Source organism: Vanessa cardui, chromosome 5, assembly GCF_905220365.1.
Source record: "Vanessa cardui chromosome 5, ilVanCard2.1, whole genome shotgun sequence".
In the NCBI taxonomy this organism is placed as follows: domain Eukaryota; kingdom Metazoa; phylum Arthropoda; class Insecta; order Lepidoptera; family Nymphalidae; genus Vanessa; species Vanessa cardui.
In genome coordinates, this window is record NC_061127.1 from 5524897 (window position 1) to 5596411 (window position 71515).

The window sequence follows — 71515 nt, forward strand, 5'->3', positions numbered from 1 at the left end:
TACGGCTTAAAATTTGAATGGTAATCAAGAAAGTGGCTTACAATCAAGTAAAACACACTCAAAATGGCGTCGATTGTCGAATAAAGTTTTTGGTTGCTTCAAGTTTCAACGCATTCTCTCTAATTGTCAATTGCCAGTAAATAGGGACGCATTTCACAAAAAACGACTAAACAATTAATCGATTAACTCGATTAACTAATATTTTATAAAAATCGTTAAGAGTGTTTGTTTATAATTTGTAGTAACCAAGAGTTACTTATTAGCATTTTTATTAATATTAATATTATTACATCATAAAGTCAGCCTAATATCCACATTTAAAGAATGAAGAATCGTTAAATAGTCAATAGTTTACTTATAAATTCATAATAAAATATATGCATTAATTTCCTTGACCATATTTAATTATTCTTATTATGATAGTATATTACATATTTATATAAATTAAAACATTATAAATTTATCGTTATGCGTAATGGTTCGATAGTGTCACTAAATCCGTAACATTAATCATAAATATATCTGTTTCATTAAATGTGTGTCCTTAACATATAAATGTCCGCGTTATCAACCATAAAAGTAGGACTAATAATTAACAAATGGAGACTTTATTTTAAACGATTATATACTATACTTACAAATAAAATTACAAAAGTAATAACTTACACTAAGCTAAGTTGAACTATACAATATAGAAAATGTTTAACTCGAGAAAAATTTAGATTATTACTCAAATTTTATGAAATTAAATATTTTATTGATTATAAAATAAAATAAATTTTATTCTTAGTTTCCAATGTAAATTGAAAGGAAAGAAAAGAATTTTCACTAAGAATATATAACAGAACGAGAAGTGTACCCTCCCATAGTAAGATATGAAAATGATGTGTATAATATAATAATTAACAATAATAAAAATTGATTATTATTTATAACAGTAATCGATATTAGATAACAATTTGAGTTAATTACATATCGCATTGATAACCAAAATATTAGTTCCATCTGTTATAGACTGAATAACTATTAACCATTGATCAAATATATACAGTACCGTATTAAATTCTGCTGACGGGATAAATAAGGCTATAATTTGCATAAACTATTCCAGTTTATTATTCGATTTTCTTCTAACACGAGATTTTATTGCAATTTTTCATTTGCATGATGTGTCTATCTATCGATGTCGCTTAACCTACCGAATGATGCTTGTATACTCTTTGTGCGCGTCTTGACTCTTGGATCGTTGTCTACGGTACGGTCCTAGTTCAATCAAGTTAACTTATCAAATGTCAATTGTCATTTAGCTGAATTTGTCAAACTTGTTGATGTACTTCAAATTTTAGTATTTTTAGGATTTTGGCGGCAATATTATACATTACAGTTACTAAATTCTTACTTAATTTCTGAGATTTTAGATTTTCTAGAGAGGCGAGACAAAACCTTGATAAAAGCTACTGTACATTGTACAATTCTAATTAAGAAAAAAACATTAAATTAATCTCTTGTTATGATAAAAATATGAAATATCTGTTAAAGAATGACTTTTTACGAAAGTTATTATTGGTAAACAATAAGAATCTAGTTGTTATATCGCGTTTTAAGACTGAAATAATGAAATACCTCAATGTTGCTGAAAAAAACGATGCCGCTAAAAATATTGCAATGCACTTATCAAGAGGAACATCAAGACGGGTATGGTTCATCTCATCGCCTTATTATTATATTTATTATTATATTCCCCTCATTTTTCCGCTGTGGTGGTGATAGGCTGTGTAAAATTTAATTTTAATTAAAATTTATGTAGAAAAATAAATGCTACAATAGCTTTCATACATTCCATCCTATAGTTATTCCCACTATACAAGGAATTTAATATTATAATGTTCAGGGTCTTAGTGAGTGGAACTAAGACCCTGAACATTATAATATTAAAATATATTACCAAATATAAATAAACAATTCTCAAAATAAGTAGCTCTTGAGCAGAGAAAAGTAATATAGTTCTTGAGATTAAAAAAGGGACTCCAGCATTTAATTATGAATAATATATATCATAAAAAGTCTATATTTTAAAGCAATTGCAACAAAAATAAAGTTCCTTAATATTTCTTTATAAGAATAATTTATTATCTTATTTATTTATATGAATAATGTTTATTAAATAACTTTATTGTTTCAGCGGGAAGGATTATCTCAATTTAATAAGATTTATGAATTTGAGTCTGAGGTCATGGGTCAGAAGTGTCAAATGGTAATGACTTCAGTGTCGGGACACCTTTTGGGCTTGGAATTTGTTAGTGCCTATAAACATTGGCAATCTTGTAATCCTTTGTCTCTCTTTGATGCACCTGTTTTCAAACATTGTCCTGAGAATTATGAGAAAATTAAGGTGAAACACATTTTCTATCTTCTTTTAGAGTTTTATTGTCTGTGTATTTTTATTAATCTTTATAAAGATATTTCTTAGAATTAATAACTAATTAATAAAAAAATTTTTTTTTAATATAACTAATGACCTAATGGGTAATTTAACAATTGTCTATATAAATGGTTACTAATAATTAGAAAAAGACTATTATAGTTTATTAGTACATAATTATTTCACATAATTTTGAATTTTTTCTTTATTAAACCATCACTTAAATCCTTAAAATGATTTGGATGTTTGGAATATTTTTAATTAAATTATTCCAAGAGTCACAAGTTATAAATTAATTAATAATCCTATCTATATTTTTTTAAATAAAAATTGTTTATTCTTTATCTATAGAAAACTTTAGAAAGAGAAGTACGTAGCTGTCAAGGCCTTATTATATGGACTGATTGTGATAGAGAAGGCGAAAATATTGGTTTCGAGATTATTGATGTTTGTACTGCTGTAAAAAGCAATCTTAAAATATATAGAGCTAAGTTCTCTGAGATAACATCTGTGTCTGTATGGAGAGCACTGCAGAACTTGGCACAACCTAACAAGAATATCAGCGATGCAGTGGATGTCAGACAAGAATTAGATTTACGGATAGGTAAAGATCTTGGTTATTACAATTACTTTTCTTTTTTATGTTTATTAAATTTATGCTTTTTATGTAGACAATCAAATTTGTTCAAAGGAGGTTACATTAAATATTGTATTATGGCATAATTACTAGTTTATTTACTTGAAAGTTTTAAATTTTTAGGTGCAGCTTTTACTAGATTTCAAACTCTTAGACTACAAAAAGTATTTCCAGCTACATTAGCACAAAATTTAGTTAGCTATGGGTCCTGTCAGTTCCCGACATTGGGGTTTGTTGTGGAGAGATATAGAGCTATTGAAAATTTTGTTACAGAGATGTTTTGGAAGATAAAAGGTAAAAACAGAGATAATTAATAATATATCTTTTTTTTTTTCAAAATATGACAATAAAGCTTTTGTTTAAATTTATGTTTAAAGTTTGTTGCTCTTTCATGTCAATATAATAAATAACTAAAATGATTATGATTATAACAATGATATTCTAATAAACAGATATGTTATATCCATACTAGACAACAGAAAAAAGTGTGCCGCGCCGGGGACCGTTTATTTTTACATTTCGTTAAAAGTAAAAAGGATAGCTTGATAAAAACAATAAGTAAAAGGGATAACTAGATGTTTCAATTACGCAAAACTTATTACTACGTAATTATGATGTATTATAACGTATTACTATGTAAAACGACTAAAGGCAAACGTCCCAATTAGGACGTTTTCTAGTCTTCACTTTTTGCGCGTTAATAACATATCTGTTTACTAAAACATCATTGGAATATAATATGATTTTAATACATCTTGTGGAGTGTACTGAACAGTTCATAGGCCACGCCCTCCACAACTGTGCGTGAAGCTATCGCTAGTTGATGGTGACAAAAATCTCTGAACTATCTTTAGTGTTGTTATGATGTTACAAATATACTTTATTTATTTATAGTTAACCATACAATGAACAATTTAAGTATTGATTTTTCATGGGAAAGAATACGACTATTTGACCAGCAAGCCTGTCAAGTGCTGCATGACATATGTATGGAGAACCCACAGGCGAAGGTCACAAATGTGAAAACTAAACCCAAGTCAAAGTGGAGACCATTACCCTTGGATACAGTGGTATGTTAAATATTAATTATATCACGACTTAGCAAGTTCAAGTAATCATAAATAAGCATGCTTTTGCCATCCACATTGCAATGAAATGTATTTAAATAAAACTAGTTATAACGGATTTTAATCGCGTATATTAATTATTTTGGACATTCCGACGTTTCGAGCACTTTACAGCGTTCGTGGTCACGGGTAGACTGGTACGGGTAGACCATGAACGTCCAAAATAATTAATATACGCGATTAAAAACCGTTATAACTAGTTTTATTTAAATGTGTAATAATCGCGAAAATTTAAGACAATATTAAATGAAATATATTATTAGCAGTTTACAACTACAACAACAGCTTGTGAATTCCCACTGCTGGGCTAAAGGCTTCCTCTCCCTTGGAGGAGAAGGTTTGAAACATTCCACCACACTGTTCCAATGCGGGTTGGTGGAATACACATGTGGCAGAATTTCTATGAAATTTGTCACATGCAGGTTTCCTCACGATGTTTTCCTTCACCGCTGAGATGCACGCGTTCTAACCACTGGGCCATCTCGACTCAGCTTAGCAGTTTAAGAAATATTAATGTTTCCATACACTTTCTGTAACAAGAGTCTCATTTACGCTTCAAAAATAAAATCAAAAATTGATACCAATTGATTTTAATATTTAATTTTACAGGAATTAGAGAAATTAGCATCTCGAAAGTTAAAAATAAACGCTAAAGAGACGATGCGTATAGCCGAGAAACTGTATACGCAAGGTTTTATAAGTTATCCCCGTACGGAGACCAATGAATTTCCCAAGGAAATGAATCTGGGACAGCTTGTAGCACACCAGACTGGTGATCCCAATTGGGGAGCATTCGCTCAGAACATTCTCGATAGTGGCGGACCTACACCGAGGCAAGGAAATAAAAGTGATAAAGCTCATCCCCCCATACACCCAACTAAATATGCGAGCAGTAAGTAATTATTTAAATATTAATTATTACAAATGTTTTGTGAAAGTTAAATTCTGTACAAATATAAAGTAGTCAAGATTTAATAATAATATAATAAATTTATATCTCTTTCCTTTTTACCTGTCAAGTGCAATTTAGATAAATAATAATAAATTGGACTAACTTTGACTTAAATTACTATTATCATACCAAAAGTATAAAATAAATTCTCACAAGACTTATCATTCTGAATTTCTACATGAGTGTTAGGAATATAACAATTAGTAAAAAAATAACCTCCTCCTTTTTGAAGTCGGTTAAAAAAAAAGTTATTTGTCTATGTCTATACCAAAGACAATATTTTTGATTAGATCCCACCTCTTCCTTTTGTATTTAAGAACCAAAGTTACAATATCTTTAGGTAAGTATAGTACGACACAACTTAGATGTCGCATCGGCAAAATTCGTAAAACCGATCACATCCAAATTGAGTATGCTGTCCCAAATTATCAATATTTATTTCTCACGCGAATATGATCTTTGCACAAACGTAATAACTTGTAATATCATATGACGTAATATATTCGTCAATTTGACGCGTCGATTTACATGCACTTGCTTTCTCTGACGCGCGAATCTATAGCGACGAATAGCGTCGAATGGCGCGATAGGGAGCCATTTCTATTGGTTGAGTAAATCGGCAGTAATCGTTTTTTTTCATTCCACTGCATTTTTCGATGCTACATCTAATTTGTGTTGTACTATATTTGAATGGCTAGTATTATTTTTACAGATTTATCTGGCAACGAGCAGCGTCTGTATGAATTCATAGTGCGTTCGTTCCTCGCATGTTGCTCCAAGGACGCACAGGGACAGGAGACCACAGTTAACATAGAAGTGGCTAGAGAGACTTTCAGTGCGAGCGGTCTCATGATAACAGCGCGTAATTACTTGGAAGTGTACCCATACGACAAGTGGTCGTCTAAAGAGATACATGTATATGAGGTACTTGTATATATTTTGAGTGAGTGAGTCGAGATGACCCAGTGGTTAGAACGCGTGCATCTTAACCGATGATTGCGGGTTCAAACCTAGGCAAGCACCGCTGATTCATGTGCTTAATTTGTCTTTATAATTCATCTCGTGCTCAGCGGTGAAGGAAAACATCGTGAGGAAACCTGCATGTGACAAATTTCATAGAAATTCTGCCACATCTGTATTCCACCAACCTGCATTGGAACAGCGTGGTGGAATATGTTCCAAAATCCAAACCTTCTCCTCAAAGGGAGAGGAGGCCTTTAGCCCAGCAGTGGGAATTTGCAGGCTGTTGTTGTTTGTTGCTAATGAAAAAATAGCAGTCGCATCAGCGTTTCGTTTCTTAATGTGATCGTTGCGACTCGAAAACGATTGAGATTACAATGTTGCTTACTTTAATGTGTTAATTTTTTTTTAATTACAGACCGGGCAAATTTTCAATCCGACGAGTATTGATATGCTCGAAGGCAGTACTTCGCCACCAAATCTTCTAACTGAAGCAGACCTCATAGCCCTTATGGAAAAGCATGGCATCGGTAAGATTAATAATATTGCTTATAGAACGAATGTCCAGGACGACATATGAAAGTAGCTTTTAGCAAATCAAATTAAAAATTAAATTATTAAAAATAAAAATAAACTCGGTTTTATTAATGAAACAAATAATACTAATATTAGCTGACAAATGAGTATTATAACAACAACAACAAAAACAACAACAGCCTGTAAATTTCCACTGTTGGGCTAAAGGCCTCCTCTCCCTTCGAGGAGAAGGTTTGGAACATATTCCACCACGCTGTTCCAATGCGGAATGGTGGAATACACATGTGGCAGAATTTCTATGAAATTTGTCACATGCAGGTTTCCTTACGATGTTTTCCTTCACCGCTGAGCACGAGATGAATTATAAAGACAAATTAAGCTCATGAAACAGCGGTGCTTGCCTGGGTTTGAACCCGCAATCATTGGTTAAGATGCACGCGTTCTAACCAATGGGCCATCTCGACTCTCGAGTATTATAAGCTCAATGATTATTAGATCTGTGCAGGGTTGCCAATGTGTGGGGAATTCCCCAAATTGTGGGGAATCGTAAGTCGATTGGGGATTTTCACATGTGGGGAAAATGAGGGGAATTTATACTTATGCGTTTGATATCAAAACGATCCGTAATTGACTGTTTACCCGTCTTTTAGTTAGTACAAAAATTGAATTGTAGTCGATTATTGGTTAGCATAGTAACAAAAACACACTATATACAGACATTAACCACTAGACTAGTCTGATGCAACGAAAAAAAAAAAAAAGGGTCGTCAGTAACCATGACTAGTCTGATTTAACGAAATTTAACTCGAAAATTGGATTTTATTGTTAGGTAATGAAAAACAAACATAACACATAAAAACATGATTTTTTCCCTTTATACATTTTTGGGGAATTATGTGAATAGGCATCTGCAACCCTGGATCTGTGGTCCGATACCATAAGTCGTCCAAATACCGAACCGTTCGGAGTCTTAGCGTAACGTCACGTGCCCGCAGGTACGGACGCGACGCACGCTGAGCACATCGAGACCATCAAGAGCCGCTCGTACGTGACGCTGGCGGACGCGCACTTCGTGCCCGGCGTGTTGGGCATGGGGCTTGTAGAGGGATACGACGCCATGGGGCTGGCGCTGGCGCGGCCACACCTGCGCGCCGCGCTGGAGGCAGACCTGCGCGCCGTCAGCGAGGGCCGCAAGCGCGCCGCGCACGTACTAGCGGAGCAGGTCGGTGCAAGCCCACACCCGAGATCCCTAATCCTTTTAGACCGGGAGATGATAATGACAAACTGAGTGGTAGAGCTTTGTGCAAGCCCGTCTGGGTAGGTACCACCCACTCATCAGTTATTCTACCGCCAAATCACAGTACTCAGTATTGTTGTGTTCCGGTCTGAAGGGTGAGTGAGCCAGTGTAACCACAGCACAAGGGACATAACATCTTAGTTCCCAAGGTTGGTGGCACATTGACGATGTAAGGTAATATATCTTACAGTGTCATTGTCTATGGGTGATGGTGACCACTTTCCATCAGGTGGCCCATATGCTCGTCCGCCAACCTATAACATAAAATATATATATATATATATATATATATATATATATATATATATATATATATATATATATATATATTTGGTCATTTGTACCAGTATGGCGGTTCTTCAGTGGTCTAATTACTTAAAGGCAAAAAGGAAAATGACGGTCATACCGCTCGTACCGGCGGCCCAATCGCGTGGGCTTTAATCGAACGCCATACTGGTACAAATGACCAAATATTTTGTCATTATCATCTCCCGGTTTAATTCTGTCATTAGGACAGCGTGCAACTTTCTTTTGTGTATTTGTTTGATCTTGCTTTAGAAATATTTTATAGTATATTTTAATTTAATATGTAAAATAGTTAGCTTAACATTAACCCTGCCGATTGATTTTCAAAAATGTATTAATTTCAGATAGCAAAATACAAGGAAGTGTATTTGACAGTAACGGCTGAGGCAAATAAAATAGACGAGGCCCTGGCCGGGAGGCTGTCCGAGCAAGCCGTAGAGTACACGCCTACTGTTGAAACCTTTGTATCATTGCCGCCAGGTAATATTATAATAACATACTTTTTAAATATTTCTGAGAAACAAAAGAAAAGTAACTTGTTAACATAATAACATAATAATTATTATAACTCCATGTTCTTCTATGGTCTTTTAAATACAAAATGAAATCCAACAGATTATAAAAATCTGTAAAAAGGTTTTAATTGATTTGTATAAACCGCCGCGCCGCCATATCGGATTATTTAAATAAATCGCTCTTAAAGTTTTTCAATTCATGCTTTCTATTCTCGACGATAAAAGACTATAGGATTTTAAATTAACATGGTTATTTTTATTATTAAAGTTATTAATTTCAGGATATTTACCATGTTTTTTATTTTTGTTCGGTGGAGCTCGATATTTCGACATTGTCTACGAATGTCTTGTTCACGAGATTTAATAACTTTAATGATAAAAGACTACATCCTATTTTCCTTTTTAGTGTTTAAGTGTCCAAAATGCAATTCCGACATGATTGTAAAACAGCAAAAGAACAACGCCGATAAATTTTATATAAGTTGCATTTCTTATCCAAAATGCAAGAACGCAGTCTGGCTCCCGACAATCGTGAAAACGATAGACGTTCTTCCCGAGTCTTGCGAATCGGTAAGTTGAGTTTATTAGCTCTAATAATAGATTATTATATATGTCACCGTAAAATTACAAAATTCGTTAGATTATAATCTATCTCGTCAGATAGTAAACTGTCGAAATATTATGAACCGTCAAATATGATTGCAATTTAACGCATTATTTTTTCGCTATATTGTAATCTATCGAAGTTTAACTGTTAGATTACAATCTGTCCTGCTTGAAATTGTCAACTGTCAAAAGCTCTTCCTGACTGGCCGGAATTTTGTAATCTTATTGTGACATATACATATATATCTACTCTTTATTAGATTGTAAAGAGTGAAGCGGTTCAAGCGACTTTTTTTATACTGTGTATCGACGATGTGGATGGATTGATACTTAATTAACAAAAAAAAAAATATCAGTTTCTCACAATACCTGATTAGACTATTTTTTTAAACAACTGACTACCCTACTATTACTTCTACTAACTAAGCTAAGGCAGATTAATAAGCAACTTCTGTATAACGCTTTAACTTCGATTTGAACATACCGCAATCGTAATTTCGCTGACTATTATATAGCTGTTTTAAATAACTTGTTTTATAAAATAACTTTGTTTCTTGCCGGTTCTTCTCAGTACAATCTACTTTTCGAACCGGCGGTAGCTTCACTTAATTTACTTGTTAAATGACGATTCAAAAATGCACGAAAAGCCTGCTTGAATAAAATTATTTTTGATTTTCAGTGTGGACCGAGTTATAAGAAATTAAAATTCGAATGGAGAAATAATTCCATAAGCCACATGTACCCGCCGCCATACATCGGTTGTATAGGCGGCTGCGACATGACTTTCCTAGAATTATTAAAAGTTAACATTTCCACTGTTAAAAATGTATCCGGAAATAACAGGGCACCAACTACACAGTCAAATGTAGTCACTTCCACCAATAACAGAAACGCTAATACTATTCAAACGAATACTTCTGTAAATCGACAAAATATCTCAAATCAGCCAAGGCAATTTGTACCGCCACCTACTGTAAATAGAGCTCAAAATGCAACGACACCCAGTCTAAGTATACCAACGAATAACAATAGCACGAATCCTCCTAGAATACAGACAGCAAGCAGCACAGGGAGTGGCGAAGAAAATAACGTTTTCTGTGGCTGTAACAAACCTGCTATATTGCTCACTGTACGGAAACAAAACGCAAATCATGGTAACATTTGTTTCAATTCATTTACAGCATCTGAATTATACATTAGTTACTTATTGTAAAAATAATTATTAATTAGTTTTGAATATTTTTTTTTCACATTATTTTATTTCATCATCGATTCACCTTTGACGACTTCAGTGGTCGAATAGTGTGTACACCGGTTTTTAGGGGTACGTCACTCCGAAATCTCGGGTTCGATTCCCGGCCGAGTCGATGTAGAAAAAGTTCATTAGTTGTTAATGTTGTCTTGGGTATCGGTGTTTGTGGTACCGTCGTTACTTCGGATTTTCCATAACACAAATGCTTTAGCTACTAACATTGGGATCAGAGTAATGCATGTGATGTCTAAATTAATTTATATATATAGATAACATTGATTTTTATTATTGTAGGCAAGAAATTCTACAAGTGTCCAGCAGGCTTAGATAATGGCGGCTGCGATTTCTTCCTCTGGGCACCTGAGTCAGGCGAAACCGTTCCAAACCGATCCGATACATCGTCCTCTAGTTCAGGATACCACAGTAACTCTACTACTAATACCTGGGGGGAACCGTCAAGTTTTCCGACGAACGATACCCATCAGGACGACGAAACTGTTATGTGCAATTGCAATATGCCCTGTAAAAGGTAGGTATTTTATACTACCGTAAATACCTGTGCTGAATAATCTGGGTATTACTTACACAAGATATTGAGCTAGTCAATCTAAAGGCACGAAGGACAAAACATCTTAGTTACCAAGGTCGAGGGCGCATTGACAACAAAATAAATGGTTAATATTTCTCCCATTGCCAGTGTCTGTGGGCGGTGGTGACCACTTACCATCAAATCAAATCAAATCAAATCAAATCAATTTTATTCAAGTAAACTTCACAATGAAGAGGTTTTGAATCGTCAACAATTAAATACTACCACCGTTTCGGAAAGCAGCTTTTAGCGAGAAGAAACGGCAAGAAACTCGCATAGTCATCAGTTCAATCTTTAGTATCATAAATACAAACTTTTTGTACACGTTTCTAGTTTTACAATAAATATAATTAATTCTGGGTTTAAATAAATAATTATAACGTCTTTTACAGAATAACAGTACAGAAAGAGGGACCAAATAAAGGCCGGCCATTTTATGGATGTTCTAAAGACTTCAGTTCGCGATGCACTTTTTTCCAATGGGCTGACGGTGAAACGAACACAGGTCTGTAAAAACTTTATATGTGATATAGACGAGATCCATTCACCAATCTCAATTGATAGTTGAGTCCTAGTGTCTAATCCCAGTCCAAGATTTTGATATTTTGTACGACCCGCAAAGTATGAAAACTCAAAGTACAGGCTTTAAAAATAAAAATAGATAAAAACTACTTGCTACATGTAAGGAAAATTTACATAATAACTTTTTCGAACTTAATATTAATATATATATTTTCGAATTGTTGAGTCCGGCTCTCAAGACCATTCGGTCTAAAGCCAGCAACACTCGTCGTCATCCGATACTTCCTAACACGATATTAAAATCTTATCTATAAAATATGAAAAATGAATTCATATGATAGTGATAAAATCTTAAATGAATTTCTCGTTTATGTGGCTAGGTAACGTTTTTTTATTACTGCTTTATAAAACGAACTTCGGAATAATACATTAAATTTACTTCACTGATATGCATGAGATTCCAGATAATTGACCTTTGTGCCTCGATCCATTGCAGCGAATTACGTGCGCTTGTACCTAATACTATTATCTCAAACTCGCCTGAGGCTAAATATCGATTAACAATCCCTAAAGTTTTGAGAAGAAATTTCACATATAGGTTTACATTTTTTTTATTATTTATTTTACATTACTATTTGTTTTTCTTAGTTTATTTTTAGTTTAATAGAAATAAGTGTATCCCTTAAATTCTCCCTAAATTTTGGTAAAAAAATTTCTAAGTTGGTATCACTGAGTAAGTGTCGTTTCAGAGTGGCGCGGCGCGACTCGCGGCGGCGGGCGAGGGGCGGCGCGGGGCGCGGGGCGGGGCGCGGGGCGGGGCGGGGCGCGGGGTGCGGCGCGCGCGGAGGGCGGGGCGCGGCGCTGCGGCCTGTGCCGCCGCGAGGGGCACACGAGGAACCGCTGCCCCGACGCAGAGACCTAAGTTATCGAACCACACGCCGTTGGGACCTTGTACATATTGAAGGCGAGAGTCAATTATCTCATAAAAGTAAAAAAAGGAAAGTAACAGCCTGTAAATTTCCCACTGCTGGGCTAAAGGCCTACTCTCCCTTTTTGAGGAGAGGGCTTGGAACATATTCCACCACGCTGTTCCAATGCGGGTTGGTGGAATACACATGTGGCAGAATTTCTATGAAGTTTGTCACACAGGTTTCCTCACGATGTTTTCCTTCACCGCAAAGCACGAGATGAATTATAAAGACAAATTAAGCACATGAAACAGCGGTGCTTGCCTGGGTTTGAACCCGCAATCATCGGTTAAGATGCACGTGTTCTAACCACTGGGCCATCTCGGCTTTTTATATATTATATATTATCTCATACGTAAGGTATTTTGGAAACATAATCACATATAGAAGTCATTAAATTTCTGAAATAAATTTATATTAACAATGTAAATGTGAAAGTAACTCTGTCTGTCTGTCACTCTTTCAAAACCATACCAATGAATCGAAATTTTGAAATTTTGTTCTGAAGCAAACTTGAACTTCAAAGAAAGACATAGGCTACGTTTTTTTTTGTCTAACATATCGCTTATCCAGAACGACATCGTCACAATTGCAAAAATCTCTAAAATGACTTTTTCATTTCAAACGAACTCATTTCGTTCACACTTTCTAGTGTAATATTGTCAGAATTATTGTTAAATAGATGTCAATCAAAAACTATTGAAACAGGTCTGTAAAAACTTTATATGTGATATAGACGAGATCCAATCCAACCCAAACAATAATTCTGACAATATTATACGAGTAAGTATGTACGAAATGAGATCGTTTGGAATGAAAAAGTCATTTTAGAGTTTTTTGCAATTGTGACGATGTCGTTCTGGTTGAGCGATATGACAACCAACCCCCTAAAACACGAGTGAAGCCGCGGGCGACAACAAGATTCAATAGTGATAAGATTTCCAAACTTTCGCTTACGTTACGCTTACTTATTGTTTTAATTTTTAATGACGTAGATAAGTTTTGAACAAATTAGTATTGTTTTAAAGTCATATAATTCAAACGTTCATATTGTGCCATATTCATAATATTTGCATTTGAAGAAAAAATGTGGCGCAGAAAATTTTGTTTTAGTGAAACTCACTGAAAATAAGTCTGTGTTCATACAAATGTTTAAACAGCCTGTGATACGAGTAATGTTATGTTATATAGTTATATAAATGAAAGGCTTAAAGAGAACAAACATAGTTTATTCTACATCAATCGAATTTAACTTAATAGTTAATTTGTATTTTTGTTAATAAAATAAATACTAAAATAAAACGTTGTTTTTTTGTGTTAAGATCATTATACAATACTATTATATTACAAGGTTATGATGTAATAAATTACTACAGTTCAAACGTATAAGTCTGAATGACTTATATTTGAATGGTTAATTCCCAATACTCGTAGATTTGTAGGCTTAATATAATATTATATAGTTGTGTATCTTTCCTTGATATTAATATATCCATTTTGTGGTTTTTTCATATTTAAATAAGATGTTTTATCTCATTTACATGAACTTTTTATGTACCTTTTCTGTATTTTTAATTTAAAGTGTGCTTTTTCCTGGGAATTAAATCTGTCATGGTCTATTTACAAATATTTGTGCACCAAGAGTTTCTAATTTATATGCCATTTATAATACAACACGTTTGCACTTGACAATTTATATCCACTTAATTTTTTTATAAAATTACAATAACAGTTCCGTCAACGTTCATAACGTCATTTATTTGAAAATCCCGAAAGAATATCATAGTTTTATTATTCACGCTCTCTACAATGATATCGCGTCAAATTATTATTAAATGTAATTTATTTGACTTTTGTGATCTTGTGTGGATTACAAGTACGATTTTATATTATATATTGCTACAAAGACATCTTAATTTCCTAATAATTTGGCAACTGATCCCTTTTAAATGAACATTTGATGATAGAGTCCGAACTTTCTTTTTTCCTTGTTTAGTTGGTAATTGTAGTTGGGGCTTAGCCTTTACAGCGTGGTTGGGTTGAAATGAAGTCACAAAACAGCTTTTCAAATAGGAGCATACTCAGTTTCCGAATAGCGTCCATCCTGAGAATATAATAAATGTATATGGGAATGTCATAGTATTTATAAGATTTTACTCATATACTTAACTGCGTTGATGTTTGTTACCTCATAACTTTTCACTGGGTGGACCGATTTTGATATTTTTTTTTTTTGTTTGAAAGGTAGTGCTTCCCGTGGGGTCCCATTTTTTTTATTTTTTTCCGATGATGGTATCCATATGAAAACGACATAAGTCTTAAATTTGCATTATGTATATGCGCGACAAATAGGTGAATAACTGAAAATCACGTTAACCAATTTTGATAATTCTTTTTTTATTATAAAATATATACTTCAAGGGTAATTTGGTGAAAGTTTGGTAAGGTTCTGAGCACAGGATCCATGACAAAGTAACGAAACGGAAGGGAACGGAACAATTCTGAGGAGCACGTTAGCGATACTCAGTCGAATCTTTTATTTATAGGTTATTTGGATATTTGAGTCACCTTCCGTAATGTGGTTATGTTAATGTAATTATCATAGTCGAATATTATAATCAACTAGCTACCCACCCCGGCTTCGCACGGGTGCAATACTGATACTAAATATACTACAGAATTTGTTTATTTACGACATCACATCGCAAACTTCTAAAATTATCAGTGTTTCTTTACTATATTGTTCATGTATTATATATAACAACCTTCTCCTGGAATCACACTATATTTTAAAAAAAACCGCATCAAAATCCGTTGCGTAGATTTAAAGATATAGGGACAGAGAAAGCGACTTTGTTTTATACTATGTAGTGATGGAACTCCTATACGGCTCGTAGTTAGGGTGCGATATGGGACAGAATTTCTTACTTTCTTTAATCAAATTTTGTGTATGTGATGTGATGTCATATGATGTACGAAATATAGTGGGTTTTTTCAAAGTTATTTTGCTGAGTTCGATTACAGCTCTTTCGAGGGATCCTTGTAGTTTACGCCGCGTGACGTATTAAATCCGCATTTTCGAAAGTCTATTTTTGCTTTATTCGCAAGTTTCCTTTGAAATTGTCCTCGAAGTAGTTTCTGACTCATATAAACGGAACGCTTAATCTATCCATATTAAAAAAAAAATAGTTAGTCAACATCAGCTTCACTTAAAATCAAAAAATAAATAAAAATTTTAACAAAAAGAAAAACCGACTTCAAACAAAACACTATTTTAAAACAAATGAATATGCACGAAAAAGTAATAAAAATAATTGCGTATTCAACATATTTTTTAGAGTCTTCCTAAGTTAAATGAAATGAAAAATATTAGACTATTTAAAAGTCGATTAACGATTATATCATGTAGTTATAATTATTGTTATATTTGGAGTCGGTGTCGGTATAGTTTTACAAATTGCTATCAAATATTACAGTCATTAACTTCATTCCCTCCTACAACGATTTTTTTTAAAAACTGATTTTGTGATTATGGTGGATAAATGTTATTAATTACAGAAAAATCTAGGCGATAAATAAGATTTAGCGACAGGAAACATTTGCTGAATTTTTAAACTAAAAATATATGTACCTTAACTTATCTACAGTTACTTTGACTCGCTTACTACAGCTACCATTTCTGCTTTTTACTCTTTGGCTTCAATGATCCCAAGCTTTGAGCTCGTTGCATTTCCTGTTGTTCAGCTTCAATCGTCTTATCCGTCATCATGTCGAGTAATATTTCAAATTTTAGTCGCAGCATGTTATTTTCTTCTTCAAGTTGCTCTAATTCTTTTTTCAAACGAATATTCTCTTTGTGCGCAGCGCCTGCTCTGCCTGAAGCTATTAAAAAGTTTAATTTTATGTTTTTTTTTTTTACTTCTTAGTAGGTACCAACTCACGAAATTCTATAACCGAAGAGCAATATTTAATATACTTGTAAGTCACTTTGAAAGGTGAGTATGCCAGCGTATTTACATGCACAATCTAAGTTTCCAGTATCAAAAATGGTTGATATGTCTTACGGCGCCAATATGCATGGCAGTGGAAAACACTTATGATGAAATATAACAACAATAAAACATTGTTAAGTACAACTTAATCCAAAATAAACTTGTATCTACTTTTTTCCTCTGCAAATTCTTAATAGATAAATTTCATAATAGATAAATATAATTAAATATAAGCAAATATAGGAATAACAACAATAAGTCGAAAGTTTGTCATTTGTGATTATTAATATGAGAAAAAGGGAATATTATCTGTACATACGGAAATGGTAATAGGGCAGAGGGAACTGCTGTATATATGTATAAATATCGAACCTTCTGTAGCTACTAGGAAATGAAGAGTGAAATGATTACCAGGTATCCATTGTCCTTCTTCGAAAGACAATTCAAAATCGCCTAATTTCAACTTGAGTGGTTCTATATCAATAGACAATTCTTTTGATGCGTATTCACTGCCTAATTCATTTTTTATAACACAAGTGTCTTGTTTTCTAACAGGAATAGTTTTTGGTGAAAATTTATTACTAAATAATGGCATTTTATTGAATTTATTTCAATAACTATCTACCAGGATCTGATGTCCTCTTTATCAACAATTACACATATTTTGTTGTCGACAATAAAGTTGCTATGGTAACGAATATCATAATTAAGTAGTTAAGGGTTAGGCTGGGTTCATACTACCGATATGAACCTTATGACTTACCGGTATATCCTGCCTAGGCATCATAATGAGTACTTACTTTTTTTATTCAAGTTTGTTTAATTTTTACTCTCTTGAGGTTTTCCATTTCCGATATAAGTTTTATAGGCATAGGGTCAGTAATTATTTTTTATTTTATTTTTGTTATCTGTGGCTGTATATAAATAAAATAACGTATATCTATTGAAAAACATTTATAGAAATCAAAATTAGTTATTTTAACAAAGGTAGGGACTTACTTAAATTATGTCTAATGTCAATGTGCCCATTAGAACTTACTAGTACTAGCAACCCACCTCGGCTTCGCACGGGTGCAATGTTTATACTAAATATAGTACAGATGTTTTCGCGCCCAAACGCGTAAAGAAAAGGATTTTTAATTTATGACAATGGGTAACCTGAAATCTTCTATATACTTTTTTTAACTACTGAATGTATCGGCGTGACACTGGTCAACCAAGCGAAAATAATCCATGAATGGTTATAATCACTGTGTTATTATTTATTAGACTTTTAATTTATTGAATTTCGTTGAGCCTTCCACGTTTTTATTCATGCTCCGTAAAACGGTCTTTCACTTGTTGAGTATAAAGGAAATAAGTGCGTGGCGTGGCGTACTGGCTTTTTTTTTTGTGTGTTGTGTATTGCTGTTGGCCCTACTGGCCTTCACAGCGTCACCTGACTTTCGGGCGAGAACTAATGTCCCCTGCCCTGAGGTTGAGCGCGGGGCTCTAAATTAAAACTAAATTAAAACTAAAACTAAAGTTCGTCCTGAGGGTGTCTCCTATGAGATCGCACCTCGGCTCAGAACGAAATCGGTGGGGAGAACGAAATCGGTGGGGGCGTACTGGCGATGGCGTCGCATCTTATATAGCTGAGACACACATAGATTATCATAGATAACATAACCGCCTTGTGTAATCCAGCCTACTTCAAACAATGAAGTTGTGGAACAATATAATTATAAAGTTTGTAGTATTTGATAATAAAACAAGTAAATGTATTATTAATAATTTAATACTGTTTTATTCGAGATTAATTACAATGTAAAAAAATACTCAAAATACAATACGATAGTAACAAAAAGTGTTCATAATAAATATCATCTTATATTGTAAATTTAATGTATAATATTACTTTTGATGTAAAGGTAAAAAAGACATTATTAATGTATTCAATGTGTTTTAAGCCTAACTAACATCACAGCTGGCAATATGAGGACAATTGATCCGATTGTGTACGTTGTAGCGGCGCCTGAACACCAGTAAACTAAAAGAAAGAAAAGTGTATTAAAATAACAATAAGTAAGCATAATAGAGTCGAGATGGCCCAGTGGTTAGAACGCGTGCATCTTAACCGATGATTGCGGGTTCAAACCCAGGCAAGCACCGCTGATTCATGTCCTTAATTTGTCTTTATAATTCATCTCGTGCTCTGCGGTGAAGGAAAATATCGTGAGGAAACCTGCATGTGACAAATTTCATAGAAATTCTGCCACATGTGTATTCCACCAACCCGCATTGGAACAGCGTGGTGGAATATGTTCCATACCTTCTCCTCAAAAGGGAGAGGAGGCCTTTAGCCCAGCAGTGGGAATTTACAGGCTGTTGTTGTTGTTATTTTTACGTATAACAACACCACAGTCCGTCAGTTGGTTTTAATAATATTCTCATAGGATTTATTAATAAAAGATATTTTTCAAGATAATAACAGATACAGATTGTTATCATGTTATTGCATCAAATTTGAAATTCGTGTTTGCCTTTCGCAATAAGTATATTCAAGTACCTTGATGACATGTATTAACCTTTGTCTACGCCATACTTACAAAAATGACAATTGATTATTATGAGCGAATGAAGAGAGAAAGGAATTGCCTCAAATTTTGAATTTAGTTATTAATTCGTGTTCTTTGTTGGAATAACACGGAAAAAGTTAATGCCATCCTTCCTAAAATTCTTTTAACTATTTAATAACACAACAGTACAACAGTAAAAGCCTGTAAATTTCCCAATGCTGGATTAAGGCCTCCTCATCCTGGTGGAGAAGGTTAGGAGGATGTTTCTCCACCCTGGTTCAATACCGGTTGGTGGATACAAATATGGCACATGGTCATGATGTTTTTGATCAGAATTTCTATGAAATTTGTCACATGCAGGTTTCCTCGCGATGTTTTCCTTCACCGCAAAGCACGAGATGGATTATAAAGACAAATTAAGCACATGAAACAGCGGTGCTTGCCTGGGTTTGAACCCGCAATCATCGGTTAACACGCCGCGTTCTTAACACTGGTCCAATAAAACAGCTTCTTATTTAAATGTAAATTGATTTTCTTTTTCTTTATTAATTTAAGTTGCACATATCTATCCTCTTTAGACGCCCGGCTTTGATCTATATGATTATAACGAATTGACATGATATCTATGGTCGAGGTCTTGAATAATAATCTATGTATTATTGGTACTTGGAAAACTGGCGTTTCCAATGAAGTTGATATCAGAATTTTCGATTAAATTTGTAGATAAAAGTGGTGCTTTTCTTGATACTTCGATTATTTATCTTTCTAGTAAGAGTTTCACAGTTAGAAATAATTTAAATAAAATCGCTAACTTTATTTTAAAAAACAGTTGGTAACTATTTTAAAATAGATTTGGTAATATATAGCCAAACTATTACAAATGAAATCGCATGGAATATTTAAGTCGAAGGATTGTTTTATTTCTACTCCTTTTCCGATGAAAATCTTTATTAACATAAGAATTAACAACATTAAATGCTTAAATATATATATACAAATATGAACTAAAACTAGTTACTGTATAAATCTTGACCGCGTGGAATGGTGGCAAGAATGCTGAAAATAGGTTATACAAATGTCTAAGAGAATATTTTAGCTAGGTAAGTCAGTGTGAGCGTTTGACGGTGGTCAGTGGTGGTACCTGCGGAGGCGAGCAGCGGGCCGGCGGCGCGCGCGAGGGCGCCGAGCGAGCGCAGCGCGCCCAGCACGGCGCCGCGCCCCGCGCCCGCCGCCTGCGTCGTGGCCAGCGCCGTCATGCACGACACCGCGAACGCCGTCGCTGCGACACCATACATCACACACATTCAATCCACGCGACGTAGCACACAAACGGTATTCTGCTTCTAGTCTCAATTGTTCCCATTTTGGGAGCCACTTTTGACACCCTCATAATATAATACGTCAATAGTGACGTTGGTAACAATAATTTTATTTGCTCATTAGGGGTGTAACGCATTTTCATATACTTTTTGTGTTAGGTGATATGATTTACATAAAACACACACACACACACACTAATCTATGTGTGAGCTAGTGTTGCTTATCGAGACTCTGTCGATAGTCTATCGATAGAATTGATCAAGGCGATACTAAGTATTGATAGTACTATCGATCTCCCGAATAGTTTTTGAGGTCATCGATTGATAATCAAACTATCTATAGTTCTGCACCACAAGTGGCACCATTCATTTATTACGTAATACTACTTTCGTTAGGTTTTTACCCCCACCCTGCTTATTAAAAGAAAAAATAAGAATAGGTCGACCGCCTCCACCTGTATACATATTATTTATGACGTAAGAATCTAAAGGAAAAAATGAATACACGTTTAGTTCAATGATTATTTGTTTAAATAATATTTTTTTGAAATGTATACTTGTAATTTCGAAGGTTCTAAAGGCACGCATCCGAGCGATCCTCAGCAATCGTGCGATTTTGTCACAATTTTTAAAATAATGTTGTCTTTGCACATTTTTTGATCTTACTTAAGAACTATCGAAACTTCTTCCCATCCCTTGTAAGAAAACATAAGACATGATCAAGCATCTCCCACCCCCTCTAAGTCATCTTAGGTAATAAATGAATGGGCCCTGTGTGCTGCTGATCTACCTAGATTGCACAGCGATTACATTCAGGATTATTACATTCTACAAATCATTATTTTAATTCATATCTGTCATTAAAATATTATATAGTAATGTTCCTGTGTGTGATTGTGAGAAGACATAATTATGTGACATAAATTGTTTATGTCGATTCCATGAACTATCATTACACCACAGACTTCATTATAAATTGTAAAGTTCAACTTACACAGAGCAAATAGCACTAAGCCTGCCCAGAGCCACACGAGGGGCGAAAAAATTGGTGGTCGTTGTATGGCTGCGAACGCTACACATATGAAAGAGAACGGCGTCAATATGAGCGCTAGTTTGGCGGCGCGCTCGGCTCCACGCGCGCTCAGACGCCGAGCGGCTCCGCCCTGTAGTACCGCCATTATTAAACCTGTTAGGAATTTATATTAAAAGTAAAATTCTTAAAATGAATTTCAGTTTAAAATATTTTCATTTCATATCCAAGCTGGTACGAAATCCTAAACACGTCAATTTTTTTTCGAAAAAAGTTTCCATTTAAAAATAGAAAGCGAGTTTGTTTGTATGTTACGTTTTCGCGTCTTAACTTCTTAAACGAGCCCTGTAGTACCGCCATTATTAAACTTGTTAGGAAATTATTAAAAATAAATATGTATTTCGGTTTCAATTATTTTTATTTCTGCATTAATAATATTCAAGATGAGTACGAGACACTAAACACGTCAATTTTTTGTCGAAAAAAGTTTCCATTTAAAAATAGAAAGCGAGTTCGTTTGTATGTTACGTTTTCGCGTCTTAACTTCTTAAACGAGCCCTGTAGTACCGCCATTATTAAACCTGTTAGCAAATTATTAAAAATAAATATGTATTTCAGTTTAAAATATTTTTATTTCTACATTAATAATATTCAAGATGGTATGAGACACGTCAATTTTTTGTCGAAAAAAGTTTCCATTTAAAAAGAGAAAGCTAGTTTATTTGTATGTTACGTTTTCGTGTTTTAATTTCTTAACCGATCATAATGAAATTTTCCATTAATTTTCCATTAATTAAGGGGTAAATAATGGGCATGACAGCTAAACCGGGCGAAGCGTAAACTGTCGTGGAAATCAATTACGTTTCTTTCATTTGAATTACTTTGTTTTCTTTTTTTCTCTGTAATTATGATCGCATTTTAATGGTAAAAAAAATGTAACATCATATATAAAGAAATAGAAATACATATACAATGTACCCTCTCAATTTATTATTATAATAGCACGAGATGTTTTATTCAATTTTGAATATTAAGTACAATACGAATAGAACGAGATAAACAGGTTATTAAATACATTTACACTATAAATTGTATAATTTATTGCGAATAAATTTAAATTCAAAACTCACGTGCGATTTTGACGGTACTGTTATATAATACTATCGTTATATAACATACATAATATGTATATGGTATTTATACGTAATACGCTATTTAATATAATAGGGTCATCCGGTATACGCTTTTCTAACATCAGTACCGTTTGATCATAATAAATTTACCCAGATCGTAAACAATTGCCAAATATTTTACGTTTTATTGTTCATTGTTCGACAATATATCTAGATTTATTAAAATAAAATTCAGCGATTTTATTTTTAAATTATATATTTGTTGCCTGTATGTCCGAAAATGATTATATTAGGTTAAAGATTGTATATTGTTATATATGTACATAAGAAGGTGCAAATGCACTGTTCTTAACTACAATGCAGTGAACACTACAAGAGAAAGTAAATCGTTTAACAATAAGTATTTGAAATTCACTTTCTCGTCAGTTGATTAGTATAGCGAATTGTGTATTCAACGATCTTTTGTAAATAAAAAGATACATTTATACTCCGGTGGTCTAGTCTTAATAAAAAGAAAGTCGATTGGTAAACTAAATGCAAAACACAATTTTCCTTTTTTTTTTTAAATATCAACTATTTGTGCCGAATCCACAGATTATCTTATCATAATTATAAAAATTATATATCACCGTTTTTAAGTATGTATTGAAAAATATAAACAAAAATCAATCATGTTAAAATAAATATTAGAAATATTGAATGCAGTGACTGTACATTATGATATACATCATCAATCTCTATTCAGTTTTAAGAGTTTGTAAGTAAAATAATTAGATAATTATAGCATTAAATCCAATAACAACCTTTAAATAAACGAATAATAAAAATAATAGACTCACCTATGACGAGAAACATTTTTCCTTGTTGCATCGCCGTGTATCCGAATGTATGATGAGTAAGGAATGTTATAGTAAATTCAAGTCCAGAATAAATAAATAGGTATATAAAATAAATCAGTCCTAGTCTCGATAATACTTTGCTTTGATGAGCAGTTAGATTCTTAACAGCTGTGAATCTTAGTAAATGCCATGGAGATATGAAATCTATTGCTTTAGAGAGTGAGAGGGACAGAGGAGTCCTCTTATCCTGCAAAAAAGAATGACCTTAATATACCTGTTACAAACATCAGAGATTTATGTCACTAATTTGCAAGTCTATTTATTTATAATTAATTTTATTTGAAATGTTAATGAAATTTTATTTGTTTTTTATTATAATGAACATTAAATAATACAAGACGAGTTTATTTGAAGAAAAATATTTCGTTTAGTAATATAACTGCAACATTAGCATAATGAACAATGACATTCTAATAAACAGATATGTTATACCCATACTAAACAACAGAAAAAAGTGCGCAGCGCCGGGGACCGTTTATTTTACATTTCGTTACAAGTAAAAAGGATAGCTTGATAAAAACAATAAGTAAAAAGGGATAACTAGATGTTTTAATTACGCAAAACGTATTACTACATAATTCTGATGAAAACGACTAAAGGCAAATGTCTCAATTAGGACGTTTTCTAGTCTTCATGCGTTAATGACATATCTGTTTACTAGAACATCATTGATAATGAATAATTGATATTTATAAAAGAAATATTTTTTACAACACAAATACAAACCTTTGAAAGTGTTTCAGGTATAAAGAATGTGACAAGAGCAACATTGGCCAGTGAGAGAGATAGTGCATACAATGCTGGTCTCTCGCCCCAAAGACCTGAAGATAGGTCAGTGTTCTTGGCAAACCAAGCTCCAGCCAAAGGACCCACAATGAAACCAATAGAAAATGCCAATCCTACGAGTGCCTGAAATGTGTTTTACTAATTTAAACATCAACTTTTTATATAAAATCTATATGCAACTAAAGAAATGAGAAAGCCATAGATTATGACATTTGAAAATTGATACACTCATATAGTAAACTTAATAGAACAAGATGCAAGACTAAAATAAGTAAAATTGGTTAAGTAAAGGCATTATTCCAGCTCATCTAGGCCACTGTGTCCTGTAAAGAAGAATGTTTGGAAGGCATGCCAATATTGTGCTCACCAATACTCACTGTCTTAGTGAATAATACATATACATATGTACATATTTTACAAATTCAACTTAACCAGGCATGTTAAACAAAATGTTCCTTGATCACCTAGCATGAGAGGAATGTACACATTATATGCAAATAACCTGCAACCTTTGTCTTTTGTTTAATTTTTTTTTCTTTGCAGACATCTTATCTTAATATTACAATGGTCACCAGTAATATAACCCCTGTCTACTAATCCACACATCACATCATACCCACAGTAATTCAACAAGTCTAATATTATTAATGAATATTTTTATAATAATCTTTGCTGATAATCTAAATAATATGAATGCATCTTATCATTGGATTATTTAATTTGTTGAATTACACATAATCTTAAAAGTATATATATAATCGTAAAAAATCTTGACTATATGGGTTCAAGCAGTACTCTATAATCCGATAAATTTCAATAGTATGACACTGCCCTGCAAAAAATTTGTAGGATAAAACATAAAATTATAAATAATCGTGTTCATAAGAATTGTACATAAACAATTACAATCTTTGAATAAGATCCATATAAACTGTCTACTAGGTCACCTAAGAATTAAAATTGCAAATTTTTTTAATGTATTAAATAATGATACTTACCATTCCTCTTGCTCTTGTCTTTTCATCAGATGCATCAGTAACTACAGCCATACTTAGGCTCACATTTGCTTTGCTTAATCCACCTATGAATCTTGCCAGCACAAACAAGCTGAATGTACTTGCATAACTCCATAGGCCATGAGATAAAGCTATACCAAGCTACAAAAAAATGTGTATTTTGAAAATTGTAACCTAATATACCTTATTTTTTAATTTGCCTGCTTTATTTTACTGAATTATTTTATATTAAAAAGAGTATAGTCTACAAGAGAAATTAAAAAAATGTTATATATATTTTTTAAATTTAAATACTTATCATCATTCTTTAATTAATGCAATATTTTTAATCAATGTTAATTAAACCCATAATTACTTGAAATACATCCTCCCTTTTATCAATTTAGAACTTTTCAAGGACTTACTTACTAGACTTTTTTATGATAATAATAATAAATTTAGGGTAAATGAATTTCAAATTTTTCTTTTATCTATAAATATCAAATTTATCTAAAAGTAGCTGTATTGATATGTCAATAATTTCATATTTTATTACATATTCAAGTGTTTTTTTTATTCTCTCTCTGAAGGAAAAAATATAATACTTACTAAACAAATTAGAAGCATAGGTTTTCTTCCATAGGCATCTGAAAGACTGCCAACGATTGGACTTGTAAGAAATTGAAGAAAGCTGTACATAGACCCCAGTGCCCCACCGAATAGAACTGATGAAAACCGGTCTGGTGCTCCCGTTAACTTTTGAAATCTCTGCACGGCATGGAGCAGCCATGTGTAAAGTGTATTGGAATTGCCTTCTTTCTTGTCATAATAATCCAATAGAGAAGGCAAGAGTGGCAAAATCATGGTAAAAGCTAAGAGATCCAGCAGGATTGATAAAAATATTAAACCTATTACTTTGCCATTACTTTTTTTCTTTTCATCTTTTGTTTTTAAATCTTTATCATTAATATTTGAAATTTCATTTTTTTTATCCTTCCTTTGCCTAACTTCTCCATTTGTTTCCAAGGAATCCTAAGAAAATATTTTTTATAGAAAGTGAACACATAATGAAAGCATACTTTAATTTATATTTGGATGGCTATAATATTAATAAAATTTAATTAAGAGGTATAAATTTTAGTAAATTTATTAACCAGGGCTAAACAAGTCATTACGGTTTTTTAGAAATAAAATAAAAAAATAATTATTCGAATCTAAATTACTTTATTTGCTACTTTTGTAAGCAAAATATGTTTTATATTATACTATTAAAAACGAATTAAAGTATATTAAAAACAAGAATTTAATATAATATAATGACTATTTAATAAAAAAGTAATTACTTACCATTATTTATACAACACAAATAATACTTTAAATCCGGTTTTTTTTTGATAGATCACTGAAGCCATTTAGGTAGTGTTTAAACTCAATCCCGTGTCACAGCCGGATTACACACTTTCACTTTCAACTTTTCAAGTTGTTGTATAAAACTCGCTTGCTTCTTGAGCGTTCAGTGTTGACTCAAAGTCAATACCAATAACTCCAATAAGAATTGAGAGTTTGAAAATTAGACTTGTCAGTTGTCAGTTGTCACTTTAAAGTATGTAGCATAGATAATACATATATACTATAATAAATAAAAATAAATAAATTGCTGTGTAAATCTTGACCGTGTAGAATGGTGGCAAGAATACTAGCAGCATTTGAATCGGAATTCCGATCCTCTGGGCAAAAAACGAACCAGCCCTCTTGTCACCAGTGCAGGCAATGAGGCGAGGTGCTATACTTTTGATGAAGCTTTTTGCACCACTACTCCAAGGGCCAAGCGTTTCGACAGCAAATGGAACAAAAAAGTAATTAGATATAATACACGAATATTTAGTTCTTTTTATTTTGCTTCAGTTTTTTCCGTAGCGGCACCGGCTCTTAACATGGTTAGACTTATTGAGAGTAAATTAAGTTTTAAGGAACTAAAATTAAATGAATGCTTTATATTATTCGATTGTATAAATAGTTAACCATACTTTGAATGAGAATAATTTCGTAATTTTTATAATAAACTCATTTAAAGATAATGTTAACCAATCATTAATTATACTTTGTAAATACTTTTATGGTTTTTTGATACGAAAATTGACAGCCTACCTGTATAAATAACAGTCCATATTCAAAAATACGACCGGCATTCTGCTTTTTCAATTTAATCCGATTTGCATTTTAATAAATAAATAAAATTCACTTTGATTTTTTAAAATTTTATATTAAAGTAAATCCTTGAAGTGAAAGTTGATAGATATAGTTTAGCTGATAATAACTTAACACTGAATTGACCGTATGTATTTGCCGCTCTTACGTCACACCATGGTGGCTCGTGTTTTAGGTCACGTGTCATGTAGATTAAAAACTACGACTTTTTAATTTAGTGTAATAAAGTAATAATGTGCTTTTATGGCTCAAAATCAGAATTCTTAAGTTTTATCAACTTTCATAATTTATTTTTCATCACCGAAAGTAACCTATTGATAAAAATCTCATGTCATTTTGAGTTGACGTTTTCTAGACAATAAAGTTTGCTTTTTGACATTTCATATCTTATTGATTGATATGATATTTTGTGACAATAATAAAGTTTCTTGAACGCAATTAGTATATTTATTTTTAGAAAAATTTAGGAAAAAATTTACATCAATAAAAATTTGACGTATAATGCAATTACCAAGTTCGCTCATATGTCGAAACTTAAATTTTTCGAGGATGTGTTTTCTTGTCAATTGTTTAAAGAGGTTGAAAAGTTCACAACAATGGTTAAGTCGTCAAAATGCAGATCCTTATGTGGAAAAAGCTAAAATATGTAACTACAGGTTTGTACATCTATACCAAGAGGTTCCTACCATTAATACCATTTAGAAGTTGTACATAAATATTTTATTCTTAAATTTTCAATTAATGCTTAAATAATTACTACAGATATTATTTTTAAGATGTCGGAGTGCCTTTAAGCTGTTGGAAATGAATGAAAAAGCTAAAATTCTTTTTCCTGGTCAAACTGTTATCGATCTTGGTGCATGTCCTGGTTCATGGACACAAGTAGCAGTCCAAAAGACCAATGCTGATGGAGCTGATTCCACAAAACCGAAGGGAACAGTTCTAGCCATAGATAAATTACAAATATTTCCTATTGAGGTAAAAATTGTGATTATTTATAACTAAAGAATTAATTGATTGATTATTTAATTGTAATTATGTCAATTGTGTACTAAAAAATACTTTTCTATTTAATAGGGAGCAACAATAATGAGTAATATGGATTTCTCAACTATAGATGCACATGACAAAGTAATACAGGTCCTTAATGGTACGAAAGTGGATTTGGTGCTGTCTGATATGGCACCTAGTGCAACAGGGGTCAGGGAACTTGATAAGGACAGAATCATAGGTTTATGCTACATGGCAATTAGATTTGCAGCTTTAGTCACTAGGATAGATGGTAACTTGTTATTTAAAGTCTGGGATGGTAAAGAAGTACCTATATTGGAAATGGATTTGGGGAGATTTTACAAAAGTATAAAAATTATGAAACCCAAAGCAAGTCGGTCAGACTCATCAGAAAAGTTTATTTTGGCTAGAGGTTTCAGAGGTATTCAGAGACCATTAGAAAATGGTCGCTGGGGTTAGGAATTTACTTAATTTCTGAGGAATAAATTTGCTTCAATAAAAAATTGCTATAGTCATATTAGTAAGTTAGTAATATATCTAACTCAAACCACAATAATCAATATACTTATACAAGACACGATAAAGATAGATCAAATATATGCTTTAAAATAATTTATAGTAATACTTGTTAGACTCAATGTAAGTTTAAGATTAAGCTTGAAATGACTCAAGATAATAATTGTCTTCCATTTATCTATATAAGTTGTATAGATATACATATGGTACAGAAAAGTACAAATTACTTTGTCTAGTCATTAGCTAGACATTTCAATACAAATGTGCTGTTTTTTTTATAAAATCATTTTAATTTGCTAAGAAAAACTTTCTTAATTCAATATATTTGATAAGAGAAGTGGATACTTATGATATATAGCTTTACCTATAATTATTTTGATGATTGAAATGAATTTATAATAGACAAATATTATTATTTCTTGTTACTAAAAGTATAAATGTCTTTGTAAATGGATATAGGCTTACAATAAATAAAAGTGACATTTATAAAATTAATTGTTTTATTATTTCAGTATTTATAGCATTTTGAGGCATTTGTCTTAACAGCGGCAGATCCAATTCTCTGTACATTAAAATAAAGTTAGTAAACTAAAAAAATCTAAGTAGATAATTTATTTTAAAATCTTTTTGTCTCATTAAAATATCACAATTAATTATTGTAGAATACAACTGTATCTAAGCTTGGACTACTTAAGCACTAGAGTTATGGACGTAATTGTTGGTAATACATCTTAATCGTAAAAATAAATAGACTTATGTAGTTAAAACAAATTATATAATATAGCTTAATGTAAATCGTAGACACCAACAATATTTTTCACACGAAAGCTGGTGTATGTTCCTAAGCTATTATAAATCCACTACAATTAATGCGCCAAAGGTCGCGTTTATGTTACTTGTGCATTGACAACACAACCCAATGAACGAATAGCAGGCTCTAATCTATCAATATTGGCTAAATCAACAAAGATGTTACAAGTCGACCATGAGATTTAGTTTTATTTCTCAAGCTTAGTATTAGCAATAAAACTAGCTATTGACTTAAAAGGGGCTTATACGAATTGTGTCCTCGTGCCATGGGACAGCTTGCTTAATTGTGCGGCTGACAGCAGGCTGGAGTGTGCGGCGTGGTCAAGCAGCAGCAATCGTTCTCCGCGCTCGTCATTGGCAAGAGAAGTGCGGGCGCACCTTCCTCCGCCGGTTTCAAGTGCGAAGCTACTCACCGCACAAATTGCGTATATAAACGTGAGAACAAAAAGAGCACATCCGAAATCTAAAAGAAAGAAAAGAATTGTTTAAATTTTTAATAATTTTTTTTGCCTCGCTGACAAAAGATTTAGTCTTGGAACAGCGGTGAGGCGCCAGGGAAGGTTAATTAAAATTCTTAGCCGGGGTTTGGCAATAGAAATGACCGTTCGCATCCGGGCATTTGTTGTACATAAGATGAGGTTGGTTGAACATTTTTGTTTCGATATAATATTTCAAACTTGTAATAAATTTAATCAAGAAATAAGTTTGAAGAAAAACTAAATACGGTATACTTACGGTAGAGATTATGTCCACCAAACAGATTAACGACGCAAGGATAGCCATCCCCAATAACAATAGCGACAATGAGTAGAACGACTGCCACGCAAGCAGCCATTATCCAGGGCAAAACATACTCTCTCTTATACTTCACAGCTCCATGAAGTAAAGAAATGCAGCACATCAGATAAATTGATGTTAGAATTGTGCTAGTGTACAGAAAAATCACCGTCACTGAAAATCGAAAAAGGAAATATATTACCAAAGAAAATAAGATAAGCTTGGTTTTCGGTCTAGATTTTTTTAATGTGATGTAAAAACTTTATTTTGACCTACCTGAAGCTAAGTGTTGTGCTTTAGCAAATCTTAGTTGATTATTACTGCTCACTACGTCACCTTCATGGAAAGTTAAATGTTCTCCGTAAGTAATTTCATAAAATCCTCGCCGTTCTGCGTCGTCCTCCATATCATTATGTAGCATAGACAGCATTTCACCGACGTGCGATATACCAACAAGCAGTATTATAAGTACGAAAGAAGATAGCGCCTGTCGAATGATATATAGCAAATATAAAACACTTAGCTTAAAAACACTATAACCTTATTAAAATATACTAGTCATACTTACGATTTGATGGACGGCTATAAGAATTGTGCCTTGTCGTAAATTGAAAACATATAAAAAGTTATTTAGGCGAATCATCATTTTGTGAGAAAGTTTACATTGCTTGGTTCTAACAAACATTTGGTTTATTTATAGCACTAAAGCATAACTAGTAAAAGTTGCAAAACATTGTTTGGATAGAAGGTTTAAGGACTAAGACAGCGCATGATATTTTCCATTGATTTTTTGTCGAGTGCGTTACGCGCATGTACATAAATTTTCAACTAGGTTCTTTATGCGATACGATGATAGAGATTTCAAGTTTAAGTTATTTAAAGACTAAGAGAATTTACTCACACACGTATGAATTTATTCTGGCAAAAGTCTGCAAACCCAAGAAATAAATTTATATCTAATATTGCTTGCTTAGGTGACAGTTAATTAATTTATCTAATACATTATTTGGATTTTACCATATATTTTTTCACTCTATCGTGGCCTTGGACCAAATATACTTCTTTGCCTTATGTAATAAGTAGGTACAGTTAAAGTAGCCCAGAAGTAAATGTTCTTAATGAAAGTTACAATGAAATCGTATTAATGATATCTTAGTAATTTGTAGTTACTGTTAGGCATGGCCAAGTATTATTTAATATATCGCAGTCATTAGGTATCTTCAGTACCTAATGTGATGGATACCTAAGGATGTTAGTGTGGCAAATGCCGGGTACAATTGCCACATTAACTCCACCCTTAAAGGCCGCGAACGCACCTGTTAACCCCCCAGTATTGCAGATGTCCATGAGCGGTGGTAATCACTTTCCATCAGGTGAGCCTCCTGCTCGTTTGACCCCTATGAAAAATTTATATATTTATAAAATTTATAATATCACAGAGAAAATGTCTGTAAATTTAGACTGCATAGGGTAACAGCTGCTGGCTCTAAAAGACTGTGACATTAGTACTTAATGTTAGCGTCCATATTACTGAGTTTTGTTGAGTAGCGAAACGTTCATTGAAATGATTGATAATATAGACATATGTTGGTGTCTTGGTAGGATAAATAAAGGGCGGTTTTTATATTCCTCGGGAGTTTCAGTAGCTTTGATGTTGTTGGTGTCCTAGCGTGGGGAACACATTGGCCATTTACTTGCTTTGCTTGACACTCAGTTCACTTATAAAGTAATAAGAAATGTGTTTCAGCAGTAGTTATGTCAACGTAATCATTGCATGCATTTGCAAAATCACATTTGTAAATATTTACATAGATTGATCATATTGAATAATATCATCAATCAAATTGCTGACTGAATTCAGATTGATGAAAAAACCCGCTTCCTTTTTATCAAATGCGGTAATCTTTATTTTTTTATTATCTTTCAATGCATTACAGGCAAAAGAATTATCACATCGTATATACTTATAGGTACATCTGGTATAAGAATTTCGATTTCAACAAAGTCGAGCGTAGTGCCAATGCGTGAAAAAATGCCGACAAAACAACAACAAGAACAGCTGTATATTCCCACTGTTGGCCTCCTCTCCCTTTGAGGAGAAGGTTTGGAACATATTCCGCCACGCTGTTCCAATGCGGGTTGGTGGAATACACATGTGGCAGAATTTCTATTAAATTTGTCACATACAGGTTTCTTTACGATGTTTTCCTTCACCGCTGAGCACGAGATGAATTATAAAGACAAATTAAGCACATGAATCAGCGGTGCTGGCCTGGGTTTAAACCCGCAATCATCGGTTAAGATGCACGCGTTCTAACCACTGGGCCATCTCTGCTGCAGAGATTGGTCCCGACAAAAACTATAGTATAAATCTGAACATTTCAAATTTAGTGAATGAGCTTTGTATGCAAGTCATGCGTTTGTGGAAATTATTACAGTTTGAGCATCAACACCAATAAAACTTCCGCTCATGACAGATGCATCATCATAGCCTTTACCAACACAACCACTATCTATTCCATTGATTACCAATTAAACTGAACTGTGTTTTATGAATGATGAACACCCAAACCCATACAGCATATGTGTACAATGTACAAGTACTAATATATAATCGTAACGTAAAGCCGTATTACATCTTATTTCATTTCTGTAGTGTAAGATTACTTCCCTTCCGAAATTAAAGAAATGTATCTCATCTCATCGGGTGTATACATGCAACCCCAATCCCCAATATTTGTACTGAACGCGGATATTTCCTGTATACTTATTGTTTATATTTCTACCCTCATACGTTAGTGTTAAGAATTATATCAATGAGTAAAATCGTCTATGTCTTAATTGTTTATGTAGTATCTGTTACGCACTCTGTAATAATATGTAATATATTGTAATAAGATAATAACTTTATAAAACATAGTAATAACAAGTTCAAAACGTAGGTTTTAATATTTTTTTTTTCGTGTTTGAAGAGAATTACGTAATGTGTTAATCAAGCTACATTTTTTTCAAACTTTTCACCTTACCTTTTCCGTTATTGATTGACAGGACTACCTTTACCTACTGTTAAAATTGTACATAAATTTTCTATTAAAACATATGAAAATTTGATATTTATTTGGTATAACGTTTAAAGGAGATAGTGCCGTTGGGAAAAATAATAAGTATATAATAGTAAATAAAAAATATATTATTAAATTAGTTTTATTTCACAACTTACAATAGTAGTGATAATGACTGTATTTACCGAACTTTTAGCTGGCATTAGTTTATTTGGATTATATAATAATGTACTAAATATCAATCACATATAACATGTTGCCTAAAAATAAAGAAATAATATTTACAAAAGTCAGCTTCGGCTCGTTTCTATAAAATTTAAGAAAAAAAGTATTAAATTAGAGAAGGTCATTAATTACAATGTCAATGTATTTACATAATAATCTAAAATGGGTTTAAACTTTGGATAAGGTTTACAAACCGTTGTTTTCAAATACACTTTCCAACGTATCATTCGGTTACATTGTATGAAGTACATCATTCATTTACTACGAAATAAATGTCAATATACAATAAAGTGGTTTGATTTATTAATAATAAATTAATTCGCATTCTTCCCTTCCCTTGACAGATACAAACTTAGTTGGTTCAAAGATAAGATCAGACAAAACAGAACATACTACTCATTTTGTACGTTTCATAACGTTATGTTATTCATATATTACTAGAAGTTAACAACGTCGCTTTACGTTTAAGACAAAAAATATTATACATACATTTCGTTTGAAATCACTATTTCTAAATCAGCTTAACACAATAAGTGTAAAAAATACAATCTACTTTATTTTTGAAGGATATACAAAGGGTCAGCATTCTATCACCTATGTTTGTAATGCATTACAGTGTTATAGTAAAAAGTAAAAAATAAAGCAGTCATAAATATAATTCAATATTAAATTTAGTCAAAAATTTAAATCTTATTAAATTGTGTTACTACGAATACTTGAATTATAAACTCTACGGATAGTGTTGTACACAATTTCTAAACTAAATTGACATGACTAAGAGACTATCATAGAGCTATTATAGACCTGGGTTACCAGGTGTACGGTTTTAGTCCGATATATTTGGTTATACGTGTCCGGATAAGTAAATTAATAGCGTATTATTAAGTTAATTCAGTGGCTCGCAGCATGAATCACAAAAATCACCTGGTTGGTTATATAAGTTGAATACAAAAGCCTAGCCAACTTTATTTGCCCCTTTCCAATAAGTCATATTAAATTCAGTTAGAAATTATGTACAACCGAATCAGTACTAATATTTGAACATTAGTAATTGTTGTGATTGTCGAACATGCCTATGTATGCAGTATAGTTGTCAAAATGAATTAAAACACTATTATTTTATTAAGGAGTTTTGAAACAGTTACGATGGCTAAAAATGTAATATTCAATACTGTTAGTGAAGAATGCGATGAAATAGTAAAGAACAGCTGCGTTGAGTCTGACGAAGGTTATGTTGAACTAGGAATAATTACTCAGTTACCTTCTAGGGACGGATCGAACCAAACATGCATTAAATGACACAGTTCCAATGCTCGGTCTCATATTTACAATCCTTTACTAATCTATATAAACATGCCGTCGAAATGATAAATGCAAAATAAACGATGTATTGTCACGTGATTAAAAACATACACAACCGTATCGATTTCGAAAATGGAACAAAATAAATTCATGTCTCATTTTAACGTCTAATCATTACGCGAATCGATAAATGTTCAGAAAATAGCCGATTTTACGTCAAGACAAGAATTTGGCAAAAAGTTTTGCTAATTTTTTTTTTTTTTTCATTTATAAGTAGTTGTAAATGTAACCAAAATATTTGTGAAAACTTACGTCGAAACTATTCTTATTATAATGGACAACAAGTGACTTATACTTTACTTTGTTACATCCAGTATTTATATATTAAATGTTTAAATTGTACTTGCGTAGTAATTAAAACTCAAAACACACAAACTCTATCATTCCCTACCGGTTTCAACGTTGTCTGTGCTGATGGCAAATATTTATAATAAAACGTAGAATTTGAAAAATAGCTGTTTTCTCTTTTAAGCTTTATGAATAATTAATGTATTGGAAATCTATCGTACGAATCAGATATCGAATATGCATATAGTAAGTATTTATAATTAGTAAAATATTTGCTATTTTCAAAACGTTCACATGCAAAACTAATTCAATTCTTGTGACGAGATATGTTATTAAAATGTATGGAGAAACTTCAGGTAGATATTTTTGATCTGGTTTATTTTTTAATTAGAATGTCATTAGAACGTATCACGAGAGCACTAACGCTAAAAGTATCTCTAGCCACATTACAATACATATAATAAGGGTAAGTCTATACGATTAGATGGACAATATGGGCTAATTGCCACGCTACAAAATATTCACATATTGTTATAATTAAATAACACTTATATTCACAAAGTTCACATTACACAATTATGTTAAGTAACAATATCTTACGCTAATCTTATTGTAATCACAAATCCGTTGTCAGTTACAGCCTGCGTGTTGTGTTAGGATAATTCAATTTGGACATCGTCGTGCGTCGTAGACTACACAGCGGCGCTACGAATGGTCAACATCGCTTTTCAATATAACAATGGCAGTCGGAAAGTCATTCCATATGCGAAGCGTGATACAGATCATTAGTTACGATAATATATACCTATAGTACGACACAACTTAGATGTCGCATCGGCAAAATTCGTAAAACCGATCACATCCGAATTAAGTACGCTATCCCAAATTATCAATATTTATTTCTCACGCGAATATGATCTTTGCACAAACGTAACAACTTGTAATATCATATGACCCAATATATTCGTCAATTTGACGCGTCGATGTACATGCTCTTGCTTTCTCTGACGCGCGAATCTATAGCGACGAATAGAGTCGAATGGCGCGATAGCGAGCTATTTCTATTGGTTGTGTAAATCGGCAGTAATCGGTTTTATTTTCATTCCATTGCATTTTCCGATGCTACATCTAATTTGTGTCTTACTATACCTTTCTAGAGACGTCGATCCAGGTGCGTCGCTCACGCGATGGCGCACGAGTTGCGTCCCGTGCAGTTGAGGCGCGTGTGTGCGTGTTTGTGTGCGCGCGCGCGCGTGCGGCTGGGCGCGGCCGATATGGCGTACGACTTGAGGTGCGACTTGAGCGCCGTGGGAAGCGGCAGGCGCTCCAACCCGTACACCGACGTGCGCGCCACGATCGCGCGGCAGCACAGCTCTTGCAGGCTCAGCACTGCCGACAAGTGGAACAAAGTTATCGACGAGTTCGCGCAGAAAGGCGCAAAAAGGGCGCAGAAAAGTATAAAAAAAAATTGAATATATTAAATCTATCCAGATAATTATATTTGTCATAACAATGAATATTTGATGATCAAAATTTAATGATGGTTTGTTAAGAAAATCTGTAAGTGGTTTTAAAATACAATTATGGTTTGTTAGGGAGTTGTTGCGTTCATGTTTTATTCCTATTTATTTAATGTAGACATATATTTATGTTTACTGCTGTTTATGTATTGTGAAAAATTTGACACACGAAGGTGTGTGCTCCATAAAATTATAAATTTCACAAACATATTTTTACGTGCAGGGGGTTTACCGTCAGACGGCTGAATAGTTATATTCATTTTGTTTTTTTTTTAATAATGTGTGAATCTGCAGCTTTACCCACACGAAATTAAAACATTTTCCCAATAGAGCACAAACCGACACTCTCCATTTACCCCCTCGATTGGAGTATTAAGAAAGTAGCATTCCCAACTAAATTTTGCCTTTCGGTTAAGCGGTTTAAGCGTGAAAATGTAGAGTTACTTACTTTAGTTGCTTTACTTAAGAGACAGAGTTACCTATATATATTGATAGTTTAGATATATGTAACTTGGTATAGTTAATTGGAAAAATTGTTAAGGATGAAATAACATCCCTATATCTTATTAAGGACGAGTTAATCCAATCGAGCAAAACAAAGGACAAATATCAAGGTTTCAAAATGTCATAGATTATAATATACTAGAATAGATGACGAGTCGAGATGGCCCAGTGGTTAGAACGCGTGCATCTTAACCGATGATTGCGGGTTCAAACCCAGGCAAGCACCGCTGATTCATGTGCTTAATTTGTCTTTATAATTCATCTCGTGCTCAGCGGTGAAGGAAAACATCGTGAGGAAACCTGCATGTGACAAATTTCATAGAAATTCTGCCACATGTGTATTCCACCACGCTGTTCCAATGCGGGTTGCATTGGAACAGCGTGGTGGAAGATGTTCCAAACCTTCTCCTCAAAGGGAGGGGAGACCTTTAGCCGAGCAGTGGGAATTTACAGGCTGTTGTTGAATAGAAGATGTTACCTTTATTACTCCTCCACAACCTCTCCATGCCATTGCGATGTAGCGCCATACGAGACAGCTCGCAGAAGCTCTCCCGTATGTTGAAGTCGCAGAGCGGACTCACTTCGAAGAACGCCATATGGTTTTTGGCCGCGTACAGTTCCGCGTCACGTTCCTGCACTTGTCGTTTGAAGGCGAGGTGTAGACGGTTGCCGACTAATACTTTTGGTACACCAGGAGCATGCTGAAATCGTTAACACTTTTAGAACAACTGATTTGGTACACCAGGAGCATGCTGAAATCGTTAACACTTTTAAAACAACTGATTTGGTACACCAGGAGCATGCTGAAATCGTTAACACTTTTAAAACAACTGATTTGGTACACCAGGAGCATGCTGAAATCGTTAACACTTTTAAAACAACTCATTTGGTACACCAGGAGCATACTGAAATCGTTAACACTTTTAAAACAACTGATATTTTAAAAGAGTTCATCGAACCTGTATTACCCTTTTAGTTACTATACATAATAAGTGCGGAAATAATAATAAAACTGACCAAAGCAAAAGGCAATAATGGTTTGTAAATTTAACGTCAAATGTATTAATAATACATGTATATGTTTTTCTTACCTTTTCGACTTCTTCAAGCCACCTATCAATACTGTCAAACGACCATTTATTTGTGATGTCGTAAACCAGAAGGATGCCTTGAGCCCCTCTTGAGTATGAACGGATTATGGTACAGAATCTACCCTGACCAGAAGTGTCCCAGAGTTGTAGTTTAACTCTTTTACCGTCCAACAATATTGTTGTGGTTTTATATGCTGAAAATAAAAAAAGAAGATTGTAGGTTTCTATTTATCACTGACGTAACTTTGTACTATAAAACTGGTTCTTTATTCGCAGCAAAAACGTAACATTTCTTATCAAAAAAAGTAAGAATAATAAATGAAAAATTTACTATTTTATACAAAGATACCTTTGTTAAATAAATTACCAAAAATAAGAGTCACGTTTTACTAAAACTAAAAAGGTCTACAGCGTGATAATTACGATTCAATAGGTGTGCAACAGAAACAAACAGAGTCACGTGTTAAGCGTTCTCTTTCCTGCAAACACGTGCCGAAATTTCGGGATTAAAACCGAAAATTCGGCACGTGAATCCCGAGCACATTGCAAATGATATGTATCAGAATAGGTATTTTTAGCGCAATTTAAACATAACATCATTAGTTCTAGCAGTGTTCATGAATTAATGCGGTTATTAATTATTAAAAGTTGGTATGTTATACAGTTTATTATCGACTTATTTTATTTAAGGACAAACGAATCACTTCGGTTAAATATCGATACGAGCACTTTCTTCGATAAATAGCTTACGTTGTTGAATTGTAACCACTTTTGTTTCAGACATGTTGAGTATACGTAGTCGGTCCCAAAGTTCTGTCATATATGAAAATAGTGATAAAAAGAAAAGTACCAATCCGTTTTTTATAAATTATATATTATATGAAAGAACATTTAATAAGGAATTATATTAACTTAAAATTATTCAAAATGACCGCCCTTATTTTTAATACAGGCCTTTAGTCGCCGCGGCCAGTCGTCTATCGCAGCACGCACCACATTCATGTCTATTTTAGCGACTGCTTTTATTATAGCTGACTTTAGATTGTCTAAATTTTTATGGGGCTTAGCACACACCTTCCTCTCTAAGACTTGCAAAATTTTATAGTCCAGAGGATTAAGGTCCGGACTGGAGGAAGGCCAATCTTCATGTCTTATGAAGTCGATGTTTTGACGCTCGAACCAGGCTTGAGTGGTCTTGGCTTTATGTGCAGGTGCAGAATCTTGCTGGAACACAAAGTGATGTCCTGAAAATAACGTGTTGGGCAGGTCTTTGACATGCTGATCCAAAACCGTGTCTTGGTACACTTTTGCACTGGTTTTGACCTCTTTTTCGCAAAAATGAACCTCAGTTGGTCCGTAGTAGGAGACTCCTAACCAGACCATCACTGAAGATGGATGATGCCCATGTTGCACCCGCGGATCTCTTTTTGCTGCTTCTTCAGAGCTCCCAGCATACACTCTATCATTCTGTTTATTGTACTTTTCTTCTATATCGAAATTTTTTTCGTCCGTAAAGAGTACATCACGATGTCGATTTTTCGCGTACCGTTTCAACAACACCCGGGATCTTTTGAGTCTTATTGCTTTCAGACGAGCGTTAAGTAGGTGTCCACTCTTTTTTTTGTAAGCTCGCAACTTAAGGTCTTCGTTTAACACCTTTTTGATAGTTTTTCTACTGACCCCCATCTGCAATGCCATCAGCTTCTGTTTTCGGACAGGATTCCTTCGTATGCGTGCCTTGATTGCTTTGATCACTGCTGGTGTCCTTGCGGAGCGTGGCCGGCCAGTTCTTTTCTTATCCTCAACACTTGAAACTTCATTGTACCTATTTATAGTACGATACACAAACCTAAGCGATATTTTTAAATTTTTGAGCAACTTGAAAATGGTATTCGGCGAGTGCCCACAGCGGTGCAACGCTAAAACTGCTATTCGGTTTTCTTTCACGGTCCACTCCATCGTGAAAAATCGCGGCAAATGATAACTTTTTGTTTTTTAATAATTGACAAACATTCAAAAATGGAATGCAATTAAACTTTTTTTAAATCGTCTTCGAAATTGGAAAATAATGTGCCAGTGACAGAACTTTGGGACCAACTACGTATATTCATTAAAAATGTTTTTAATAAATATTTAATTATTTTATTATATTACATTAAAAGGAGGCCGGACCCACTTGTTCCCTCCTACTTACTACACATATGTTTATCAGGTGCTGATAATTCTGCGGTAAGGTGAAAGTAGCAGTCTGATTGGTTGATATAAAGACTTCGATGCTTTCCGAAATTATGTTAATCGTATTAATAACACAAGCGTAAACTTATTAATTACATAAGTTTTATTTAAATTCACCTGTTGGTATGTGTAGGTTAAATTTTGCAACTGAACTTTGAAACTAGTTTCACCCAAACACATTGAATGTTTAAAACATTGCATTTATTAAAAAAAATGATTGTAAAGTTATGTTATATATTCGACTTTTAAAAAAAATACGTAGTATAAAACAAAGTCGCTTCTCGCTGTCTGTCTGACCCTCTGTATGTTTAGATCTTTAAAAGCACACGACGGATTTTAATGCGGTTTTTATTAATGGACAGAGTGATTCAAAACGAAGGTTTATGTGTATAATTTATGCATAATATCTTTGAGAAATACTTATAAGATTAGAAGCCTTATGTGTTGTCGTAAATAAACCTCTTATTTAAGCTTACTTTGCAAAAGCTGGCTGAACCCTACGCGACTGATCCGAATAATGTGCTACAGTATTGTACACTTTAAAAAGGTCTACAAAACGTCCGCGATAGTATGTATCTATCCCTTAGGGATAACCCACAATCAGCATTTCTTATCCTTTTTACGAGAAATAATGGCATTCTTACAAAGCAACTTCTAAGGAATACAGCATTAATCCTTATCCAATTAAGTATCCTAAATACATTGTACATTTAATATATCCAATATGACTGAAACTGTGAATGTGGTTTGTATAGACATTCTGTAGTATATTTAGTATCAGCAATGCTTCCATGCGAAGCCAAGCTAATTTGAAATAATTTAAGTTTATTTCCAAAAACGATATTTTCAAGTGTAAACACTGGACACTATTTTCCATAATAGTATTTTAAAACCACTTACAGATTTTCCTAACAAACCATCATTAAATTTTGATCCAGAAAATATTCATTGTTATTTCAAATATAATTATCAGGGTAGATTCAATATATTCAATTTTTTTTAAATTAATGTCATTCGTATGATTACAAGAGAATTGGCCATCTGATGGTATCAACCATCACCAATACATATTGGCATTGTAATATTTAATTAATATTAACTTTTATAAGACTAATATACGATCATATATTTACTATTATAAGATTTTGCTTGTTGCATTCTCTACTCTCACATAGTTCACCCCAACATAATAATATGTAAGCAAATATTAATATTATATCTTAATTAATCATTAATTGTGTTGAGTAAATGTTCTTACCGCTTCCACTACAGAATGGAGAATCAGCGGACCCATCTTCCAAATCCTGCAATATCTCTTGTTTACCAACATCTGAATCACCAACAAGCAATACTTTTAAAAGATAATCATAGGATTTGGGAGCTGCTGGTGGCCTCCCTAAAACAAACAATTATTAATCATTATTGATTGATATTTTGTTTATGTATCATATAACAAATTGGACATTATTAATTATTAATTATATTAGTGGTAGACATAGATTAATTCAATACTGTAACATGACGATTTAAATGTACTTTTATGAGCCTACTTGATTATTATTTTTTTTATAAATTATTATTTACTGATGATTAAAGTATATAGTATGTTTTGATCATCATTATGTAGAGAATAAATAGTCATCTTGTTCTTTGGCACTCATTATAAAACAAATATCTATTCCAAATTATTGTCATTGACAATCATTTATGCCCGATTGAAGCCTAAACATACTTTAGCATTTATCAATACAATCTTCATTCAATATCAATAGAAATAAAATAATGGTCTCAAGTCTTAAATTTATCACTTTGGGAATCCTAATTAGATTTGTTTTACATAATCCATTTCACTTATAAGTTTTAGTGCTAGATGTATCTGATAGTAGTGCTAAATAACACATTTTTGGTAAATAGTTTTGACTAAAAACTTTTCTATTTATTTTATTAAGAAAATGATTACTGAGAGGCAAATATTTTCTTATGTGTTTTAGTTTATCTTGTCTGATTCTTATCCTTAAAATGTTTTACACTATCACAATAGAACAAATAGCGTAGTAGTCTTGTAGAAAACTTTCTTAGTATTTCATAACATTATTATGTACCATACAATATTAAAGATTTTATTATTGAAAACCTAGTAATAAGAATTACAAAAAAATACTAAGGTTTACCTGTTCTTTGGTGATGGGATCGAGGCAAGGTGGTGCTTCCATTTTGAGCGACTTGCCCAGCCGCCTGTTGAGGTGCCGCTACCATCCCAGTTGTGGCGAACATATTTCCACAGTAACTCGCCTGATTCTCAGGTGGTCTTTACCCCACGCAAATGTATACATAATATCGTCAAAAAGTTAATCTCTTGCGTTTTCCATGTAATTTATACGAATTATGATATACGACAACATCCAGACTGTGTTGATATATTGTAACAATAATTCAATATACGGTCAGTTCAACAAAAATACACATACGTTATAGTTTACGCAAGGTCGTCCCTTTTTTGTATTCCAGACGGCACTCTCACTTAGTACGAACGTTTTATGTACCGATAGTGTTCATTAATTTATTTATATTTAACAACTTTTCTAGACGACACAAATTAGGTAAATCGACACAAAAACAACCCAATTCTCGAGAAAATAATAAATTGTGAATGGTGGTGAATCAGGTGAATGAATACATCACACTTCACAGTGCAATAATACATTCCTAATCCACAGATAACAAAAAAAATTGCTCATTCAATATTTGACAGTCGATGAAATGACATTTAGAACTTTCTTTTTTTATAGTTGTGGGTAGAGATGAAAAATGTTGTAAAACATTATTTATTTGACCTATTAAAACATTAAAATTTTTTGTTATATATGAACTAAGTTATTATTTTATGGATTTTTTCTGACGATCTCTGTTTGTATAAAATAAATAAGTAGACAAATAGGCAAATTGGCCACTTGGTGGTAAATGGTTTCTTATTACCCATAGGCATTGGTGGCAATGTTAACTCTTTCTTAGATCCAATACACCGTCAATCTTAATCAAACTAATATGTTACGTGCCTTGGCCAGAAGTAACCTACCCAAATGGATTGTATAAGGAATAGACCTAGTGCCAGAGGAGGCGATCTGACCTCACCTTAGTCGCTGGGTGGTAAAAAAAGTGGCACAATACTAATGCAGCTGTTTACAAGACATGAGTGCTTTAGTCAATAGTCTTCGGAATAGCCTTTTGCTGCTGAGCGTGATAACTGCCATATAGGTCATAGATGCTAAAAGAAGACTATGTGCTATTCTTCTGTGAAAACAGATTGAGAGTCCTGCGCTCTGCTAAAGAACTGAATGTTTGAAAATGCTCCGTTTTTACTCAGACTTGAAACTCGTTATGGTATCAATGGAAATTTTAAGGAAAAACATTTATAATCTAACATTAAACCTTTACGGAAAGCACATTTTTCTAGTATTTTCCCTGATATTCCATAAGATGGCTAAGTGACCATCTTATTTGTGGTTAATTAACGATTAAATACCTCCACAAAAATATGAAATGCAATAAATAAATCGGACAAATATTTATTTATTGTACGTGCATTGGTATTGATTGTCTAGCTCTTTTTTTTTAATTTAATTTTTGGTCCCTGGTTCTTGTTCTATGATAAATTTAAGGGAAAATAATTAAAAAGATAAATTCATTGAAAATTTTATTAAAAAAATTAAAGATACTCTTAATACATTCATAATAAAGGAACTTATAGGAAAATACCATACAAAATAAATGCATATTTATATGCGTTTACTTACATTATTGGCAAGTACCAATATTTTTCAATAAATTTTAAATGTGTCTTGTTTGCATAATCCATTTCTGATTTACGATATAACATATATACTTAAATTAGTATTCGAGATACCAAATTAACTCTAATAAAAACAGTTTCAATTTGAAAGTTAGAAGCATATTTTGATGTTATCAGAGGTGCTTCTATTTCAACATCATATTGTATTAGGATCCTGTTGATTAGTTAGTGATCCAGTCATAAAAACTCTTTTAATTGTAGTAGTCAATAATCTAGTAATTTTCATAGCCAGGCAGAGGGAATGTTTGGCTGTAGTTTTCAATTTCTTCTTTCAATTTATTAATTTTAGCTTGGATGTCGGCGTTCTCCGTAATAGTTTTGTTGAAGTCTACTAGTTTCGGTCCCGATATCGCGGTAACTTCTTGAGCCAGTTTGAGCGCCCTGTCTATATATTCGACCACTCTATCGATGTCAGTTTCTTTTAGGCCCCTAGTAGTCAGAGCTGGCGTACCTGAAAGGAAGAAGTTTAATATTAATTTTAATACCTACTAAGAAAGTTTTCGTTTAGACAAAGATAAAAGTGTATTATATTACGGAGTGTAGACACTTAAGACAGGCGCACACCGGGCCGCAACGCATAACAAAAATTCCCCTGAAACAGTTTCATACATTTTGTATGAACTATCGCACACCTCAGGCTGGCCGCAACGGGCCGCATCGCAACGCATTGGCGCATCACTAGCCAGGCGTATTTATGCGGCGATGTTATGCGATGCAATGCGGCCCGTCTCAGTGTGCGTTAGCAGACGCAACAAGTAGATTGAATAAAAAAAAGCTCTTCGTCAGAACTATCCATCTTCTTAGATTGCCAAAACCTGACCGATTATAAGATATTGGATTGCGGTGCGGCCCGATGCGCCTGCTATGTGCTTTGGCGCAATTTTGAAATTCAATGCGTTGTGGCCCGCCGCGGCTATAGTTTGCGCGAGCCTTTAAAGGCTCATCGGGGGCCCGTTGCGGCCAGCCTGAGGTGTGCGATAGTTCATACAAAATGTATGAAACTGATTCAGGAGAATTTTTGTTATGCGTTGCGGCCCGCCTCGGTGTGCGTCTATCTTTATAGACCTACAGAATCAAATTAGCATCGATTTCAATCAAACTGTAATAAGTATATAATAAGTAATAAACTGGTAAATAAATGAACTACAGGCACAAGGGACATAACATCTTAGTTCCCAAGGTTGGTGGCACATTGACGATGTAAGGAATAGTTAATAATTCTTACAGCGTTAATGTCTATGGGCGATGGTGACCACTTACCATCAGGTGGCCCATATGCTCGTCCGCCAACATATAACATAAAAAAAAAAAATGGGGGGTTTAAATGCGAGGTTAAAGGTTTTTAATTTATCTTTACCCAGGCGGATGCCGCTGGGGTTGAGGGCGCTCTTGTCGCCGGGCACGGTGTTCTTGTTGCAGGCGACGCTGACGAGCTCGAGCATGCGCTCGGCGCGCGCCCCGCTGAGGCCGGCGCGCCGCACGTCCACTAGAAGCAAGTGCACGTCCGTGCCGCCCGTCGCGATGTCGTAGCCGCGCGCCGACAGACCCGCGCACAGCCGCTGCGCGTTCGACACCACCTGCGACGCGACACCACACACACACACATATAGCACGACACACATTAAATATAAATAAATAAATATGAGACAACATCACATATAGATAGCGCACGAGTTGAATGCAGAGCTCAGGAATTCGATAGTGCTGTGACCTAATTATAATTGATGACCAAACTACTCATTATATATTGTGAGTAATTAATATCGATAATTTTACTAGATTAGCATAATAAAAAAAGGCAAAATAATACTGATCATACATTTTTATTAATTATTTCACAAAACGAAATAAAAAAAAGACACAAAAATTTATTTATTATTATTATCATCAGATTCACACATGGTTGAATCGGTGTCACTATCCTCACCGTCGCTGACTTCAATTATAAATCGATCAATGGTATCTTCAATCAAACCATCTCTTTGCCAATAATTTTCTTATTACTTCAACAATAATAATGCGGTAACACGGCAAGCGTACGATAGCTGTCAAGGATGGAACAACACTACACTGCGGGCGAGCGAGGAGGGGCGTGCGGACAGCGGGGGAGGTGCTCCCGCTCTTTACCTCACGCCCCGACTGCATTCAACTCGTGCGCTATCTATACATTACTCTGATCCCAATGTAAGTAGCTAAAGCACTTGTGTTATGGAAATCAAAGTAACGACGGTACCACAAACACCCAGACCCAAGACAACATAGAAAACTAATGATAATCTACATTGACTCGGCCGGGAATCGAACCCGGGACCTCGGAGTGGCGTACCCATGAAAACCGGTGTACACACCACTCGACCACGGAGGTCGTCAAAAATTAGATGTAGCATCGGAAAATGCAATGGAATGAAAATAAAACCGATTACTGCCGATTTACACAACCAATAGAAATAGCTCCCTATCGCGCCATTCGACTCTATTCGTCACTATAGATTCGCGCGGCAGAGAAAGCAAGTGCATGTAAATCGACGTGTCAAATTGACGAATATATTAGGTCATATGATATTACAAGTTATTACGTTTGTATAAAGATCATATTCGCATGAGAAATAAATATTGATAATTTGGTATAGCGTACTCAATTCGGATGTGATGGGTTTTACGAATTATGTCGATGCGACATCTAAGTTGTGTCGTACCTGCCAGTATTTTCTTTGTCAAATATGTGCTTAAATTATAATCACAAATTAAGCATGTTTAAAATCAGTGACGTTTGCCAAGATTTGAACACGCTTTCTATGCTTTAGTATCCTTGGCTACGAGTACTTTTAAACAATACTATTACTAATTATTTATTAAGGATTAAAAAGCCTTTTTGTATGACCGATTATTAATGGCATAGCATTAGTTTTTTATTTTATGTATAATATAAAGTTTTACTGCACAGACGTCCAATAATATAATAAGTATCAACGTAAAAAAGGTCACGTACTTGGCGCTGATAGTCGACGAATTCGGGCATGGTGGCTTGTTTCATAGCTGTGGCGATAGCTGCAATAGCATGGTTGTGGGGGCCACCTTGGAGGCCTGGGAATACGGCTTGATTAATCTTGCTTTCGAAGTCAAACATTATCTTCTCTCCTTTTGCATTGACAGATCGGACGCCTTTACGGAAGAAAATAACGCCAGCGCGTGGACCTCTTAATGTCTTGTGCGTTGTCGTTGTCACAATATCACAGTATTCAAACGGACTTGGAATAATACCTGTGAAAACAGAAATATATATAGAATTAATGAACAGTGCTAGAGTTTAATGTAATAATAATAATAATTTATTGATGCAAAAGAAATATTACAAAAATTACCTTATATAAATAGATGAGTATACAAAATAAGTATAACTATTGTTACATATGACTATTAGCTAAGTACTCTATTTACATGTGGTTTGGCACTTTAAAAAGAAGTGAAGTGAAAGAAATGTGAATGCAGTCTGGGGGAAACCATAAGGTTAGGTTTAGCAATAGAAAATCTGGTGACTAGGTACCAGATATTCTACATGAATTTGTGCTTTTTCAAGATTTTATATAGTATGGTGGAAAAATCTCTCTATGGTCACATAACGAATGCTGGTTTCTATTATTTATCAATGTCTTTAAAATATTTCTGATTTTCTAGAACAACTATCACGTAAAAATTTCTTATTAATTTGACATTAAATTTGTAATAATTAATTTTAAATAATATTTAGCGTATTAGAGGTTTCAATAGATATAAGACAATGCGTGGCCGAATCTAGCAGTTTATAATAAAATCATAATTGCATGGCAGGATGGGTAGAATTATATGGGTTAAATTGGAAATAATAAGCCGTTCCCGGCGGCGCTGCAATGCCGAGCCGAACCAGGTAGTATACTGGCAGTGTGGGAACTTTCAGATGTTGAGCTGAAAAGGTCCGGCCGAGAGGAAATTCGGCAGAGCTAGTCATTCATGAACGTGATTCTTTAATAGAAAATTTTGCCAGCGCCATAGACATTTACTTGGTGGTAGAGCTTGGTGCCAGCCCATCTGGATAGGTACCACCCACTCATCAGATATTCTACCGCCAAATAACAGTACTCAGTATTGTTGTGTTCCGGTCTGAAGGGTGAGTGAGCCAGTGTAACTACAGGCACAAGGGACATAACATCTTAGTTCCCAAGGTTGATGGCACATTGATGACGTAAAGAATAGTTGATATTTCTTACAGCGTCATTGTCTATGGTTGATGGTGACCATTTACCATCAGGTGGCCCATACGCTCGTCCGCCAACCTATTCCATAAAAAAAAAAAACATCTATTTGCCATGATCGTAGACATTTTTTTTTATTTTACGTCTTGTTTACTTATCTAATCATTACATTGTCTACATTATTGTTGATCTATACAAATAACTAATCAAGAAATAATAAACAATATGATCAATATAAGCGTCATATTATTTGCGATAAGTGTTCGTGAGAGGTATAAGCACATTACTGATTACATCATATTGATTTCATCATCATTAGTTTAGTAGTTAATAACAATTTCAGTATGTAAACAAATTAAAATTTTAACCATCTTGTTATCTTTGCATTACATTTTATAGGTATCTGTAATTCTGACTGGATTAAATTAATTTGATACCAAATATGGTGGGGGGTTTTAAATACCATCATATGCATATTAGTGCTCTTCAATAGGTAGAATAGTGATCCTCTATGGTCCCATCTGATTTAAAAAATATATATTGATGCCTATTATTTGTTACATTGTAAACTAACAGGAATTATGTTAAAAATTGATACAAATTGTGAATAAGTAAAAAAAGTTTTTAATAGATTTTTTTTTTGTATAAATTAAATAAAAGTAATAAATACCTGCTGCAACAAGTCCAGAAATATGAGCCATGTCAGCCATCAAGATTGCACCATTTTCATCGGCAATTTGCCTGAAGCGTTTGTAATCAAGGCAGCGTGAATAACAGCTGACTCCAGCAATGATGAGACGAGGTTTGAAAAGCTTAGCTGTTTCTGCTAGTTTATCATAATCTATAAGTCCAGTCTTAGGATCTACCTGTAAAGATTAATTATAGGAGTTATTATAAATAACTAGCTTTTGCCCGCGACTTCGTTCGCGTGGACTTCAGGTTCGTCCCGTCTAGTCTAGTAATCGCTTAAAATCGCTTCTTAAATAAGCCATTATTTCTCGTACAAAGTAAAGGATAAAAAATGGTTATTCTGGATTATTCCTAAGAGATAAACATATACCATCACGGACTTTTTTGTAGACCTTTTTAAGTTGTACAATACTGTAGTACATTGTTTTGATCTATCTTGTAGGATTCAGTCAGCGTTTGCAATGTGAGCGCAAAAAATGTGTTTTTTTTACGACCTCACATTAGAAACCTCAAAAATTGTAGCCTATGTGTTATTCTGATGTATAAGCTATATTGTGGTAAAGTTTCATTCAAATCCATTCAGTAGTTTTTACGTGAAAGAGTAACAAACATCCATACATACAAACTTTCGCCTTTATAATAGTAGTAGGATAACATAACAATATATGTTTTTTAAGTTTTTATATAAGTAGGAAATATTTTTGCCTAGCTCTATTTATATCAATCTATATTGATATTATAAATGTGAAAGTAACTGTCTGTTTGTCATGCTTTCACGACCAAACCGCTAAACCAAATTTGATGAAATTTGATATGAAGCAAACTTAAACGCCAAGAAAAGATATAGGCTTTTTTTTATCGAAGCCGCGGGCTTACTTTACTAATATTAAAGAGGGAAATAATTTGTTAACAACTAAAATATGTCTTACTTACTTTGTAGGGCATACTTTCGAAGAAGATAGAAGTTGCAGAAATTTTTTTGGTGGCAGTAAAGAAACCATGAGTTAAATGGCCACCATCTGGCAAGTCAAGACCCATGATACGACCATGGGGTTCTACAACTCCCGTGTATACCGCAAAGTTAGCCGGTGAACCTGGAGATAAATTTTATTGAAAATAATCAAAAATTAAATACAATTTTTATTTTACATATATTTCTTATTCTTATTGACACAAAATGGGTAATAATTGAAATAATATTTATTTGAAATAAATTTTTATCATTTTATTTTATAATATTCAGTTAAAGAAGATTTATTCTTAAAAGCTATACAGAATTTAGTTATTTATTGTTTGTTTCTTTGGTATGTGTTTGTGTCAGGTTATAAATGCACATTAAACTATACACTTTGTGATTGAAAAAAAAATATATTAGGTGCATTTTGCAATCAATTACTTTAATAGTTTACAGAAATCTACATCAGCTAATATTTTCTATCTTTAAACAATTAAAATGAATATGTAATTCAATAGTTAAACTGACTATTAAAGGAATTCCAAGGGTTTGAAATTTTGTATTGAATATATCATAAAAATAAAAAAAATCTTACCGGAGTAAGGTTGGACATTCACACCCCAATCTTCAGCTTTTAGTTTATATGCTTCTAATGACCTTTGCTGAGCAAGGATCTCTATTTCATCTATAAATTCATTTCCTCCATAATATCTGAAATAAATTTTTATTTTATATTTTCACATTAACAGCCTGTAAATTTCCCACTTCTGTCTAAGGCCTCCTCTCCCTCTGAGGAGAAGATTTTTAGAGTATTGCACCACGCTAATCAGGGATGTGGGATGGTGGATATAATTATTGCAAATGATAAATTCAAAGGTGTAATTGTATTGTACAATAATTTCTAAGGCTTTTGATTATGTTGTTTTAATAACACAAATAACTAACCTTTGATGTGGCATACCCTCAGAGTATTTATTGTGAAGACATGAACTAAGGCACTGCAGGACAGGCACAGAGGTAAAATTTTCAGAGGCTATCATTTCTAAGCCACTTGCCTGACGCTGTTTTTCTTTTTTGATAATATCAAACAATTCGGGATCTGTGTCCCATAAATTCCCATTTAAAAGTTTAGTATTCATTGTTGAACTTGTTTGTAATTTTCTTAATTGGAAATTACTCTGTAAATACAAATAATTATAAATATAAAAAAAATATTCGACACTAGAGTTCGAGTTAGTACAAAATATAAACTGAAGTGATAACTATTATAAAGGTCTATTAATAAAGAGACCTAAAACCACTGACCCCACTTTGATATCGATGTAACGCAATCGTAAACAAAAGTTATGTAGCAGCTTGCTGCGACGTAAAAACATCATTGCGATCATGCTTTCATACTTAACATTGACGTAATTTAAAATATTTGTAAGAGATAAAATGTAGTTCATACTCACAATACTGTTGTAAAGTTTAAATATTCACTTAATATTACAATTTATTAATTTTTAGTTTTTATATCGATTTTGGTCCACCTTATGAATCTAACCTCCAACTTAAAGTTTAAACAAGTATTAAGTGGACAAGTGGTTAATAGTTAAACTACCGTGGAATGTTTTTGGTTACAACATATAAAAAACAAAACTTACCATAAGGTGGATTTTTCCTTGCACTTTTTGCACTGGACTTCGCAATATTTGGAGGTGGTAAGTGTGAAATTTTCGAGTGTGGAAATAGAAGCAACTACTAGCTACCTTTTTAATCATTGTTTTAGTGGTGTTTCTTAGATCTGATCGAAATATACTCCGTTATGTTAAATATTTTCATAAACAACTATCATTTTTATCATTAGTGATAACCCATTATGAACTTTATAAACTTTTGACTTCAAAATTCAATGTATTCTGACATATCAGTTAGCGCCACAGAAAACAAGCCTACCAACAGTAAAATAATATTATAGTGGTGTTCATAATTCACAGTTATTTCAGCAAGTATACAAAACATGTAATTAATATTCATTTCTTGGCTTCGGTTGAAATTGACAAAAGCAGTGCATTTATACTATAGATAATATTGAATTGTTTATTGTTATTGACTTTTATATTAACTAGTAACACTAGTGTGAAAATAACCTAAAAATAAAAATATTCAGAGGGAATACAATACAAGGAGTTTTCTAAGTATTTTTCTAAATATTTTTAAATAAGACCACAAATAAAGAAACGAAATGTTACCAAATATTTAAGAAATAAATTTATAATAATAATAATTATTATTTTGCAAAACCATTCTTTTATTTATTCGTATTAATGACCTTTTTTTCGCATTTTTGATAAACTAACGCAATACAATAAATCAATGTGTCATTCAATTCTAACTTTAATTTTTAAAGCAAGTTGCATGTACTCAATTTTTGTAAAGTTTAATTATAACTACTTATAAATGTGGTATAACACACTACACTGACACTATCCTCGAAAGAGAAATATTGTGAATGAGGTGCTCATTGAGTTGTTATGTAATGTTTTGCATGTTAATGGTTTGTTTGGAAATTCATATGAATGTTTGATAATAAGTAACGAACACAGGGTTCTTTTCTTAAGAAATGTAAATATATTTTTTTGTTAAAATATTGCAAAATTATGGATTAATTTCGACATAACACCCTAAATTAGTGTTATCATTAGGATGAAATAGGAATAGTATTTTATCTGTTATCCTATGGGTCTGAGTTGTTGAGTGGCGAACGAATGAATTGGTTTACAACGGCTTTCAACAGTGTCTGTGGTATTAATCTATCCTAGGCAAGAAATAGTGATAACCATGCATGTAAAAACATTTATAATATAACTTTGTATTGTTACAATAATGGCATAGATTTATGTGACGTAACATTTCATAAGTATTTGTTAACATTTCAGTTGCATATTATTATAGTGCTATTATTACATACTATGTTTTCAGTATGAAAATATATAAAGAAAATGATTTAAATTGGAACATTATCATGGGATGTAGGGAATATATCAAAACATTAAAAATTTTGAAATGTCTCTTTGTCTTTGATTGTAGGATATGTAGTAAATAAGAGTTAACCACAACTTATACAGATAATAGTCATGAAAATAAAATGTTGTTGTTGTAAAATTGCATAATTATATGCGGAACCTTATTTTATTATAAGTATTTACTAAATTTAAGCATTATGTAAATATTTAATCGAACCTTAATGACAACTAATGAGAGTCTTACCGATAATGTAATCATATTTTGTTGAGTCTTCTAGCAGAGGTCACTGGAACGTATCAATGGTATAATTAACACGAAAGGCTTGCCATATGTTGTTCCTATTTGTTATTCCAATTTAATATTATCTATATTTTGAGGTAAACTTATCCCTATATAAGTTACTAACTAACCTGTAATATAGGGATGAGGCGAGATGGCCCAGTGGTTAGAACGCGTGCATCTTAACCGATGATTGTGGGTTTAAACCCAGGTAAGCACCGCTGAATATTCATGAGCTTAATTTGTGTTTATAATTTATCTCGTGCCCGGCGGTGAAGGTAAATATCGTGAGGAAACCTACATGTGTCTAATTTCTTAGAAATTCTGCCACAAGGGTATTCCACCAACCCGCATGGGAACAGCGTGGTGCAATATGTTCCAAACCTTCTCCTCAAAGGGTGAAGAGGCCTTAGCCTAGCTGTGGGAAATTTACGGACTGTTGTTGTGGATTTTGTATATAGGGATGAAATATAGGTATTATATTTAACAATTTCGTCAATTGTTTAGGATTCGTTATTATACAGGTTTTCTTACATAAATATTATTTTTCAATTACATTAAATTTCGTAATAATGTAAAAAGACTGCCAGTGTCTGTTTTCCTTTCATTAATTTAATTAATTAGAGTGTTTATTGAATGAAAGTTCAATAAACACTTTAACTATTGAATGAAAGTGAGTCGAGATGGCCCAGTGGTTAGAACGCGTGCATCTTAACCGATGATTGCGGGTTCAAACCCAGGCAAGCACCGCTGATTCATGTGCTTAATTTGTCTTTATAATTCATCTCGTGCTCAGCGGTGAAGGAAAACATCGTGAGGAAACCTGCATGTGACAAATTTCATAGAAATTCTGCCACATGTGTATTCCACCCACCCGCATTGGAACAGCGTGGTGGAATATGTTGCAAAACCTTCTCCTCAAAGGGAGAGGAGGCCTTTAGCCCAGCAGTGGGAATTTACAGGCTGTTGTTGTTTTGTTGTTGTTTGTTTTGAATGAAAGTAACATTATTAGGATATGAATCTTAGAATATTATTGAGTCCAAGAACATGTGTTTTAGTCAATGTCTTACTTACGTATGCTGAGCACAAACGCATTATTCGACAAACTAGTTCAATGAGTTGAATAACTACGAAGCCGCAAATATCTTATACATTTTGGATGGATACAAAATATATTTTTGTATCTCTTATTTATGTCATTCAACCTTGAAGGTGAAATTTATTAAGCAGATCTATAAATATTAATCGCAGTGGCTATATCTGTTTAATTACTTTATATAAGTAAAAAATAACTAAAAGTAAAAACACATCACAGGCAAGGCAACATAGGTCAACAATGCAATAAAGGCACTGAAGACTAATTAATTCTCGGTAAGCTGCTTACGGTTTTAATCTCGTCATTGGCATTTGGTATGTAAAAATGGTATACTGAAGTTTGCACCAATATCGTTGGAGCATTTTTCGAAAACCCCGATACGATCCGCGGTTTGAAGTTTATGTATAAAAAGTTATAAAAAAATCGGAGAAATCCTATCAGATTGACATTTTAATACCGAAATATAATTTGTAATAAAAAAGCGTATAAAACTGAAGTTACTACGTGCGTACTTTATAGTAATTTTAATATGGTATAAAATATAGATACATAATTTTCTTATAGTATTTACGTTGTGTAAAGCTTATCGTATCATAATGCGGGTTTAAAAAATTCTCCCTTATCTAACAATCCATTATAGTAATGATAAAAATAAAAAAGAGGGCAATAGTATAAAAATGAAGTTGTCTACAATTAACTTTATGTATAAATTAATTTAATATACTTTATTAAAGTAGGTATAGATGTTTGAAAGTGATATGTTAATTAAAATACTTTTTTATGTGTTTTTATTGCAATGACTACGTTGTTTTTATATATTTAGGTTATGTTTTCTTGCAGTCATCGATAATGAAAAAGTATTGTGAGTTGTAATTATTGTGAGTGTTGTCTCTTCCGGCTGTTTCAAAGAAAAAGAAATAATCTGAAGCTACACTACTCTTTTTGTGATAGAAAGGTATTGCTTTATTATACAAAAAAATATTATTATTATTAAATAAAAGTTACTCGTAACAATGTCGCGATATCTAGTCAATTTAGACAGAATATTTTCTATCGTTATTTTGTTTTGATTTATCAAAAAACCAACCCTCAAACACGATGAAAAATATGCAATGCATTGCTAGTAAAAGGCAAATAAGAAGTAATACATAGTTAATTTTATTAATTACCAAAAGTCCATAACCAAACCACTTACCTTGCGATTGATAAAAAAGGTATGAAGTTGTTAATATAAAACCTAAAATGACCTTCTTATAATTTTGAATAATGTGAAAACAAAGTTTTTAAAAATAATATTGTGTTACAGATAAAATACCTACAGCACCAGACCACAACCGTTCCATATATACTTTAAAATCTTGTATATTATTTCATATTCAACATCTATAACTTTCAATCATAAAAGTCACTCCCAGCAATACAAGTACTCTCAGTTCTGATGAAAATAAAAAAGTAATTACACCTGATAAAAATATTTTTATTACTCGTACATACTCCGCTTCAAATATTTATGATTTTAATAATCTTGATTTCGGAATGAAGAAAATAGATTTTGAATTGTTCGTATTTTAGCAATATCTTCAATTTTTGAATGTTTATACTTTTTTACTACCTAATTGTAATGTAGGAGCCAGATGCCATTTTATACAAAAATTTTGTACAGAGAAAGTTGGTATTCTGAAAATTGCGTCATAGTATATTTATTTTAGTATTCTACATAATATGCGTAACAATATAAAACATTATTTAAAAAATGCCACAGTGTAATTAAGTACATGGAGGAATAATAAACTAGACTCTCCAAGGTTTCCTTTTCATAATATTAATAATTAATTTTTAGGTCAAAGTTTATATATTTTTAATAAAATGATCCAGTCTTGAAATAATAAACAATTCGACTACAATTTGTTATTGAAACTGCAAGGCATAAATGGTTGTTTGTTTGCAGATAAAGCTAATTGTATGTACCAAGTTATATGTATTTATTTCAAAAGAGTGTCTCACGCCCGTTTCATGTAGGTTCTTGGTAGAATACTCATCCTGAGTGGGTAAAACTGTGAAAATCGGAAGATTTGAAGTAGATTTTTTTCTTTCTTTTTTGATTTAATGCAACAATATTATAATAGTTAATTTAAAATATGATACCAAGTACATTAGTAAGTAAGTATTATTTCTAATTCTAAGTTCTAATTTCAGGATTTCTCCTGTTCAAAAAATTCGGTATTTATACATTATTTCCTAGACAACATACTGGAATTAATATATCTTATACATTTTATTAAGGCCCGTTGCTTAGCACTGTGTTTGGGGCAGAAACAGAACTTACTAATTTATTTTCTTAGGGTATTTAAAATAAGGTTTAACGAAGTTATTTAAGGTCAATATATACATTTTGCGGAATCCTACGTTGAAGAAGAATGTATGTAGTTTAGTTAAATACTTCCAGATTTGTGAGGGATAAATTTATTTTTTACAAAAAAACCTATTATTCTCAAGTTTTTCATAATAGCCACAGTTAGCTATATTATTTTTAATTAATTGCGTAGATGGATCGTCCTTCTGGCTGGTTTCTTAGAAGCCAATTATTTATAAAAGGAAGATTAATAGAAGTGTTTTTTTCTCTTAAATCACATTTATCAAAGAAGGAAATAAAGTTGGCATTAGATTAATATTGTTTCATATTAAAAAAAATATTCCCCTGGTTGGAGGTGGAATAAATTAATCCCTACCATTATTTTCCATGAAATAATTAAATTTTTAGAACAAACCTGCAAGTAATTAAATATATTTTAAATAAATACATTCCTTTATAATGTGTCCCTTGTACCAGAAATGAAGTAAAGTTTATCAAGAGAGATGTATATTTAGTATAGTATCTTAACAGCTGTATGTTTTTATCAACTCAGCTCACAGAATGGTAACATTACAGAGACACAAAGTTTGTTGAATCGATCGATGACGGAAGGAAGATGTTTTGGAGTTTGTACGGACTCTGTGGTAATCGATAGAGAGATTCCGACTCCGGATCGCAATATATGTACTTCCGCTTTGCTCCTAGACAATTTCGTTAAATGCAGGGTATTAAATAAGTGACACAGTTCGCAATTCAAGCTCATTTGAATAAAACGGAGTTATGGGATCAGCTAATACAATTCGAAAGTGTATATCTAAGGCCTATAAGAAAAGGAAATAGGAATCTTACCTCTTAATTTCGGTTAGTAAAGGTTGAAAAAAATCACAGCATACTATCGATAGGTAATTTATTTTTGCAACCTAGGTTATAATAAAAGAACCATGGAAGTATATAGGTGATATTGTAAGATTGTTTTTTCGTCGTTTTTTAAGTAATTACCTACGTGTTTCTTATTTTTATATTTTAATTGTAATGTTTAAGCCAAATGAAATACGTATCATTTGATTACCTAAATCATCTAATATTCATGAGAATAATTAAAACTTTTTCTTTTATTTATTTACTTTTTAATATTCTTATATAAATTAAATTTTAAAGAATTTTAAAAAATATACTAATTTTGTACGATGCAAAACTAAACAGAACAAAATGGGAAATATATAATTTATATAGTAGTGTCAAGTAATATATCGTCGTATTTCTTTTTCCAATTTAGTCAATATGGTCATTAAGTTATTGCCCAGTAATTCTGCCAATTTCAAAATGTGAGTATTTATAAAAGGATGTTATCGATGATAAAAGGTACCTACCAATTGTTACGATGTTAAAATTGGTAGCTACGAATAGTAGCAAAGGAGGATGAAATACGGAGGCAACAGTAAGGAAATTTTATCAAAAGTAAATGGCAGCCCTGCAGATATGTGGGAGTAAATGGCGACGTTTGAACAAATATCATCGAGAATATCTTTTAGCTTTTCTAAGTTCGAATATGACAATATCTTTTAGTTTGTCCTAATTTGAGTTGTAGATAAATTATATACATATTATATAAATCATAGCTGTTGTTTTATTCAAAGTATTAGTTATTTTGGAAACAAATCCCTATCCATTGAATAAAATAAGAAGCATCATCAATAAATCAATGAGCTACTAATATTACGTTAAGGCAAATATTTAAAAAAAAATGTTGTAATTTTTTTGTTTATATATAAATTATTGTAAATTTATTCTTTAAATAATGTTATAATGACGGTAGTTGTTAGTAGCATTTTACCGTTCTAGTTTGTTATTATTGGTTATAACAACAATTCCAGATCTGCAAGGTTATTAGATTTTACACAGAGCTATTTGACCTTCGTAACCCTTTTGGGCGAATCACTAACATTATATTAGAATAATTTCCCCATATATAGTTACGACTCTGATCACATATTATATTATAGTTTTAATGCTTAGCAAGAATATTTGTCATGTCATTAAGATTCGCTGGTTCTTTAGCAATCAAGAATTCATTTTCGACGACCTCCGTGGTCGAGTGGTGTGTACACCGATTTTCATAGGTACGCCACTCCTAGATTCCGGGGTCGATTCTCGGCTGAGTTGATGTAGATTATCATTAGTTCTATACGTTGTCTTGGGTCTGGGTGTTTGTGGTACCCTCGTTATTTATGGTTTTCAATAACATAAGTGCTTTAGCTACTTACATTGGGATCAGAGTAATGTATGTGATGTTGTCTCATATTTATTATAGATTTTTTGACATGAAATCAGATGAACTAAATATATTTATAGTATAAACTGGTCTCGAAACAATTCATTTACAAGCTCTATGGCTCTACTGCCTTACTCCGATGTGTATGATTGTGTCGTAATATAATTCTAATTCAGTCGTAATTTGAAATTACAATAGGTTACGGATGGCTTACATTCGTCTCAGTATTCATTAACAATTAGCATTTGAAAAAGTTATAAATCATAGAATAAAAATTTTATCAAACGACCTTAATTATTTTAGTAGTTGCCAAGAAAAGAATTAAATTAGTTTTGCCTATTGTTTTCATTGAGGCCAACAGTATTTATATCGTAATGATTAAATCATTTGGATATTTTAATCCCAATTTTTTTATGAACCCCAAGGACATGTTTGTTAAATTACTATCTATTTTTAATGATTACAAGATGATTTATAATTTTAAGTTGATATTTTTTTTTTATTTGTACAAATTAAAGCCTCTTATCATTATTAACCATTAAAATATTAAATTTAAGTATTATAAGGCTATAATAATATCGTTAATACTCAAATTTTGAAAATTCGCTACATAGTCTGATGATGTTTTTCTTAGAAATATACCACAAAATAATAATATAAACAATATGCCACAAAATTTGGAATAGTATAACATTAAAACATTACAAGAATTACTAGACTCAGTCCAGAAATTCCAAGTTTAAGCCGCGGTTTGTGGCTGCTGTAAACGGTATGTGGGGCTGCATCGCACGCAGGTATGTGGCAGGTGGCGGCAAAGATCTCGTGCTATTACAAAATAATTCTCATGTGGAATGACTATCTGACATGAAAGCAATAGAGCTGTTCGGTGCGATAAACCCTCACTACAATTCATGATCGTTTTCATAATGTCAGAAACTGATATTTCATTGAGTATAATAACTAACATCAAAATAATGTCTGTAAAACAGTATCAAAACTTTTAGCTACATATGCTTTCTTTAATATTAATTTGGAGGAAAGATTGTCGAGAGACTGGAATGTCTCCCTTCAGGAACACGTGCATTCTGGTCGCTCACTAAGACGTTCTTAGAGAATTTCTGTCAGCCCTCTTTTCCATCTTTGGATAGGGAGGATGAGTTAATGGCCAATATCGCGAAAGAAATATTTGATCTTTTAGGCTCTCTCTTCACGTCTATCTCGACTCTGATGATCGAGCAAGATTCTTTGGTAGGTCGGAGCATCATGGTCGTTGTCTGCTCTGAATTAAAATTCATCAATACTGGTATTCCATAAGGCTGCGTACTATCACCCACACTGTTCTTTCTATATATCAATGACTTATGCAAATTATACAGGATTTTTCACTGCTATGTGTCTACATAGCAGTGACAATAGCGAATAACCCTTACAAATCGGCCTGCTTATATTTCCCGGAAAAACCAAGACGGAAAAAACTTGTGTCTGAAATTAAGTTTTTGCTAACCAAAGTCTCGGACTGGAAACGGCCAAAGCTAGTCCAATTCTACCCCAAAAAGACAAGTACTTACAACCGTATGCGTTAACCGTTAAAAATACTATTTGTCGATCGAGGAGATCCTCGATCAAGATCTTCCGATCAACTTGATCCTTTAGATTTGCGAAGAGTGATCCAACATGGATCACTCTTCTAGTGCGGGAAATATTCCGGGAATTGTTCGGATTAATCACGGCTTCTGGATTTTACCATAGGATATCTCATGAAAATTTCTATTCACCTAGATGTTCAAAAATCTTAAGATTTTTAAGGCATTTTCTACCTGCCACTACTATAAAAAATAAATTTTGATTGAAAATATAAATCCCCATCTATTGATTATGATTATTATGAAAATAAAATTTGGTCTCTGAATTTTATTTTCAAAACAATCATGAAAGAGTAAACAATACAACAACAACAACAACAGACTGTAAATTCCCACTGCTGGGCTAAAGGCCTCCTCTCCTTTTGAGGAGAATCTTTGGAACATATCCACCACGCTGTTCCAATGCGGGTTGGTGGAATACACATGTGGCAGAATTTCTATGAAATTTGTCACATGCAGGTTTCCTCACGATGTTTTCCTTTACCGCTGAGCACGAGATGAATTATAAAGACAAATTAAGCATATGAATCAGCGGTGCTTGCCTGGGTTTGAACCCGCAATCATCAGTTAAGATGCACGCGTTCTAACCACTGGGCCATCTCGGCTCAAAAAACAAATTAAACTTATATCACAATAACAACACATATTAAACTTATATCACAAAAAGCGATCTTCCACCCGTATTCACTTTCATACCTTCATACATAAATTTTGTTACATTTTCAAATGTAATGTAAATTGTAAACTAAACAAATTTATATAGCATTACGGGTTTATTTATTGATATAAAAATATTTTATTTCTCTCTGTCATACAAAAATCTATGCAAAATTTCAGCTACAGATATGGTTAGGAAACTGAAACTAGGTCAAAATTCAATAGCAAGTTTTGATCCACGCCTACTAACACATCACATTATATAAAAAAATAATTAGCAATCTGTTATATTTCTTAACTTTTGACTTTCATTAATGATGTATAATTATATCCTATCTGGGGGACAAATTCAGTTACTTGAAAGGTATACACAGATATAAAAGATAATGTTAAATAAATAATTAAAGACTGATTACTAAGCATTTTTATTGAAATATGTAACATTAATAAATATAATACAATTTAAATACTTACAGTGAATGAGTAAGTGCAATAACAATAATAAAACTTAATTAATTAACTATTTACTTTATATGTTTCTAACTCGATATAGTTATGTAGTTCACATTTTCTATAATGGACAAAATTTGTAAAGCTTTTTTCAGTGAAATTGAAATTCTATTTAAAATCACGTTTTTAAAACACCGTAAGGTGAGACTAAAATTACAATTCTTTAAAAAAGTCCAGTAGTAATTTAATATGTTTAGCAGTTTCGAGTGTAAAGAATTATTATAACGTTGCGTCGGCAAAATACACATTAATTGATTATCACAAGAAGTTACCTGTTCTTTTGATTCATATAAAACTAAACTAGTTTCTTCGTTTTTCGTGTTTAAAACAAACCTTTTTCCGAATTCTTTGACGTAACATATACCTTTAATTTTTCTTGGCAAATTAGGTAGCTGTAAAGTCCTTTTTTTTCGTAACCAATTGCAATATGATGAATAATTTAAATATAAAATAAAGACTAATGGTAAATAATTGCATAAAACAGTTCGAATTACATACACTAAGTTATTGTTACACGTTAATTTTGTATTATCGCAATTCAGCACCGGAAAAAAGAGATACATATTTTTGTTTAATTGAAGAATTAACTTGATAAATGCACTAATTAAACGCGATACCCAAACTATAACCGTTAAAGTCGCAGTCAAGGTTATTTTGGTGTTATATTTCAAATTATCTGAATTTAAAACATAAAATAAGTTTTTATGATGAAAGCTAGCTATGTATAATACATTGCTTATTTCAGTGAAATAATACACAATGCCGAAAAGTTCATGTAAATCAAGTTCACCGACATCACGATCTCCACTGAAATTCAAATAGTCTGAATTTGAGGGAGGGAGAAGGATTTCTTTAGTAATTGGAGCACGTCTAATCCATTCATCGCATTCTTTCGAAGCGAGTTGATAGACAAATCTGCTTTTAACACCTGGTGTAATCCAATCGTTTGCATTTGAAAATAATGCATATAAAGAGTTTTCTCCGACGTCTTCACTTGGAAATTTTATCAGCGTTAAAGTGACCGCGTCTTCATTTTCTTCGCTTTGTTTATTTTCAGATAATCCATATTTTTTAATGAGTTGACTATAATTCAAATGAACGTCTTCATTTCGTATGATCCATTTGTGTTGGGGCAGAAAATATTTTGACATTTCATAGTTTCCATAACTTCTTGATAAGTTCATTAAATCTTCAGTCAACGACAATATATCAGAAATCAAATCAAAATCAAAGTCGAAAATTGTATTATTGTGTCCATATCGACAGTCTTTTAAATACAATATTGTAACGAAAAGCAAAAACTTGCTTTGTTTTACGATCAAGTCACCATTAAACATCTTCAGAAGAATATGAGTAAACTTTAGAAAATAGTTGAACTGCAATTTATATTAAGTGTACCTATTAAATGGACAAATCTTTCAATAGCGTAAAATTAGATAATTTGAAATGGTACTCAATAGTAAAGGCGCACTATTTCTATTTAATTGGAGTAAGTAGTATCCACATAGTCTCGATTGTAATTTATATCTAAAGCTAAATTATTATATAATATTCATTCTTATTCACAACAACAACTCATAAAGTATGTAGATATCTTAAGAAAAAAAAATTGGTACACGAAGTTAAAAAATGCAAACAAAATTACGTAAAATTTAGATAATAAATTACTTTGCTATTTAAAGGGAATGTTCTTAATTAACCAGTACCAATTCTAAAAGTAAGACATCGAATTTATCTCATATTTTAACCCCCAAACTCACTTACATCTAAGTATGCTACAATATCATTAACTTGCTAAATTACTAGGTGATTAAATTAGAAAACTTTATGGCAATTATAATGTCAAAATTTGCATAAAAATATTACGATTTTTATTTATGTATATGGATTAATTATGTATCACAAATTAATTGAACTAATGTTATCTATTAGTTTTGAAATAAAGATATGAGTTTTATAAAACATTTTGGCTATTTACAAATTAAACACATTTAAACTACTCTCTTTAATTAATTTTATTATCAGAAGCGCAAAGGTTGACTGAAGATTTATCTTATTGCGATAAAGTCCACTGTTGTACCCTTTAATTTATCTTTTAATGGTATTCTTGTCTAACTTTTATTTCTGTATACAAAATAAATTAAATAAACTAACAAAACTTATATATATTCAATCGTATGCAATACATACGAGTAACGTCGCGGTTATAAGCTTGTACAGGGAAAGAAGACGAACCCGTTTTCGGCGATACGATCATTTATCCCTTTAGCGAAAGTCTTCATTGGCCAATTTGTCACTGTCCATGTAACGGTACGAAGTTTCTAGCGGATCCATCTTATGAAGAATTAATAAATTATATAAATGTATTACTTTTTAATAAGTTATGATAACTTCACATTTATTTTATGTTTTACAATATAGATAGCAAGGAATAATAATTAATTATTATTAATAATAATTGAAGTTGACGTAATACTTATAGATTTTATATTTCTGATAAATAGCTCCTAGAAATTAGACATTTACTGTACACGGGTTTTACGGGTCTTATCATTATATTCCAACTTAGATGAGTGCTAATTTCAAACTATGCTCAGTATACTTACACTCAACATAATTTGAAATATGCATGAGATGCACAGATAGTACGTCGTAATTACTGGTAAATATAACATTTGTTGTTTCGAGGTGCTTTACATTTGTTAATTTTTTTATTTCATGTTCGTGATCATGAAATAAATAAAATAAAAGTATTCCTTTTTATTAATTCCCGAGGAGCTGAGATGGCCCAGTTGTTAGAACGCGTGCATCTTAACCGATTATTTCAGGTTCAAACCCAGGCAAGCACCATTGTATATATATATATGTGCTTAATTTGTGTTTATAATTCATCTCGTGATCGGCGGTGAAGGAAAACATTGTGAGGAACATCTGCTATATGTGCATTCCACCAACCCGCATTGATGGAATATGATTCAACCCCTCTCCTTAATGGCAGAGGGGGCTCTAGCCCAGCAATGGGAAATTTACAGGCTGTTACTTTACTACTTTATTAATTCCTACTGGTCTATTGCAGGCCGGCCTGGAGTGTTCAATCTCTGTACTGAAATTGTTTGTGCTTCAATGTTCACGCATGAAGGGACTGTAATTACCAGTGCAAAGTACAAAACAGTTTACATTATATGGTTTACTTGCGACACACGGGAGTGTTACCATGCGAATATGAGCAGATAAATATTTATTATCAGTTGACCCATTTGTACGCCTACTACCAAATTAAGCAGACTAGGCTAGATATGTAATAATCTCGAAGGGATTTTTATTATCTTCCTTGTGATGAATTTCATGAGTTATATTAATGTTGATAAATGTTCTTTTTATATGTAGTTTCTAAAACTTGAGATTTATATCTTGAGCTCCCTAATTATAGTTATTATGAGTATTTTACAATAGTCTACGGTTGGTAACAAGCTACGTTCGATTCTGTATAATTCTCTGATAGCAACGTGTCTATTAATAACCTACTTGAGGTTATCATGTGACGAAATTGTATCAATCGAATTATTCCTCTTTAATGTTATTTTAATTTCGCACGGGTATATTGCTGATGAGAGTCGAGATGTCCAGTGGATAGAAAGCGTGCATCTTAACCGATGATTGCGGGTTCAAACCCAGGCAAGCACCGCTGTTTCATGTGCTTAATTTGTCTTTATAATTCATCTCGTGCTCAGCGGTGAAGGAAAACATCGTGAGGAAACCTGCATGTGTCTAATTTCATTGAAATTCTGCCACATGGGCATTCCACCAACCCGCATTGGAACAGCATGGTGGAATATGTTCCAAACCTTCTCCTCAAAGGGAGAGGAGGCCTTTAGCCCAGCAGTGGGAATTTACAGGCTGTTGTTGTTATTTATTGCTAAAACTAAATATATTACACATTTTTTTCTTGTTTTTCTCGAATTACTCTATCCATTAAAAACCGCATAAAAATCCGTCGCGTAATTTGAAAGATAGGCATACATAGAGACATAATGATAATGATTACTAAATTAATGAACACTTGAAGGTCAATTTATTTTGGTTTACTCGATAACGAAAAAATACAAAACAATGAAATGATTATGAAAATTTACTATATGTCATTCGGTTGGACGGTTCGAAATTAGTTTTTGTCTGTTATAATGAAGAGAATGTGCTATCATCGAAAAAAGTTGCTCTTTGCGCACAGCGTTGAGACGGCACAATGTATGTGCATACATGCATTGTGAAGTATGATGGCGTCTGACCCACTTTTAGCTTAATAGTATTTTTGTTTAAATTCCAACACATAAAACCTTAATTTTTTATAATTTCCGTATAAATCCGTGCCGTTATTATATCATATTTATAATTTTAATAGTTATTTTAATATGCAGGCAGCATTTTGCTGTCATGCAATATACAATTAAAATCTCGAATTAAATTTTTTGGGTTGAAAATTTTAATTTCAAAAGAATCGTTTTTAATAATCAGAGCATTAAGTGGTATCGGGGATATTGTATTCCCTATTTTCGCATGCATCAAACAAATTTTTATACTCGAGTGTTTAACATATATTTTTTTATAAAATTATTTTAATTCTTAATGAAAAGCAGTGTAATTCTCGTGTTTTATTATTTCTGTATATTTACTCCGTTCAATATGTTTACTTATCGGCATTGGGATGTTGTTGTTTTACAAATTTCTGGCGTGGAGGCCCGGGGCTGTAGCCCGTAAATCCGGCCCTATTAATAATGTATTAGTATAAATGTTAATTATCAAATTTGAATGATTTATAATTTTACACTGACTTATTCTAAATAAAATTACATCGATATTAAAACATTGGAGAGTTAGTATGTGCTGAGCTCAGGTATTACAAGTCTGCTATAAACTATTTTATTAACGCTAGATAGCCTTCGTATAAAGGCTGTAACTTCTCGCTAACAATAACTATAATCTGGTAAACTATACATTAGTTAGATTTATCTTCTTGAATACTAGCATTTTTCATAATCAAACAAGCATATCTCATCGAAATGAACTACCGGGGAAGTTGGTTTCGGGGTTTCGGGAGCACGAAGGACAAAGTTGGTTAAGAAACGTTAAAAACGGTTAGTAAAGTAAAATTTCCAGAAATATCGGTTACTTAAACAACATATCTGGAAATTTTCTGTACTCAGAATTGCTATCCAATTAAATTTATCAGCTCTAGAATATACGCGAATTACATTAAAATTTACATAACACCAGTGAATTATATATATTCAAATTAGCTATACTGAAAGCTTTTGTTTCCGTTTGTATGAAAGCTAGTATTAAATATCATGACGAACAAATATATCAAAACTAGTAATATTAAAAATATAAAAAAATATTTCAAACAAGATCTTTTATTTAATTAATAAGAAATTTAATTTAGATCCCTTCAATCGGTCTAACGTGATTGAGTTACAAAATTCACAATCCAAGCCTTGGCATGTGTTTTAATTATTATAAAAAATTGAGCAGTTTTACAACTACAATTTAGCTATAATTGTTCTATATTCGTATTACAAATAAAAATTAACAACACAACTCAACTAAACTTAGCTTAACTTACTAACTCTCCAGTGTCCTTAATTTTAATGTAAAAAGTTTCTCTTCTAGAACAAAGGTGATCAAAGATAACGAATAATAAAAGTCGAACGTCATATTTTGCTTTTTCGAAGCAACACGAGTTAAGTAACATTTGCTATTATTAAGTCAGGATCGATCCTTAGACTTTTTACACCGCCAAGTATCCCTTAAACCGTTGCGCTATTGATTGCTGCTATATTATTGCTGTATGCTAATGAAGACGTTATTATTTTGTATTTTTTTATAAAGATTTATTTTATGGTAGCTTCTTATTATTAACGATGAAATACACAATATTTTTTGTCGATAATGGTGAAACAAAAATTATTGAATGTTTGTCTGTTCCTATAGATCTTCATTTGACGTAAGAGAACTGCTCATTATAGTCTATGTTAAGTTAGATTTAATTCAATATGGCACCCTCAAAAGGAATTGGAATGGAATTAAGAAAAAAAATGAATTGTGCCGAGGTAAAGATATTACATGAAGGGCGATCCGAGGAGGAAAACGCTGAGTCTGATAAATGGGGTGCGTATAAGTCTTGAATTTTCATTTAAATATTTATAGCGTTTTAGCCAATGTTATAATAATTTATTGATGTTCAAAATAAGTTGTATAGCTCAAATGTTTAATAAACTATATTAATTAAATATTCAATAAAATATAAGAACAAATACAAGAACAAGAGCAGAGATGGCCCAGTGGTTAGAACGCGTGCATCTTAACCGATGATTGCGGGTTCAAACCCAGGCAAGCACCGCTGATTTATGTGCTTAATTCGTCTCTATAATTCATCTCGTGCTCAGCGGTGAAGGAAAACATCGTGAGGAAACCTGCATGTGACAAATTTCATACAAATTCTGCCACATGTGTATTCCACCAACCCGCATTGGAACAGCGTGGTGGAATATGTTCCAAACCTTCTCCTTAAAGGGAGAGGAGGCCGTTAGCCCAGCAGTGGGAATTTACAGGCTGTTACTTCTTCTTACTTCATAAGAACATATAATTAAGCATAGAATGCTGAATAATATTCAATAATATATTTTTACTAAACGTTGAAGAAATCCCATTTACTACATGACACTTGAACTTGACAGTGACGAAGATGCATTAAGATAAATTGAATGGGCGACTACGCATTTGATGTAATACTAACTCACGTATACATATCTGCCGAATATATTTAGTTGTCATACATATACACTATACATCATATTAATATTTTTTAGAAGATATGACACATAGGAATTACAAAGCAATATAAATTGGTACTAAAATAAATAATAGTCGACAAAAAAGGTTTTATAAACAAATAGTAATCGTATCTATAGCTGGAGTCAATGCTGGTAGATACGAGTAGTGCTTATAAAACTGTACGTCGTCGCAGCTAAATATATAACACGTAAAATTTTTACTTTGTACGAAGTGGAAGTGGTCCTAATTCAGCTCGCCAGATTTGACCGAAACAATGAAACATTACAACTTAAATAAAGCTTGTAAAATAAATCTAATGAAGGGAAAGCAGCAGGGTAAAACTGAGTAAACTAGCTTTGGTAAGCTATATTTGTATTAATATAATACTTACCGAGGTGGGCCAGTAGTTAACAGTGAACGCGTGCATCTTAATTGATGATTGCGGGTTCAAACCCAGGCAAGCATCACTATATAAATATAATTATACAGAATACTCATGTGCTTAATTTGTATTTATAATTCATCTTGTGCTCGACGGTGAGGGAACTTGCATGTGTCTAATGTTATAGAAATTATGCCACATGTGTATTACATAATATATTGGAACAGTGTGGTGGGATATGTTTCATAACCTTCTCCTCAAAGAGAGAGTAAGCCTTAGCCCAGCAGTGGGAAATTTACAAGTTGTTGTCGTAATAAAGAAGTAAAATTAAACTCATTTGTGTGTAGGGAACAATAATATTACAGTAATTAGATTTTGGTTTATTCAAGATTTTACTAACTAAAGATGTTAAACGTTTTTAATGAGAAGGAACGTTTTAAAATGAAAACGATCGAAAGTTTATTTCTCAGTCTCTGTTCCGTTTCTTACGTAATTTAAAGTCAAAAGTGTCTCGAACTCAAAGGCTCTCTTTAGTTATTGCGAGGGTTATTGATAAAGTAGGTTTAATGTTATTCATTGAATAAAAACGTTGTGATTGCTAATCATATTTAAATTAACCTTTCATAGTTTAAATTCCGATGTAATTTTAGTGGAGTTATCAATATTGTATTTGAATATTCATCAGCTGACTGCATCTTCAACCATGAATGCGGTTTCAGGCAGAGGCAAACATCACATTATTTATAATAAATCTCGTACTCGACGGTGAGGAAAATCATCGCGAGGAAACTTCCATGTGTTTAATTTGAATGTGATTTTGCCAAATCTGTATGCAACATTCTGCTTCGGGGGAGAGTAGGTCTTAGCCGCGTAGTGGGATAGTTACAGACTGTTACAGCCTGGTTCTTTACTTTCAATCAATACTTTTGTATTTTAGTACTTAATGTAATGGAATGAATGTGCCATAAGTTCTGGTTGTACCTACAACTGGTCTCAAAAAAAGGGAATTTTGTAAAATTTATATATGTGGCTATTTTAAGAATATGAAATACTCACTAGCTCATAGCTTGATTAATTTGAGGCGCCTAAATACCGATTTTTTTTAGTTGTTATGTTATTTCAAAGCAAATTCCAAATATTATGTCTACTAGATACTGTTACAAGTATATAGCTATTAAATAAAATATTACTGTTTCTTCATCACGTCGCTTAATGGTTTATTTTTCACGATATAATTAATGCCTTAAAGTTAGCTTCGACAAACTAATATTGCAGCATAGCAGTACATGACAGAATGGTTCCGCAGCTTCTTCAACTCACGCTGAAGACGGCCACCACAGTACAGTATATCCTACATAAATTCTCCAAGGCTCCTGGGAGTTTTTTTCTTAAGATTTGTTTTGAGAGGTAGTTATTTTTTAAAATAAAAATATAAAGCTTTTTACTTCTGTTATCTATGGATCAAATATGGCTAATAGCATCGATTCTTGCTTGCCTAGCAAATATTTATCGAAGTAAGGTAGAAAATGTTTTCTACTGATTAAACAGTTTTTGTCATACACAAAAGCTGTTGTCGAAGTATGAATTTCATAAAACTGCTAGTAAAGTATAGAACTAGATGAGTGTATAATAGTTCATAGGATATTGAGAGATTTGAGACTTTATATATTACTCGGATAGTGAGATTGTGAAAAATAATCCTAATAAACATAAATTACCAATAATTTGGTAAGAGAATTAGTTTTATG

General features: G+C 32.7%; 8 protein-coding genes across 12 annotated transcripts in view; 2 read left to right on the plus strand and 6 right to left on the minus strand.

The window, feature by feature from the left end:
* Window positions 1-139, minus strand: part of LOC124529631 (splicing factor U2AF 50 kDa subunit) — a 6009-nt gene extending 5870 nt beyond the window's left edge. Inside the window, exon 1 of the mRNA XM_047103447.1 lies at window positions 1-139. This exon is cut by the window's left edge and continues 23 nt beyond it. The gene's annotated coding sequence lies outside the window, so the exon portion shown is untranslated.
* Window positions 140-1313: 1174 nt separating this feature from the next.
* LOC124529797 (DNA topoisomerase 3-alpha) lies at window positions 1314-12644 on the plus strand. The gene is made up of 15 exons (XM_047103713.1): window positions 1314-1695; window positions 2183-2392; window positions 2774-3026; window positions 3183-3353; window positions 3954-4129; window positions 4796-5078; window positions 5851-6062; window positions 6517-6628; window positions 7631-7857; window positions 8583-8718; window positions 9160-9323; window positions 10039-10513; window positions 10906-11140; window positions 11593-11705; window positions 12472-12644. Exons 1-15 carry the CDS (start codon window positions 1522-1524, stop codon window positions 12642-12644), a joined length of 3114 nt encoding a protein of 1037 aa, XP_046959669.1. The 5' UTR covers window positions 1314-1521.
* Window positions 12645-16338: 3694 nt separating this feature from the next.
* On the minus strand, window positions 16339-17348 carry LOC124529958 (protein chibby homolog 1). The gene is made up of 2 exons (XM_047103917.1): window positions 17094-17348; window positions 16339-16572 (listed from the first exon to the last, which is right to left on the minus strand). Exons 1-2 carry the CDS (start codon window positions 17275-17277, stop codon window positions 16361-16363), a joined length of 396 nt encoding a protein of 131 aa, XP_046959873.1. The 5' UTR covers window positions 17278-17348; the 3' UTR covers window positions 16339-16360.
* Window positions 17349-18441: 1093 nt separating this feature from the next.
* On the minus strand, window positions 18442-26960 carry LOC124529957 (major facilitator superfamily domain-containing protein 10). 3 transcript variants are annotated; one of them, XM_047103915.1, is made up of 8 exons: window positions 26750-26958; window positions 26012-26434; window positions 25406-25564; window positions 24348-24530; window positions 23562-23808; window positions 21554-21631; window positions 20382-20519; window positions 18442-18711 (listed from the first exon to the last, which is right to left on the minus strand). In XM_047103915.1, exons 1-8 carry the CDS (start codon window positions 26750-26752, stop codon window positions 18617-18619), a joined length of 1326 nt encoding a protein of 441 aa, XP_046959871.1. In that variant the 5' UTR covers window positions 26753-26958; the 3' UTR covers window positions 18442-18616. The 3 variants fall into 3 exon arrangements, with proteins under 3 accessions (XP_046959871.1, XP_046959870.1, XP_046959872.1); XM_047103914.1 differs by having other exon boundaries at window positions 21554-21745; window positions 26750-26957; XM_047103916.1 differs by lacking the exon at window positions 24348-24530 and having other exon boundaries at window positions 21554-21745; window positions 26750-26960.
* Window positions 26961-27960: 1000 nt separating this feature from the next.
* Window positions 27961-29479, plus strand: LOC124529977 (rRNA methyltransferase 2, mitochondrial). Its single transcript, XM_047103943.1, has 3 exons — window positions 27961-28266; window positions 28387-28588; window positions 28688-29479. Exons 1-3 carry the CDS (start codon window positions 28112-28114, stop codon window positions 29078-29080), a joined length of 750 nt encoding a protein of 249 aa, XP_046959899.1. The 5' UTR covers window positions 27961-28111; the 3' UTR covers window positions 29081-29479.
* Window positions 29480-29651: 172 nt separating this feature from the next.
* On the minus strand, window positions 29652-31846 carry LOC124529976. Its single transcript, XM_047103942.1, has 4 exons — window positions 31293-31846; window positions 31001-31211; window positions 30683-30898; window positions 29652-30410 (listed from the first exon to the last, which is right to left on the minus strand). Exons 1-4 carry the CDS (start codon window positions 31407-31409, stop codon window positions 30190-30192), a joined length of 765 nt encoding a protein of 254 aa, XP_046959898.1. The 5' UTR covers window positions 31410-31846; the 3' UTR covers window positions 29652-30189.
* A 2050-nt stretch (window positions 31847-33896) lies between these two features.
* LOC124529624 (ras-related protein Rab-40C) lies at window positions 33897-43715 on the minus strand. The gene is made up of 5 exons (XM_047103436.1): window positions 43183-43715; window positions 42270-42407; window positions 38777-38970; window positions 38164-38386; window positions 33897-37050 (listed from the first exon to the last, which is right to left on the minus strand). The coding sequence occupies exons 1-5, from the start codon at window positions 43283-43285 to the stop codon at window positions 36842-36844; spliced, it is 867 nt and encodes a 288-aa protein (XP_046959392.1). The 5' UTR covers window positions 43286-43715; the 3' UTR covers window positions 33897-36841.
* A 977-nt stretch (window positions 43716-44692) lies between these two features.
* On the minus strand, window positions 44693-53191 carry LOC124529738 (serine hydroxymethyltransferase). 3 transcript variants are annotated; one of them, XM_047103636.1, is made up of 9 exons: window positions 53176-53191; window positions 52382-52521; window positions 51681-51913; window positions 51331-51446; window positions 50714-50874; window positions 49761-49956; window positions 47851-48122; window positions 46219-46438; window positions 44693-45312 (listed from the first exon to the last, which is right to left on the minus strand). In XM_047103636.1, exons 2-9 carry the CDS (start codon window positions 52496-52498, stop codon window positions 45074-45076), a joined length of 1554 nt encoding a protein of 517 aa, XP_046959592.1. In that variant the 5' UTR covers window positions 52499-52521; window positions 53176-53191; the 3' UTR covers window positions 44693-45073. The 3 variants fall into 3 exon arrangements, with proteins under 3 accessions (XP_046959592.1, XP_046959591.1, XP_046959594.1); XM_047103635.1 differs by lacking the exon at window positions 53176-53191 and having other exon boundaries at window positions 52382-52742; XM_047103638.1 differs by lacking the exons at window positions 52382-52521; window positions 53176-53191 and adding an exon at window positions 52190-52333.
* Between the last annotated feature and the right edge of the window lie 18324 nt (window positions 53192-71515).

Bases quoted from the DNA above. Each gene is read 5' to 3' on its own strand.
- LOC124529797 (XM_047103713.1), top strand. From the start codon at position 1,522: ATGAAATATCTGTTAAAGAATGACTTTTTACGAAAGTTATTATTGGTA. The intron at 1,696-2,182 runs GTATGGTTCATC...TTATTGTTTCAG, and splicing joins CAAGAGGAACATCAAGACGG to CGGGAAGGATTATCTCAATT. The intron at 10,514-10,905 runs GTAACATTTGTT...TTATTATTGTAG, and splicing joins GAAACAAAACGCAAATCATG to GCAAGAAATTCTACAAGTGT.
- LOC124529958 (XM_047103917.1), bottom strand. From the start codon at position 17,277: ATGCCATTATTTAGTAATAAATTTTCACCAAAAACTATTCCTGTTAGA. The intron at 16,573-17,093 runs GTAATCATTTCA...ACTTTTTAATAG, and splicing joins AGAAGGACAATGGATACCTG to CTTCAGGCAGAGCAGGCGCT.
- LOC124529957 (XM_047103914.1), bottom strand. The intron at 25,565-26,011 runs GTAAGTATTATA...ATTTTTTTGTAG, and splicing joins CTATGCTTCTAATTTGTTTA to CTTGGTATAGCTTTATCTCA. The intron at 21,746-23,561 runs GTGAGTCTATTA...AATTCCTAACAG, and splicing joins AAAAATGTTTCTCGTCATAG to GTTTAATAATGGCGGTACTA.
- LOC124529977 (XM_047103943.1), top strand. From the start codon at position 28,112: ATGCAATTACCAAGTTCGCTCATATGTCGAAACTTAAATTTTTCGAGG. The intron at 28,267-28,386 runs GTTTGTACATCT...ATTATTTTTAAG, and splicing joins GCTAAAATATGTAACTACAG to ATGTCGGAGTGCCTTTAAGC. The intron at 28,589-28,687 runs GTAAAAATTGTG...TCTATTTAATAG, and splicing joins TACAAATATTTCCTATTGAG to GGAGCAACAATAATGAGTAA.
- LOC124529976 (XM_047103942.1), bottom strand. From the start codon at position 31,409: ATGTTTGTTAGAACCAAGCAATGTAAACTTTCTCACAAAATGATGATT. The intron at 30,899-31,000 runs GTAGGTCAAAAT...TTCGATTTTCAG, and splicing joins AGCACAACACTTAGCTTCAG to TGACGGTGATTTTTCTGTAC. The intron at 30,411-30,682 runs GTAAGTATACCG...TCTTTCTTTTAG, and splicing joins TGGTGGACATAATCTCTACC to ATTTCGGATGTGCTCTTTTT.
- LOC124529624 (XM_047103436.1), bottom strand. From the start codon at position 43,285: ATGTTCGCCACAACTGGGATGGTAGCGGCACCTCAACAGGCGGCTGGG. The intron at 38,971-42,269 runs GTAAGAACATTT...TTTTATTTTCAG, and splicing joins TCCATTCTGTAGTGGAAGCG to CATATAAAACCACAACAATA. The intron at 37,051-38,163 runs GTAACATCTTCT...ACTTGTCGGCAG, and splicing joins GTTGTGGAGGAGTAATAAAG to TGCTGAGCCTGCAAGAGCTG.
- LOC124529738 (XM_047103636.1), bottom strand. From the start codon at position 52,498: ATGATTAAAAAGGTAGCTAGTAGTTGCTTCTATTTCCACACTCGAAAA. The intron at 51,447-51,680 runs GTTAGTTATTTG...AATTTATTTCAG, and splicing joins GAGGGTATGCCACATCAAAG to ATATTATGGAGGAAATGAAT. The intron at 45,313-46,218 runs GTAAAGATAAAT...TCTTCCTTTCAG, and splicing joins CCCCAGCGGCATCCGCCTGG to GTACGCCAGCTCTGACTACT.